We start from the raw sequence: 52,981 nt of genomic DNA, 5'->3' as shown, positions 1-52,981 counted from the left end.
TATAATTTTGTTTCTATTACATGCAGTTCTAACTTGAGCTCTTAGCTCTCCGGTTAAAATATTGGCTTCTTACTGACCCTTTAAGAAACACAAAACTCACTCTTACACTTACACTTACACTTACAATCTCTCACACACACCTTACTCACTCACTCACTTACTCAGATATGTGGTTTATGGGGACTCTCCATAGGCGTAATGGTTTTTCTAATGTACAAACTGTATAATCTATCCCCCTACAGACACTAACCCTACCCCTAATCCTACCAACACATATGTCCTCATAAACCATGTTTACGTTGTAATACCCATGTCAGTACAGTGTGTGGCCATTGAAAATGTGTTCAGATATATATTCTTCACAGAAAATGAGCCAAGGCCAATGAGTCTGAGTCATAGACTGTAAAAAAAAAAATACAAAAATAATCGTATAATTTTTCTCTTGATAAAAAAATGAAACCGGATCCTACAGACCCGAACACCATACAAGGGTTAAAACGAGACGCTTAACAACACAGCGTACAAAACAAACATTTTATATAGATATCATATTCTAATTAAATTTATACTTACAATCACAGAAAGAATGTCCTTGGCGATGGTCAATTTGCTGCCGCCGCAGCTGCTGCTCGTGTCCGATAGCTGAATCATACGTGTAACAGCTGCATCAAAGCTACATCTGATTGGTTAATAATAATCCTATTTCAGTATCTTGCCGCACTATTGGCTCGACTGATATAGTAGGCAACCGCGTTTGCCTGCATATTTACGGGTCGTGCAATATAATTTCGGGGGAAAATGTGCAATAAATGGGAGTGGCAAAACTTTTCATATCGTTAAGAATAAAACAACCGTCCCAACTTTACATATCCAGGTTCTCCCTCCATGGGGATCATCCATTTCGAAAAGTAAAAGATGCACGCGAGATGCAATGCGATTGGTTGCTGGACCAGCCAATGGAATTAATATGTGTAAATCCTATTATTTTAATAGGATTTAAAATTGCCTAGTCATTAAGATTTGTGAATTATTTTTCTGAAAAACAAAATTATATCATTAATCTTTTAATTATTTTGGCGAAGTTTTATATTCATAAGACAAAAATAACTCAAAAGAAACCCTCCTATATTACCTTTTATAACACTGATCTCACAATATACTTAGAATATCTTTCAAACATGAGATCACAAAACAAAAAGCTAATCCGTGTATCATTCGTTCAGTCGTTTTTTTATTTAATATTGAAAGTAGAAAAATGAGAAAACAGTTCCTTTTTCGATTTTCATTTTTTCCAAAACAACGAAAAACAAGAATTCAGCTTGAGTTTTCGTTTTTCGTTCTGATGTAGAAAAATGTATAAACAGCTGGAATATTCGAATTTTACACGTGGGTGGGAATGAAACGCCCCTTTCATTTGATTTGTCAGCCGAAGATCAAACTGTCCCGTCATCAGTTCTTCCTCAGTTCTGCACTGCAGAATAAGAGTCCTCGCGTTGTGATTCTTAACGCGTTTATTGCAACTACATTTCATCTTTTTTTTTTCATCAAATAACCAGACTAACATGGCTCGACACAATCCGTACTGGGAAAAACCCTAGACAGGGCTTTCTTCTGTGTAGACCAGGAGTTCTCAAGTGCCAGGGGTTTGCTATTTTCCTATTTCCGAACTGTAAAGTCACGTTTTTTTTATTTATTTTTTTATCATGAACCACGCTGTGTTTTATTCTTAAGTGACTATATAATGCATTTTACTTAAAATAATCTAAATGTTGACTTTGAAAAGTATGTGCGTCAGAAGGCTATTCACTCTATTTTGGTTCATTTTTGGTGTGCGCCAGAAAGATGTTCAAGGAGACTGAGACGCGCTAAAGCAGCGCATCATATTGTTTTCTTTATTTTCCAAAGGCATGACATTTTGTAGTCGATTTGAATGTACACAAATAAAAATATAAATGTTACTGTTTCGAATGACAGAGTATTAAACGACAGAATATTATTATTTCCCCTGCTGAGCAACAAATCCAAGTGATGTCGCCGGCGCATCGCTCGCTCACACAGCATCTCTAGGCTATTATCAGTTCACTTCCGGCATGACTAACATCGCAGCCTGTTCATTATTAAAATAAAACACAGTCAACCAAACATATAAAAAGTTATTCTGCTTAATTTAATTGGTCTGTTGTACAATATAAAGGCTGTGCCGCACAGTAGGCTACTTGCTGTTATTCCAAACTCATTTCCCTTGCTGTGAAGATGCTGATTTAGCCTATACGTGTATTGGGACTCGACTTAAGTATAAAGCCTTCTTTACATTACTAGTTAGCATCCAAATGTTACATTGCAAATATGGAAACTTTGGACCGAATGAGAGATGCGCGAAACCAACGTCGGTACAGTTTCAGTTTCGATTCAAATAAATTCGTTTAGGCTTGGCGTTTAAAATTGGCTAAATGTTGTTTATAATAAAGGACAAAATAGGCTATTTTTATAAGCTATTAGGCTATATTTTTATTATACGTGGCTACTTATTTTTCATTCTTGTTGTTTTCTGAATAGGCCTACCATTCATTTAAGGATTTGACATAGGCTACAGTAAGGGGAAGTAAAATACGCATAGACATAGCCTATATGTTATTAATAGTGTTTATAATGTTAATGTTGCATTTTATTTACCGATCTTTTACACTATTTCTGAATAGGCTAATAATAAAATGCGTTTGTTTCCCTCTCAACATGACCCGGTGCGCTGCGTACAAGCGCACATCTTTGAGATATAAATTAATAAATTTTAATAAAACACAAGGCCTACATCACAAAACTCAGAAGAGTGTGTATTTTAATATCTCTGTTGTTCTCTGGTTGTTAGATAGTCAGTCTGAATGTCATGCGTTTACGTTAATATAGAAATATTATATTGTCAATGCATTATTCTTTTCTTTTTGTATTAGTGTTAAAAATATTAAATTTACAACTAATTATATTGATTTATATCTTCATTTATTATTTAAAAAAAAAATTACTGGGCGAGGGCGACCATGTAGGCTAACAGCCGTCATTTAGGCATACCCAGCTGATGCAAAGCGTAGGTGAATTTATATCTACACAGAAGAAAGCCCTGTCTAGTGTTTTTCCCAGTACGGGTTGTGTCGAGCCATGTTAGTCTGGTTATTTGATGGGAAAAAAAGATGAAATGTAGTTGCAAAAAACGTGTTAGGAATCACAACGCGAGGACTTTTATTCTGCAGTGCAGAACTGAGGAAGAACTGATGACGGGACAGTTTGATCTTCGGCTGACAAATCAAAGGAAAGGGGCGTTTCATTCCCACCCACGTGTAAAATTCGAATATTCCAGCTGTTTATACATTTTTCTACCTCAGAACGAAAAACGAAAAATCAAGCTGAATTCTTGTTTTTCGTTTTTTTGGAAAAAATGAAAATCGAAAAAGGAACTGTTTTCTCATTTTTCTACTTTCAATATTAAATAAAAAAACGACTGAACGAATGATACACGGATTATTCATTTCTGTATTTATTTTTTATTTTATTATTATTATTATGTACACTTTAGTTGTTGTTGTTATTCTTTGGTTTATACATTTTGAATTGTATTTACAGTGCCTTGTATTAATTTAGTTTTTTGTTGCATTGTACTTGAAATGTTTGTAATTTAACTAAATTAAAAAAAGCACAATATGTTATGTATACCTAATAAGATATATTTCTAAAATCAATACTTTCAATATTATAATATTATATGACGTTACTGTCACAAAAATAGCTTTAATGGTTCTGTGTGTTTTTTTCAAGCAAATCTGGAGGCTAATGAAATGAAACAGATGAGAATCATTTTCCCATCTAAATACAGTTGATTTTATTGTAATGTGATGAATCAGAAAAATAAACAAATATAACATTCGCTTAGGCTGTTTTTTAAATGGACCAAAATAAAGTGAAACCAAAGTAACAATTTGATGTGACCAGACCACTGACATTGATAATGAATATTATAAAAAAAAAAAAATAAGATGGCACCACAAGACGACATTCACTTACAGAGCAAATTCAGCAAGTTTATAGTTAACTGGGTAGCAACTGTGAACAATTTTAATAGAGAATTAAAAAATAATTTGGATTTCTTCACCACTACTACTAACCGGTTGGATGACGCATTAGTTATACAGAAAGCTGATTGGCCTTGATATATATGCGGAAAAGGGCCGATTTAATTATTAATTTATATGATGTCCAATTTATTCTCCCTTGTGCCTTTTTGCGCGCATTTTCCACGGGTTTTAATAATAAAATTGGTCTGAAAGAATGAATATCATATTAAAGAAAACGATTTAATAAATCAGAGTCGATGTGCGCGTGCATGTGTGATTCGAATTTTAGTTGCTATGAAGGTTATGAATTCTGACTGCATATCTATTTACACTTGAACTGATCGCTGTCTGTACGCGCATAGTGTTTTAAAATATAGATGCTGTAACGTTAGCGACGCGTTTTATGAATTCTGCCAATATTTACACTTGAACCGATCGCTAGTATCTGGGCGTGCATGCTATGATTCGAATTTGATTTGCTATAGCGACGCCGACGCGTCTTATGAATTCCGCAATCTGCATGTGTTGATCTACGCTGCACGATCGGGTGTCTTTTGCTTGAGAGACGAGGCGAAGCAACAAGACTTTTGGCTGAGAATTTTCTGTGCGAAACTTCTGAGCGAAGCTGATTTCTGGATTTCTGAGAGGAGACTTATTGCAGAAGGACATCGGAGCCTTGGATATATCCTTTATATAGAGTTAACGTTACATTTTTGAAAGATTTCTATTGTATTGTATTGTGTTGTTTTGTATTTTGTATTGATTGTATTGCAGTTTGGAGGAGGATATTGATCGCCATCACATGATGGGTGATAGAGGAAGTGAGTGCTTTAATTTTTCATTTGCTATGTTTTTTGGTGTGATGTTGTACATTTATTTGATTCATTGCATGTGAAATAAACTTGAATTGAATTTGAGTAACTTAACTTAAGTAAAAATCTGTAATTGACCACAGACATTGATTATTGATTATTATTATTAAACTATGTGATGAAATATTCCATCTTAAGAGCACCGCAGATCCAGGAGAGTTGCTTGCTCTCAGACGGCTGGTCAGGAGGTTTGCAGACGCGGTTCAGACCGAGTTCAGGATCCGCTGCCCAGAGATGGACAAAGTAAGTTACACAATTTCCTTACTTGAGTGATATTACTCAGTTACAAGTAAACGTTGAAAAGACTGATTTTTACTTGAGTAAAAGTACAGAAGTACTTGTTTTTAAAAGTACTTAAGACCTGTTAAGCTTCACTAGTGCGCGGACGCACTGAAGCGTTTTTTGTTTTGTTTTTTTTTCAAAATCAGATTTAATGTTAACGTTATACCTTGACAAACTATACATCATTAAAAAGATATAAGACTCAGGTTTCAGTATTTGACCACTATTGTATTCTGAGAAACTTATAGTGACAGTTATGTCTTAATTTGTGTCAGGAGTTATGAAATGAAAAAAAATGCGTCGATACCTTTAATATGAATTATGAGCGTCAGCTGCTCCCATTCAGAAAAAAACTGTGCCGTTGTCATGACAGCGCTTGACAAAACAACGTCCCTCAGGGCTTTTAGCTCAAAAATGTGCAGATTTGGAGAAATATTGATAGATTCTCATAGGTTTACATCAGATTTCTATAGACAGGAATAATATTTATTGAATTTATACCCAAATGCGTCGATGTAATCATTACGAGCGCTTGATACTCTGATGTACTGTGTTTTCAATCCATACCAACAGCCTGAGGGCGCTCTAAGCACAGTATAGTTCATATATGCAACATGAAGAAGAGCCATAATCATGTGACATTCCAGGAAGTCCCGAACACATTCAAAGCTAACATAAAGACGTTTTGAAGACAATAAATATGATTGCGATGATATTTGATTTGCCTGTGTTCTTCGAGCCATGTCAGGTATTTTCATAATAATAGATTATATATATTATGTAATGCTAATCGATATAGACTTTATCATCGTGCAGAATACTATAAAATAATATGTTTTCTGTCTGATTTTTTTTAAATCTGAAGCCAATTTAGATCACAGAAGATTATTTAAAACACTGGACTTGCGTTATAAAGTAAGTTTGGAGCACAAACGTGGTTTTAATCTCATAAATTGTCGTGTATTGATGGTGTGCTAAGCTAACATGCTAGCTCGCCCCAGGTGCACCTGCCACCTAGCAGTTATTCTTTTATATATTTTTTTTCTAAATAGGAATGCTTACTGAAATGTTTCTTTATTCCAGAAGGGCATTTGATACAGTTTCAAATGTGAAGTGAGAACTTTGATAAAAGAAATTAGGGAATGAAACCCTATGAATAGCCAGTCGTTAGTAGCTATAATGCAGACAAAAGAAATGCATATTTAGAGCCATAACCAGGCTGGAGAGGTGTGAATGTGTGCATGGGGAGACTGAGACTGAATGGGGCTCGTTTGCACCACAAAACAATAGAGACAAAACACTGAATAGATGATGACTAAACATCAGTAGCATTTTAGAGTCTAATCAAAATAAAGTCATATGACATGATATTGAAAAACATTTAACTAAATACAGAGTTTTAGACTTATCTTCAGATTTGAAATATAACATGGTCAGACATGTGGCTTTAGCTGCAGTGCATTTCTAGATTGATACAATGCGATTTGATACAATGTATAAAAATACATTTCTAATAACTTTACAAAACTTTGAAGCTATTTATAACTATTGTTTTTTCATTATGACAATAATTAATTCTACATTTACAATAAACTGCCAGCTGTCAGCTTTCAAATGAGATCATACTTGACGTCAGAGATGGGTCTAATAGTTGTTAGGGCCCGAGCACCGATGGTGAGAGGACCCTATTGTTTTTGCTCCGTTTATTATTATTCTTCTTCTTCTTCTTCTCCAAAATGAATCGCTTTTTAGAGGGCCTAAACATGCTCGAAAACTCATGAAACTTTGCACACGCTTCAGAAGTGGTGAAAATTTACGTGTGATATGGTTTTCAGAATTGGGGGGGGCAAATTCGGTAAATTATTGCCCCCACATTTTGCCCCGGCTCCTTGTTTCACGTACAGGTATGAAATTTGGTACATACATGTAATGACCCAATACCTACAGAAAAGTCTCTTGGAGCATAGCCCTAAACACAACAGGAAGTGAGCTGTTTTGAACTTCCTCCTAGATTTTGGGCATTTTTCGTAATTTCCTGATGTTGTACTTTAACGAACTCCTCCTACAGATTTGATCTGATCCTCTTCAAATTTGGTGAGTGTAATCTTAAGGCCGTTGTGACGTTAAATTGCGAAGATCTAGAGTTTTCGTCGAAGGGTGTGCCCTCGGCGGCCTGACAAATGTTCACCCAATTTCGGCCTTCTGGTGATATATGCATGATCAGATAAGTTCAATATTAATGTTGCTTGCAGTTCCGATGTTGCTAGGCAACCACAGACAGCCTGCAGTAACTCAGGCATACAATTTCCAATCTGTCCCAAACTTCACATGTTTGATAAGAGTCCTGTCCTGAACACATGACCATGCTCATATTTGGTTATAGCAATAGCGCCACCTGCTGGTTGCAGGAAGTGTGGCAAATACAAAACATGCTCGAAAAATCATGAAACTTTGCACACGCTTCAGAAGTGGTGAAAATTTACGTGTGATATGCTTTTTATAGAATTGGGGGGGGGGGGGCAAATTCGGTAAATTATTGCCCCCACATTTTGCCCCGGCTCCTGGTTTCACGTACAGGTATGAAATTTGGTGCATACATGTATTGACCCAATACCTACAGAAAAGTCTCTTGGAGCATAGCCCTAAACACAACAGGAAGTGAGCTATTTTGAACTTCCTCCTAGATTTTGGGCATTTTTCGTAATTTCCTGATGTTGTACTTTAACGAACTCCTCCTACAGTTTTGATCTGATCCTCTTCAAATTTGGTGAGTGTAATCTTAAGGCCTTTCCTAAAGGCGCCGGGTGGCGGCGGCAGGGGTGCGAGGGCCCTTTTCATCGCTGCTTGCAGCTTTAATTTTCATTTGTTTTTTCTTCATTTCAGAAAACTCTACAGAACATAGGAAGGGACCTGGTCGTTTCCTCAGGGCCTGGAAGGCTACGAAGGCTGTTTTCAGCTGCGGCTCCAGTAGTGCTGTGACTGTTGTGGAGCCTTTTATTCCTGAACAATCATCATCACCTGCTCCAGATCACTCTAATGGTAAATCATTATTTCTCCATCATTATTTTAAACAGTACTATCTTGATTTGCACTCAAAATAAGGCTTGTTTTTACAGAATATTACAATTATTTCCCCCATTATAATATTATTTTAATGACATTTTTTAAATAAAACAATGGATCTAGCAACGGACACTCTACTGACAACAAGTAACTTTTCAACTACATGTCAACTTATTCTAACCCTAACGGTCTACTAATACTCTACTAATACTGTAATGAGAGTTAGTCGACATGTTGGTGCAATGTTACTTAGACAACTGAATGTCTGTTGGAGGAGCATCACAATAAAGAGTTTGCAGATATTAAGCAGAGACTCTGTTGCACTATTAAGATTTGAATTGTAAAATGTAATTTATGTCATAATATCATTGCTTAATTTGACGTCAGAGATGGGTCTAATAGTTGTTTTCATTTGTTTTTTCTTCATTTCAGAAAACTCTACAGAACATAGGAAGGGACCTGGTCGTTGCCTCAGGTTCTGGAACGCTGTTTTCAGCTGCGGCTCCAGTAGTGCTGTGACTGTCGTGGAGCCTTTTATTCCTGAGCCATCATCATCACCTGCTGCAGATCACTCCGGTGTCAAGCCAAATAATGGTAAATCATTATTTCTCCAACATTATTTAAAACAGTATTATCTTGTTTTCCACTCAAAATAAGGCTTGTTTTTACAGAATATTAAAATTATTTCCCCCATTATAATATTATTTTAATGACATTTTTTAAATAAAACAATGGATCTAGCAACAGACACTCTACTGAAAACAAGGAACTTTTCAACTACATTTCAACTTATTCTAACCCTAACGGTCTACTAATACTCTACTAATACTGTAATGAGAGTTAGTCGACATGTTGGTGCAATGTTACTTATAGACAACTGAATGTCTGTTGGAGGAGCATCACAATAAAGAGTTTGCAGAGGGTCTGTTGCACTATTAAGATTTGAATTGTAAAATGTAATTTATGTCATTATATCATTGCTTAATTTGACGTCAGAGATGGGTCTAATAGTTGTTTTCATGAGTTTTTTCTTCATTTCAGAAAAAGCTCCAGAACATAAGAAGAGACCTGGTCGTTGCCTCAGGTTCTGGAACGCTGTTTTCAGCAGCTCTTCCAGCTCTTCCAGCTCTTCCAGCTCTTCCAGTAATGCTGTGACTGTTGTGGAGCCTTTTATTCCTGAGCCATCATCATCACCTGCTCCAGATCACTCTGGCGTCAAGCCAAATAATGGTAAATCATTATTTCTCCATCAATATTTTAAACAGTACTATCTTGATTTGCACTCAAAATAAGGCTTGTTTTTACAGAATATTACATTTATTTCCCCCATTATAATATTAATTTAATGACATTTTTTAAATAAAACAATGGATCTAGCAACAGACACTCTACTGACAACAAGTAACTTTTCAACTACATTTCAACTTATTCTAACCCTAACGGTCTACTAATACTCTACTAATACTGTAATGAGAGTTAGTCGACATGTAGGTGCAATGTTACTTATAGACTTATAGAATGTCTTAAAGGGACCAAAATAAAGTGAAACCAAAATAACAATTTAATGTGACCACTGACAATTTGATAAAAAATGATGTCTGAAAATGATTTTTGATGTCTGAACTGTTCCATCCTCAGGCCAACAGGGTTTGTTCAGGTTCGACAGCCTGGAAGGGTTTCTGTGTCCTGCGCTGCCGGGTCAAGTTCATGTCGAGCCAACAGAGACATCAACTGGTCGAACTGCTCAGGGTGCCGTGGAGGCTTCTCCCGTGAACAAGAGCTCAACAGGTGAGACTGAAATAAGGCTGGGCAGTGCAAAGGTTTCAGATAGAGATTTTGCTATTTCATGCATAACTGAGTCAAGTTTTTAACATGTCCGGTCACATTTACTGTTGCTTCACCAGCACTGATATTTTTTTTATTTTTTAAATAAAACAATGGATCTAGCAAGCTAATATTCTTAGTCTCATATTGAAGTATCATATTTTTCTGTTTGTTTTTCAGAGTCCTTTGAGTCTCTCTATAACGTGGAAAAGATAATTGGATCCGGAGTATTTGGCGAGGTGTTCTCGGGAACACGCAAATTTGATGGCAAAACGGTAAATCTTGCTGAATTGTACAAACATTTTGCTCTTGCATGGATCCAAACACATTTAAAACAATTTACAGATGGTTTAATACTTAGTACAAGGCCAGGTGCTTTAATACTGTTACTGTTATTGAAAGATTTTTTTATTTTTTTTTGTGCAGGTTGCCATCAAGCGGATACGCAAGATTGACAGTGATCGTTATCTTAATATTGTAAGTTGGCCAATACCCGAATGTGTATTGAGTTGTTTAAGGGCAGATTACTGTAGTTAATACACCCGTAGGAAGCATTAGGTATAAATGTGATCAACAAATGAGCCTAGAGGCATGAAATAACTTTGAGCTGAAAAGGCTCTTTTGAACGCATCTAAAAAGATCAAAGAATAGTACACTTCAAAATGATGTTTTCTTCAGATTTTTACCCAGCTAACATTCTGTCTGCTTCTTCTCTCTAGCCTGGGAATCCCGAACCTCTCCTTACAGAAGTGGCACTGCTGCTGCTGATGAAGCGAGAACACATAAGCCCCTTCGTCATACAACTGTACGAGTGGTTTGAACATCCTAGAGAATTCACTCTGGTTATGGAGTATCCGGAGCCCTGCGAGAGCTTGCTGGACTCAATGACTCGTCAACCTTGGAGTGACTGGTTCTCACGGCTCATCATGAGACAGGCTGTGCGGGCAGTGCAACACTGCATCCGTCATGGTGTTTTCCATAGTGACATTCATTCACAGAATTTCCTGATAAAGAAAGACACGCTAGAACTCAAGCTGATAGATTTTGGCTGCGGTCAGCTATTTAGTAGTGAAGGCTACGAGCGCACCGCATACAAGGGTGAGCATTTTGGGAGTGTGGAAACCTGACGGTAGTGACTTACTAATTATTTGATGATGCTTTAAAAAAAAAAAGCTAACAATGTGCAAATGTCTTTCTTACAGGAGTTCTGGAATACTGCCCACCTGAACTCTTTACAGAACGTCGATTCCACGCCGTCCCAGCAAACGTCTGGTCTCTAGGAGTGTTGCTGTACGAGTTGTCGAACGCATGTTTTCCTTTTCTTACTATAATGGAAATCACACAAGCCAAAGTTACACTTCAGAACCACAACTTATCCAAACGTGAGTGAAAAATGATAACATGGATAAACAAACACATAAAGCAAACGATTTGTACAGAAAGTTAAAGGTTGTAGTGTCAGAATTTTCATGTATAGCGAGAGCCATCGCTGTTTTCAAAAATGCCAGGTCACATGGTCATGACTAACCAGCTCTCTCCTTATTAAAATGTGTACAGACTGCAGGGATCTGATTAGACAGTGTCTAGCCCGGGATCCATCTGAACGCCCCAGCTTAGAGCAGATGTTACAACATCAATGGTTCTGATCGTACACTACACTAGATTGGAGAAGCTGAGGAGATTCACTCGATCAGTTTCAGGTGCGAGGAAGTGTAACAGGCAGAGTTGGATTATTATCTTTTGTCTTAAATTCTGGATTATTTCTAGTGAGATTTTCTAATTTGTGTTCATTGTAATGTTCTTGTTATAGTCAAATCACCTTCATTTATATAGCGCTTGCCAGACAGACGCAAAACCGCTGACCAAGTCTTTTGGTACTCAGTGATCAATGAAGACGTTTCATGTTCGCTACAGGAGTTCAGGTATGTTTATGTATTACATGATACTGCTTATACAGAGGACCTATAACTAGTCTTGTTACACAATAAGTGTCACATAATAGTAACACACAACTACTTTGTATATTACAGGTGTCCAGACGACAGATATATTTCCGGACATTGACAGTTTGTCACCAGCAGCTGGTTTAATATTTAGGACCTCTACACCTATAAAGTGGCCATCAAAGAGACCTCGTGTGGAACTGGAGGAAGAGGATGACGAAGAAACCCTAATGGACACATCATCTGCAGTAGCACCTGAAGAGCAAGATTATACATTTGATCCAGCAGAGACAGACACAACTTTAACGGAGACAGCAGACATGTCGTAAGTTTCAAAACTGTGCATTTGTTTTAGAACAGGGGTGTCAAACTGAGTTCCTTGTTGGCCACAACACTGCAGAGTTTACCTCTAATCATTATTAAACACACCTGAGGCGGCAGCTAATCAACTCTCGAAGGCTCATTAAAAAAGATGTGCCTGTTGACCCTTCTGGAACTGAGTTTAACACCCCTGGTTCAGAATTGTATTTTTTTTTTTATTATTATTATATTTTGTTACTTTTGTATTTAATATTTGTTAACCAATATGAGTTTTTGTTTCTTAGTGCTCAAGCATCTTGTCCCATTCATAAAACCGGAGCTGTTTGAGGTGTCACCGGTTTACAAGCGGAGCTGTTCTTGTGCGTTCTCCAAAAATCGGAACTTTTATACGAGTTGAACAACTCTGCAAAAACTGTCAGTGTTCACGCAGGCAGTACTCCAGCTGGGAACCTCCATGTTTCTGCTGCAGTATATCTTTGTGGGGCTTCATTCTACAAATTCGAAAAGGTAAATGAAATATCAAGTACACTAACAAGTTTTTATTAACACTTTACCATGTTAAAATGTATTATTTAAAACTAATAATGTGCTACATAATCTTGGCCACTTTTTGTGTCACCAGATATGCTCTACAATGAATCTGCAGCTTTTTTGGACACCTTTCGCGCCGATTGTACGTTGAGCCAGCTATAGTGCACAAGTGGACGCGCTGGCAAAATGAGACGCTAGATCGCCTGAGTGAAAGGGAAAGGGTCATCGTTGGAGGTGACATGAGGGCTGACTCACCAGGTACATAGTTGTAAATAAGAAGGATGCATGGATGCTCGGGTATTTTCCGGATCATGAAGCATAACATGCATAGTAGTTATAGGTAGTATCTAACTGAATTCAGTGCACTCGTGGTAATAATGCTTTGTGTAATATTACGTTCAAAGGCCACTCTGCAAAGTTTGGAAGCTATACATTGATGGACCTTCAGACCAACACCGTTGTGGACACACAGCTGGTTCAGGTGGGAGAGAAGAAATATCAGTATTTAAAAAAAATGACATTTTGAGAAGTTTAAAACTTCTGGTTTGTCTAGGATGATTGTTTCGTTCCCTACTTGTCTATTTCAGAGTAACGAAGTGGGAGGAAGCTACCACATACCAGAAGGATTACAGAGGAGCCTTGCCCTGTTGGAAGCTTGTGGTGTTACTCTGGATTGTATTGTAACTGACTGCCACCCACAAATACAAAAGTACCTCAGAGAACGTAACATCAACCAGTTTTTAATGATGTGTGGCACATCTAAAAAGGTTTTATTCATTATAAATCGTACAAATTCAATAACATAGATTTATAAGTGGGTATAATATGAAAATTAAGAAATTGTGACAGTTTATAGGCATATCACAAATAGTTAGTACTGGCAAACTGTGAACATCACTGTATTAACTCTCAGCAGTAAAATGCGTGTCTATATTTTTATTTACAGGGATTGCGAGGAAACATGAAAACATTTCCAAGATGAAAGACTGAAAAATTACAGAAATGGCAGAGAAGCATTAAAAACCACATTTACTGGACTGCATCATCTTCAACCACTGGACAAGAAAGAGTGGCAAAATGGAAATCGATTCTGAACCATGTCAGGAACGTACACACTCATGAGGATCCAAACTTTCCTGCTCGTCTACATCCTCTAAAGCAGGGGTGCCCAATCCTGCTCCTGCCGATCGACTGTCCTGCACAGTTCATTTCCAACCCTAATCAAACACACCTGCCTTTAATTTTCAAGTGATCCTGAAGACCTTAATTGGTTGCTTCAGGTGTGTTTGATTAGGGTTGGAGATGAATTGTGCAGGACAGTCGATCGGCAGGAGCAGGATTGGGCACCCCTGCTCTAAAGGGAAGCAGAGACAGAAACAAGTGGCTTGTTGCCAGTATGATACTGTAAACAAGTATTATTTGTATGCAACACGACATAAACAAATAAAAAAGGGACTGTTAGTCAAAGTGTAAATAACCTAAAATCAAAGTTATTAGTTGTAATTAATGCAATTTTTGTATAATTTCTCATAGGAACTCAGGCATTCTACAAGCTGGAGAAAGTGATGACAAACACGCGGATTTTGAAGGACATCACCAAACTAAGTCCACATCACCAGACTTCATCTTTGGAGTCATTTCATAGTGTCATTCTACGGTTTGCCCCCAAAAATGTGGCGTTCCCATTTCTTGGAATGTTGTGCAGGTAATTGAACTGCTGTTAAAATAACTTTACATCACTATAGGCTATTTTCCTGAATTGTGTCTGTGCACTTTTACAATTACAAGGAAAATGCTGGTCGTGCACAAGCAACAACATCAACAGGACATCCACTATTCAAAGTGAACTTTCCAAAGGCCAGGAAAGGACAATGCACGATCAAACAAGTGAAGACACCACCAACATTCAGTAAGTTACTTTAATTTAATTTTTTTTATAAAATAAAATATAAATGAACAGTGTTATTGCAAGGTTTCCTGAAAGTTAGGGTAAAATACTTTAATATCTACAAATAAATTTTGTTTTATTGCACAGAGTACCTAGATGACCTGCAGGACCTAATATTTGAGCATGTTTTTGTGGACCCTGCTCCATACATGGATGAGGTACTTAAGATGCCCATACCACCAGACCTTTGTGCGGAGTATGAGCGGCCAGACAAGGAGGAAGTCATCTCCACCATGGTGTCAAGATTCAATCATCAGCTTGTAGGAAACCAACATATCTGCCCTGATCATCTGGAAACTCACGGCGAACCCTCATCACCACACAGGCTGGAATCATGACACGTACCCGACGGCCAAGGAAACCCCAGCACCAGCTCACAAAGGAGCGATATGCCAGAAACCTGTAACGACTAAAACACAGGCACATGGTCAATGTACAGATAGTACTTTATTTTTCAACAATGTTTTGTTTTTATAGCACAGCCTATGCTTCATTTTGTGCTTTCTTATAATTCTATAGAGCTGTTGACAAGCACAATCTAAGACTCCTGAAGTTATTTCTTACTATTGTATATAAAATGTCAAATATTTACTAATTTATTTACAGTATGTATTGGTTTTGTAGAATCTGCAATGTTTATTTAATTACAAGAATAAAGTAAGATCCATCCACTAATTATTTATACAAATTGTGAAATCATTTTCTTGTATTTGCAGAGTGTATTGTGATATTAATAAATATTAAGTTTGTTCTGCCATATGTGTTGTCGATTTCAAGTTTTTACTTTTGTGCAGTCAATATGTGTAGGTTGATTGTAGATGTAAATATATTATTATATTATATAGCCCTGCATTAAAATTTTCAAACTTTAATAAAATATAAAAACTTGACATAACATTTAAAAACACTATTCATCAACACTTACTGGTCAATTCCACGTAGACGTAAGGTTCCATAGTCGGCTCGATAAATGTTGTATGCATTCTGAAGAGAATACACGTTTAAACAAACAGGCTCCAATCCAGGATGCTCAGTCATACATCTGGGAGTCTGCTCTGCTCAAGCTGTCGCATCCGTCTTTTCACCTTTATTGCCACAAATTTCGTAACATGAATACGTGTTATGAAAACGAGATCAATTATAACCGTAAGTTAATTCAGTTATACCTGTTCTACTTCCATGCAGCATATGTTCTCTGGCTCTGTAGGCATCTTACAGCAATACCCACACGAACACCTACAGTGGGTTATTGAGTTATGATGACGGAACATGCTAATCGATTAATCAATATCTCCATATTAAATCACTGGTTTGCCTGGTAACACAGTGAAGTTTGTGCCTTCACAGGAGCAGTCTGGCACCTTCACAGTGGCAAAATGTAAGCCGGCAAAAAGAAAGAAAACCATTCATTTAGATTATCTGTAACTGGCTGCAGACACATCCAGCAAAATTAGGGATTTCGTGGGAACATACCTTGCTCAATGAGGAATGGCTTCAAAAAACCCATTAATCAGGCATTCCCTGTTGTGGAGTGGCTGTTTTTTTGTGACGCACTACATCACAGTCCCCACAGAACCACTCATCAGGAAGACACTCTTTGCACCTAGGGAGAATAAAAAAAAAACATATATATAAGACATTTTTTAAGGTGAATAACTCATAAAGTACAATACGCTCAATTTAAGCTATTTCAAATTTAGTTAGATACTAGGTTTGATTCTATTGTATAGATTGCATAGTGGCTCAGTGTTTAGCACTGTCACTTCACAGCAAGAAGTTCCTAGATTTAATTTTCACATTAATGTGTTATTCATCTGGGTATCCAAGTTTCCTCCCATCCCAAAAGACATACATCTTAGCCTATAAAGCAGGGCACTGAGCATTAATTCCTCTGAGTCAAGGCTATGTTTGGTGGCTCTCCATAGGGGGGTCCAGGGGTATGGGCCATTAAATGGCACTTTCTGGAGAGTTTTGGGCAAAGAAATTGAGAAATTGAGTCTTACATGATATGTGAAAAATTGCTAGGTTAAGAGCATACTTTGCATTGTTGCATTGTTGTAATCAGTCATCACTTGATTACACATTTTGTAGCCTATTACCTTGTTATGATACAGTGACCCATACAATGTGCCAAACAAACATAATGTCCCACATGAAGAGATGCAGCATATGACAGTAGCAACAGCTGAGAAGATTTGGGTCTGTGGTGACCAGGTCCACCTCACACAAACTTCCTTCTCCCATTCTCTCTCTTTACTACTACAACACAAACACACACACACACAAAGGCAAACAAACACACACATTGTCTAACCAGGACTCAACATAAACTAGTATGTCGTTTTGATTTCTGGCTCCAATGGTTGCCTCATTACAAACTGCCTATTATTAAGATATAAAAATGATGATAACACTGGTTAGTTTTACAATCAACATTTGAATTTATTTGTGTTTTACCTTTGTAATTTAATTTAGATTTTACATTTCACACACATTCTTAAAAACAGTACAGAGTAGGCCTACACACATTTCGTGTTCTGCAGTGAGGACCATCTCATATCAGGCCCAAATATAAGGAATATACAGTACAAAGTTATTTCACTAGATGGCAGCAAATTCCCACAAAATGGCAAGGCAGTGGTTGGCATGTGTCATCATTTCAGTTTTGAAATCATAATGGAGCAATGCAGTAGGAGAGCGACCTTCTGTATTGACATTTGGGGAATCCAGAGTGTTTCTGTGAATTTCAAATATTTATTGAATTGGTAACACTTTACAATAAGATTCCAATCTTGAAAAAGCATTCTTAATCTTAGCTGATGGTAATTTCAACATTTACTAATACATTGTTAAAATTAAAAGTTGTCTTCATATTATTTAATGGACCTGAGCTAACAATAAACACTGTATTGCTCATTAATGTTAGGGACCTTAAGGGTGCATTCAATCTTTTATCACAATATGATTGTGATTCCTATTTGTTGTTTTAATTGATGTAAAACCATATCTTCTCTTGTTTTTTCACCAAAGAGTTCACTATAGTTTAAAATTGCATGTGTTTATTATTGTATGCAATCCATATGAGTCCAACATCTATCTGAATAATCATTCATAATCACCCATTGTGTTTTTATCCTGGCTTTTGCTTGTCTTTTGAAGCAAATTACATAGTGAGCAAATGAATATTCTTGTGTTGTAATTTAAGGAAGTATTTGTATAAAATAGATATATCAGACTTTTAGAAATATGCTTTCACAGTCTCTGCTCTGTATATTTGAACAGTGAATCATTGCTTAGATTATTAGTGATTAATGCAGAACTCCAATCAGAAAACACTCAAACAGCTGCTGCAACGGTTACATAGATTGCTTGGGGAATTAAAGTGGATTTACCGTGATGATTTGGGATTGTGGTAGAGCCGTCATTTACACGTCATCTGGGTAATCAGCTGACTTGAGAGTAATTCAGAGTGGTTTTGAGTCTGACACAGAGACCAGATGTGAGTCGGGGCTGGAGGGGGGTGCAAACATAATATACCTACTCAGGCTTAATCCAAAGCTCATCTTTGAATTAAACAATCTCGTGCTACATTTGCAATCTGTACTTCACATTTGCAGTAGGCCACAGCTGCACGGGTTGATAAAAGGAAAACTGTAGTAGGTACAATAGAGTCATGGTTGTGTTTGCATTCATATGCAGGGTGTTTGTTGGCATTTGCCCTTCCATTCCTCTTAAAAGGCCTTTGGAATGGGTTTGCCTGATCATATTTTTGACAATAGCAATTTATTCCTGGCTTTGTTCTCATGAAGGCTTTGTTCATATTGTGCTAATAATTTGAAACCTGTGAAAGCTTTTCAGATGTCTGTGTTAATATTCAGTGTTTGATTAGCTCAGCTATTTAGAGAAACAGTAATTCTTTGTCCATTATAAGGAGAGAAATTAATGTTTTTGAATTATTAATGGAGTTTGCCTAAGCAATCATTATTATTGTGATGTTTTATTGAGTGCATGATTTAAACAAATCACTATGAATATTACAATTCAATGTATAACTGGGCATAATTGTGCTATTACTTTTCTATGCGATCAGATACAAATATATATATATATCCCATAGACTTACCAGTGTTATTTATATACTGTTATACTATATTTTGAAATATCTTTTTATATTTTCGGGTTTCAATTTCATTTTGTTATTGGCTTTTGTGATTTATTTTATTTTAAAATATAAAATATCAGTGTTGTTTTCTCTTCATTTATTATGTTATATTTTCACAATAAAGCTATTAAAGCTTTTAATACATTGTAATATTTCAATTTAGCTTTAATTCATTTTTATTTCAGTTTTAAAGGGTTAGTTCACCCAAAAATGAAAATTCTGTCAGTAATTACTCACCCTCATGTTGTTCCAACCATGTAAGTCTTTGGTTCATCTTCGGATCACAAATTAAGATATTTTTTGATGAAATCTGACAGCTGTCTCACTCCTCCATAGGCTTTCAGAGGGACCGAAACTCGCCGGCCCAGAATAGTTATTAAAAACATCGTTAAAATAGTCCAAGTGACTACAGTGGCTATACATTAAGTTTATCATGCGACGACAATACTTTTTGTGCAGAAAAACAACAAAAATAACGACTTTATCCAACTATTAGTGTTCTTCAATGTGGGCCTCTGACGAGAGTTCACGGGAGCGCCAGGACGCATGCGCAAGAACTGAGATTACGGCGTTCTTCTTCTACTACTAATTTACTTGTTACTGGCTGCTCAGTCCTTGGGAGTATTACCGCCTACTGTACAAGAACTTAATGTATAGCCACTGTAGTCACTTGGACTATTTTAACGATGTTTTTAATAACTATTCTGGGCCGGCGAGTTTCGGTCCCTCTGAAAGCCTATGGAAGAGTGAGACAGCTGTCAGATTTCATCAAAAAATATCTTAATTTGTGATCCGAAGATGAACGAAAGACTTACATGGTTGGAACAACATGAGGGTGAGTAATTACTGACAGAATTTTCATTTTTGGGTGAACTAACCCTATAATAACTTTAGCACTTAGCACTTTGTTTCAGTTATTCGCCAAAGCAAAATTTCTAATTTTTGTTAACATTTTTCATCTAATATTTATATATTATTTGAGCTTAATTTAAATATCAAAATCAATCATTTTAAAATAGTTTATTTAACAATAACAACACTGAGACTTACATTGAAGGAAGAGATTCAAGCCATATAGGGAGCATTTCAGGTAACCTTTTTTGACTTGGGCCTGTAGAAGTCACCTAGCAACCATCCAGAACACCTTAGCAACCACATAGAAATGCACTTAAACCACTCAGCACCTAATGCACTTAAATAAGTTTCTTAATTTCCAGGCATTACAAAGTGAGAGTGCCCTTAACACAATCCACAGCTTGCTAAATTTGTCTTGTGCCTCTGATAAAACATTCCTATAACCACATTAATCACTTCCTGGTCCCAGAATCCCAATTATGATTGGTCTGTGCCTCACATTAACCTCTCTGTTATTACTCAGCACCGCACAGCTTCATCCTGCAAAGCATCCTGGGGTAGAACAAGACCCTGCCGCAGTGTCTACTGTAAAGTTTTTCTGTCAATTCATGACTCTTTGAGGGGCTTAAAAAGAAGCTATACTGTAAAACCTGCAAGTTCAGCCTGAGGTCTTGTTTTATGCCAATAATGTGTTTCTGTAATCAGTATCTCACTTCATTTTAGGGACAATGTTCATGACAATCTTGAGGGCTGGTCAGTTTAAATAAGTTATGAAAGTGGCATTTTAACTGCTGGGCTTTATAGAGCAGTTTACAAGGACCGTACACAGCACTTTACCGCTGACACAGTTTACACCTTGTATAAAGATATTTCGGGTTATCTGGCCTTGGGTTAAGTACAGTGCTAAATTAAAGGGGAGCAAAATGTTGTATGGTCCAATATCGGAGGTAGTCAAAAACATATTTGTAGTATAAATGCTAATTCATTCTAATTTTGGACAACAGAAAATGAAGTGTTCAGAAATAAAAGTTTCCTCACCTGTCACTGTCACTCAATCATTTTGCTATTATTATTATTATTTAATATCATTGTTACTGTTGTTTTCTTCTTATTATTATTATTATTATAGCATTTAAATAAATCCACATACACTACTGCTTAGAAGTTTGGGTCAGTAAGATTTTTCAAATGTTCTGAAGTAAGTCTCTTATGCTCAACCTGGCTGCATTTATTTGACCAACAATACAGTAAAAACAATAATATTGTGATATATAATTACAATTTAAAATAACTGTTTTCTGAATATATTTAATATAAGGACATTTATTTTTGTGATGCAAAGTTGAAAACTCTTCAGAAATCATTTTAATATGCTGATTTGCTGCTCTAGATTAAACATTTATTAATATTATCAATGTTAAAAACAGTTTAATTTACAAAAAAAGCCCATTTATGGTTATTATTAAAGGTGACATATGTTTAAGTGCTATAATTTGGTCCCCGGTGCATCTACCAACCCAGAATACATGAAAAGTGACAACCCAGTAACTTTGTTTTGGTAAGCCTTTCTCTGTAAGCATGTAAAAAAATAAGCCGATCAGATTTCGCTCCCCATCTGATTTAGGAAGGGGATATTAATAATAAGCCCCTTAAAGGGTTAGTTCACCCAAAAATTTAAATTCTGTCTGTAATTACTTTCGTTCATCTTCAAAAACTAAGATATTTTTGATTAAATCTGAGAGCTGGCTCACTCCTCCATAGGCTTCTATGTAATTGAACCTTGCCGGCCTAGAAAGTTAGTAAACACAATGTTTAAATTAGTCCAAGTGATTACAGTGGCTCAACCATAAGTTTATCAAGCGATGAGAATATGTGGCAACTGAAACTAATTTGAAAAAACTAGATATAGAACAAGCTCAAGCCCTAAGAATATGTAGTGGGGCTTTCAAAACATCTCCAGTTACGGCAATTCAGGTTGAAATGGGAGAGATGCCATTGGGTATTAGAAGATTTAAACTTACAGTATGCTAGCATATTGGGTAAACCTGCAAGGGCATAATGAATCCCATCTTGCAAAGACTATAGTACAGGAGTGTTGGGAACATAGTAAATCTAATTTTAGGAGTTTTGAATGGGTTGTGAATGAAAAAGCAAGGAAAATAGGTTTGAATAATATACAATATGTCCCATATTCAAATATCCCTGCTTGGATGTTTATAATGTCACTGATTGATTTCCACATATATGTGGAAATAAAAGATAATTCAAAGCAAATACCTGTCTGGTTTGTTGTCCAAAGCTACTTAGAAAATAATTTTACTAATAAAATAATGATATTCACAGATGGTTCAAAGAACCCTAAAAATGGACATACAGGAGCTGCAGTGGAAAGCCCACATGTGCCCACATGTGGAAAATATATCAAGAAAAGAACAATAGATAACCAGTTTATACAGTAGAACTGGTAGCCATTATATTGGGATTGCAGTGGGTAGAAGAATATAACCAAAAACATTTTTTGGTTGCCTCTGATAGTTTGTCTGCACTCACAAGCATAAAATCAGGGAGATCATGCAGGCCTGATATGCTAATTGAAATATATCAAACAATATACAGATTACATAATAAAGGTTTTAAGTGTATGGTTTGTTTGGGTTCCAGCACATGTTGGTGTGAAAGGAAATGAAGAAGTGGATATGTTGGCTAAACAATCTCTTAAATCACCAACAGTAGATTTGCAGATTGCATTAAGTAAAACTGAGGCTAAAGCAATCATAAAAGGTCAAACTAAAAAAATATTGCAGGAATATTGGGATATTATTGATACAGGGAGACATTTGTATAGTATTCAAAGCTCTGTTGGCATGAAAAGGGAGATGAGTAAAAAGCAAAGTGAAGAAAGGATTATCACTCGTCTCAGAATAGGACATACAGGGCTCAACAAGACAGTTCATCTATTAAGTATTCATATAAATGGAATGTGTTTACATTGAAATCAACCAGAATCTGTCCAACATGTGATGATGGATTGTTATGTAGCCTATATGAAAAGGAAAGGAATGTAAACTAAACTTCACTTTAAAAAACATCCTTGGAGGAAAATACATATACAGTTAATGACATTTTTGAAAGAAACAGGTCTAATGAAGCAAGTATAAAGGTTATTGCTAATTATTATTTTTTTCTTCTTCCCCTACATTCTGCCAAATCTTCTGATCCACACTCCCGTTCAGTAGGTGGCGGTAAAGCACCTAATAAGCTGGTTTGCCAGCCGCCAATAAAAACATAAGAAGAAGAAGAAGAACACTTTTTGTGTGCAAAAACCCCCCCAAAATTATAACTTTATTCAACTATTGATTTTCTTCAGTGTGGGCCTCTGAGTGAGTTCACGTAGTGTAACAGCGCAGCGCTTCTGGGTTGTACGTCAGAACGTAGGGCAGGCTCACTATTGGCCGACGCTGGTCATGTGTGTGATGCGTGTGATGCTGGCCAATAATGAGCCTACGTTTGGACGTACAACCCAGAAGCGCTGCGCTGTTACACAAAACCTAATTTTGTGGCAAAAAAAACATAGAAATAAATTGTCGTTTTTATCCTATTGTTTAGGCTACTATGTATTTGTTTGACCATACAGTGTCATTTGGGTTTTGGTTGTTTTGCTGTTGTAAGCTGTAAGGACCTTTGAAATATATGTGATATGGACATGTAATGCGGTCAAGACCTGCCTGGAACTACTTTAGCCTTGAGTTTCCCTGAAAATAATTGCACAGTGCACGCCTTAGAACGTTCGTCAACAACCAATCAGATTCAAGCATTCAACAGCCTCAGAATATAAATAAATATATAAATTCAATTAACTAAAAGTTTGCATCCACATTATTTGTTAATGCCCACATTCAGCTGTTAAAACAGCGTATTTGAATTTGCAGACTTCTGCCAGAGGGTGGGCACGAGGACAGGACAGGACTAATTGAATGGACTAATGTCAGAGCCAATGCGAGATCTCAGCCGAGACTGAAATGAATAGTGCAATTTCTCTTGTGCCTTAGGGAGAGAGGTGCTCAATGATGGTCATTCTCGGCCGTTCGCCTGATGAGGGTTCAAATCATTGTTATTGCTGAAAGGCCCAGATCAGCTCTTTGGATAATTTTACCGCTTTTAACATAACAGAAGAACATCCAGTGAATTAATTCCAATGCAATGAACCCCTAGGTACATTTCAGGCTATTCTATTACTTTGCAATGTAGAAAGAAAAAAAAAGAAGAAGAAGAAGAAGAAGAGGAAATATTATATGCTTGTAATATAAAGGAGTCATTTAATAAAAAAGGGTACATTAGACTTTCAGGAATATGTTCTGGTCTATGTCAGACATTTTTTATTATTATATTATATTTTAATTTTCTAATAATTATTTACACTGTCTATACACACACACACACACACAAACGGGATGGAAATAACTCTCAATCTGCACTTTTAAAAGTTCCACAAGTTTTCACAGTGATGCCGTAGAAGAACCATTTTGGGTTCCCAAAAGAACCTTTAAGGTTTTTTTTTATGAGAGAAAAAAACCTTTCAGTTCTTAAAAGAACCATTTTTTCTTAGTGTGACTGTAAAGATATTTTAATAATCATAAGAACCCATTTCCACTTAAAAGAACCTTCTTTTTTTTTCACAATGAAAAGGGTCCATGGATGTTAAAAGTTCTTCATGGAACCATATGCCAATAAAGAATCTTTTTTTAAAGAATTATATCTTACCTTAGGATATCAACTTGAAATGAATTTCATATTTTTGATTGTAAATGTCATATTTTATCTAATACATTAAGTTTAATATTATGCGTTTAATATTTATCCAACGCATATTATGGGAATAAGACCATGTACTGCAAGGTAAGAACATCTCTTTAGTATTCCATTCATAATTGGCCAACATAAACAGATTTCAAACCTCCCTTTGAACTTAAAATACTGCCGAAACTCTTTCTTTAAAAAAAAAACTTAGCATTTTTCAAATTTGTTTCTTGTTTTGTAGTTCTTAGATGCTGACTTAATGCTTTTTGTCTCTGGAGACTCATCAGAGTTACATTGGGATGCAGAGCAAAGCTCCAACACTTGCCTTTAAGCAGAAGAGAGCCTGTCACCTCATCCCCCCACTGTTTGATGCTGTGCCAAGAGGAATCACGTGGACAGAACGGCAAGCACAAATGAAACATGAATATGTATGACTTAATCCAACCACTGCATGTCTGTGCATCTGTGTGAAGGAATATAAAGTTCTTTACCCTTGCAGCCAATCACCTTTTGCTTACTGTAATATTACATTTGCATATTATATTTTGTATACTGGCCACTTTATTAGGTACATCTGCTAGTACCGGGTTAGACCCACTTTTGCATTCAGAACTGCCTTAATTATTCGTGGCACAGATTCAAAGGTGCTGGAAACATTCCTCAGAGATATTGGTCCATATTGACATGATAGCATCACGCAGTTGCTGCAGATTTGTCGTCTGCACATTCATGATGTGAATCTCCCGCTCCAGCACATCCCAAAGGTGCTCTATTGGATTGAGATCTGGTGACTTTGGAGGCCATTTGAGTATAGTGAACTCACTGTCATGTAAAAAAAAAAAAAAACAGTTTGAAATGATTTGAGATGATTAGAGATTTTTGACATGGCGCGTTATCCTGCTGGAACTAGCCTTCAGAAGATGGGAACACTGTGGTCATAAAGTCAGCAGCAACAATACTCAGACAGGCTGTGGCGTTTAAACAATGCACAATTGGTACTAAGGGGCCCAAAGTGTGATAAGAAAATATCCCTCACACCATTAAACCACCAGCAGCCTGAACTATACAGGCAGGATGGATCCATGCTTTAATGTTGTTTACACCAAATTCTGACCCTCCCATCTGAATGTAGCAGCAGAAATCGAGACACGTCAGACCAGGCAATGTTATTTCAATCTTCTATTGGAATATCTTCTTATATTCAATTTCGGTAAGCCTGTGCGAATTGTAGCCTTAGTTTCCTGTTCTTATCTGACAGAAGTGGCACCGGTGTGTCTTCTGCTGCTGTAGCTCTTCTGCTTCAAGATTTGATGTGTTGTGTGTGCGTTCAGAGATGCTCTTCTGCAGACCTTGGTTGTAACGAGAGATTATTTGAGTTACTGTTACCATTCTATCAGCTGAACCATGGCCATTCTCCTCTGAATTCAGGCACCAACAAGGCATTTTCACCCACAGAAAAGTCACTCACTGTATATTTTCTCATTTTCGGACGATTCTTTGTAAACCCTAGAGATGGTTGTGCATGAAAATCACAGTAGATCAGCAGTTTCTGAAATACTCAGACCAGCTCGTCTGGCACCAACCACCATGACACGTTCAAAGTCACTTAAATCACCTTTCTGATGTTCAGTTTGAACTTAAGCAGATCATCTTGACCATGTCTACATGTCTATATGCATTGAGTTGCTGCCATGTGATTGGCTGATTAGATATTTGCGTTAACGTGCAGTTGAATAGCAGGTATAAAGTGCCTAGTGAGTGTATATCAGTATATATAACCATTTAAGCTGAAACTATTTATCCTACATGTTCATGTACTTGTAGAATGGCAAGATTCCAACTGAAATTGGACTTCATATTGGATTTATTTTACCACATTACTTGAGTATAAAAAGAGAAATGCTGCACCACGCTGCACACCGACAGCACTGACGTCATGCATGATGTGTCCTTTAAATCAGCATTATAAAATATACAGCTTAAGCCTCTCATGAGACTAACCCCCCTCTCTTCTCCTGCTGTTTCACTTTTATAAATCCTAAAGCCCAACAAAACATATCATGTGATTCTAAAAGTATTCAAAAGCCACTAGAATAAACACTAATACATCCTATTGCAAATAAACCTTTTGCATGTTTAGTTGTGCAGAAATTCAAGTGTTGAAAGAAATGGAAAAATAATCATTGCAAGTCATCAGGGAGTGTTTTTCAAGCAAGCAGAAAGTTATCAAGCAAAAGCAACTTAACTCTGTACAGCCTGACATATGAAATAATAGTCAGAAAAATCTGATTGTTTGAAATAGAATGGTTTATTGAATCTTATACAAAATATATTTTTTTAATATGATGTTTTTTTTAGTATCATATTTGATACATCAGGCTTTAAAGGCTCATAAAACACCTCATTTAGGGGCACAAACTGAGCAAAAATATGAAATTTGGTGCAGCTACTGATATTTATGGCAAAGAAGTTGACATTTTGATTGAATTATTATGTAAAGCAATGTGTACAGCAAACTGCTTAAATAAAATTAATATAAATATCACGTCTTAATATTAATTGTCACGTCTCCCAATAATGTCAGATGATTTAAATGCTTAGTTTTTATTGTGGGGAGCAAAGTGTAGAATTTAATGCAATAATGATGATTGATTAATCTTTAAATAACTGTCCCTCAGTGCTACAGTCCAGTAAGTGTTTATCTTGAAATATTACTAACAATATAAAAGTTATTCTTACAAACATGTGCACCATGACCTGAAGGGGAACATTTTTATAATTATACTAACTTGCTTTAACTATCAATCTGACTACAGAAGGCATGTTGTAGATTTTTAAGCAAAGATTTGAACATGTTGATGATTTAAATGCCTTAGAAATTTGCGCATTAAATATGATACAGTAGGCTTTAGGATTAAAGTAAACTTCTGAAATTGAAAATGCATCTCCATTACATCAAAAGTGGAGTTCTGTTCTCTGGGAATTCAACAATGGTTCTTCTATGGCATCACCCCCTTTTTTGGAACTGCTATTGGCTTAGTGAATTTTATAATAGCCTAAAACCATAAGAGATTACACAACAACGTTTCCGGTGATGATATATTTCAGTCCTTCCAACTAAATCTTGATGAGCATTGGGATGAACATGCATCTGCATCATTTCAAAGCAGAAATCCACTTCACAGACCACCTGAGTGAGAATGCCACAACTGAAGGGGAACCTGCCCTGACAGGACTCCAGGAATCCTGCTTATCTGGTACTTGTATGTATAATTTTCTTCTCATGCAGCTTTGTAGATGACAGGGAAATAGCCACTCTGCATGATCACAGGAGTGTGGAGGGTCTGATATGGTGCTCAGCATTAGAATATGAGCAGCAGCAATCAGAGGTTAACAATTTCCTTAAAAGCAATAAACAACTGCAGCTTTTTGGTGCAAGAAACCTTGACCAATATTATGAATGTTAATACAGTCCCAAAGTTTAATGGTTCACTGTAACATTTATTTTTTTGAAGTTACCTTCAATTTATGAAAAAAGTGTGGAATCTCGTCGGTTTCTACTGCTGAAAAAAAAATCTTGCTCATAATTACTGTATTGTAGTTGGCTAATTCACAGTACAAAATAGTATTTTCTGAGTTTACCCACCATTGAAATTTGACCATGATTGCATCTACAGCAACATGCTGTATTCATATAGGTTCTACAGTAAGCGTTTGTTCAAGAAACTCAGAAAATATATTTTGTACTGTGAATAGACCATTTACGCAAAAACCGGAAATACGTCAACGAAGCGTAAACCCAGTTCCGGTATGAGTTTTTTTGGCGGAGAAATGGCAGCTAGAGTGTTTTCGACGAGCCTGAGTTGTCTTCCGAAGTTCACCAGCGCCGATGTGGTGAAGAGTGTGGAGATGCATTCGTCCATTAAAGGGAACAAACTGGACAAGGGATAGTGATGGCAAAATGAGGCTTTCTGAACCACTGAGACCTCGCAGGCCATTGCTTCAGCTAAAGGTTCATTACTCGAAGCTTCATTCAGCATTGCTCACTAGTGACACCTAGCTACTGTGCAAAGAAATAGCAGACAAATTAATTCATTCTGAACCAGTGTCGCTCCCTCCCTCATTTTATACAATTTTTTTTTTTTTATACATTTTTTTTATATTTTATAAAAATGCTTTTATAAATAAAAATCTGTATTTGTAACGTAAATATATTTATATTTAAATGTATATTTTATAAAAATATTTTTATAAATAAAAAAAATATTTATTTATTTTGTACTCTCTGTTGATGTTTGTAACCTTTCATTTGCAATAATAAAAAGACATGATCAGACATTTGTCCATTACTGTGTATAATACATAAAATATGTATCTTTCTCTGTCTGAATTTACTTGTCCAGAGTCACACACATATTAATTAATTATTCATAAATTGTTTGGATAGGGACAGTATGAACAACAACAGTGACACTGTTGAGTGCAGTGCTTATGTTAGAGGGGGTGTAATAAAGTACATTTATTAATTTAACAGATTATAGATAACAGATTAAAGTAAACTGCAACAGAACAGTCCGGAAGGAAGGAAAATAAAAATAGATTTTTTTTTGAGAAACAGAATTATTTCAAGTGTGTTGGGGTTTAGACGATTCCTCTTCTTGGACAAAATCTCTCTAGCCTGGGAAAAGATCCTTTCACAAGGATGCAGGGGAATGTAAAAATGGCAGTGGTACAAATGAGGACACTGATGCTTCTGTTGAGCCCAGACAGGGGAGGATTCCCTCTTTCTTGCTGGCTCCATTACCAGGAAAAAGGAAGAGTCACAAAAAGCAAACAAATCCAAAAATCCAGTCCAGTCCAGATCCAAAAATCCAGAGCAATCCAAATAATCTTATCTAATTAATATAACAAGACTATAATATAGGCCTACTATAATAATAATATACTAACTATTCTAACCTGATAATGTAATAATATACAGCCCTCACATATGACACAAATAACGACAATGACAATGATAGTTTTCTAACTCTCTGACTCTCTGACACTACTACAACTGCTTCTACTACTCCTGCAACACCCACAAGGAGGCGCGAGTTTCGAATCGCCTTTTATCCGGAAGCGACACTCAGACCGAACCGATGACGTAGCCACACAAACCGAGGCCTCGTTTGTCATTAGTCACGTGATTTTCACGTTAACGACACAAGCCTCGAATCGCGGCTTCATCTGGCACGCCCACTTTTTCTCGACACACGCTCCGACGCCTCGGTTCAAATGTCACATCACTAACAAGGGATATAAATTCTTCCACGAAGAGTTTATCCACAATTACCAAGGTAAGCTTTAGCTAGCTTTAGCTTTAGCCAAAGCCGTATCACCGGTTATAACTCTGTTTACGTTAACTGTAAATCTTAGGTGTTGTGAATTTGTAATATAAGGAATAACACATCGCAGTGAATATGTCATGTGTATGTTTAAGTGAGATGGCATGAGATTAACATAACAACCAGTAGTTTGGTAAAGTTGTGTATTTCTATGTGAGTTAACATATGTTTTCTTGTTGCATGTGGTTATAGTACGTGTTAACTAAACACATTATGAACAATCTTACCTGCAGGTGGGTGTGTCACGTAGTCGTGATCCATCCTTACTGCCTTAGCCACCATGTCGCTATCTTCACAGCATAGCTGTTTAGACTGGCGTTTGAAGGTTCTGTCATATACTGACTCCCTTCTCAAAGGAGCTGTAAAGTTGTTCCAAGGGAATAGGCTCGGGACGACACCACTCTTCAGACGACGAACGACGCAGCCACCACTGTAATCATCCGGAGCGAAGTGCCGGCTGCAGACATAGGTGCTACCCGTTTTAACATTAAAACTATGCCCTTCCTCTCTTCGGATCGCCTGTATCCATTTGGGTTTCAGGTTTGGATCCACAGAATGGAATGAATGAAAGGAAAGGTAGGGCTGTTTTTGGTTGGAAGACGAACAGCCTGGAACACAACAGAAACTGCGACTCTTCGACTCTGCCATTTTTCGTATCTGCCGCTATGATAACAGGAAGTTTTAATACACTTCATTGACGTATTTCCGTTCGAAAAATGCGGAAGTGCGTAAAAGGTCTATTAGCCAACTACAATACAGTAATTATGAGCAAGATTTTTTTTCAGCAGTAGAAACCGACGAGATTCCACACTTTTTTTCATAAATTGTAGGTAACTTTACATTTAATGTAACATTTACATTAACATTTACGTAACATTTAATCAATAACATCATCAGTTTGTTAAAGGAATTGGATACAAATTAAATTGGAATTTTGTAATCATGCGTGTTAGCAAAGGGCGCTAGCTGTTTATATATATAACCTTTATTTAAACAGGAAAAGTCCCATTGAGACACAGTCTCTTTTACAAGGGAGTCCTGTATAGCATATTCAATCATAGGTTACAAGACAATAAATTACAATATAAAATACAAAGCAAATTTACACAAAATTTACAAAATATTTGCATGTAAAGATGCAATAAGTTTAAAATATATAAACAAACAAAATAGTGGCTAGAAGTTAATATCCACCCATCAATAATTAAAGCAATTGCACATGTCCGTCCGCATATCAGATATTCTTTTTTTAAAAGCAGCTAAAGAAATTAGCGCACCAATCTTAAGTCTAGACTGTAGTTCATTCCAGGACGAAGGACCATAGTATGACAGACCCCTCTTTCCTGCTTCTGTCCTCATTCTTGGTACATTAAAAAGTAGTACATCACTAGATCTTAATCGATATGTACTTTGGGTACGAACAAATTTTAAACAAATATAAGACGGCAAGATACCTAAAATCGCTTTATAAATAAAAATGTACCAATGTCGCATCCTGCGCGATTTAAGTGACGGCCAATTTACCATATTGTATAAGATGCAATGATGTGTCTGATAGCCAGCATTTGTAATGAACCTGAGAGCCGCATGATAAAGAGGGTCTAGTATTGACAGAGTAGATGGACAAGCAAATTGATAGACGATATCCCCATAATCTATTTGAGACAGGAATAGTCCTGCAACCAGTCTTTTTCTTATAGTCATAAAAAAGCAAGATTTTAATCTATATAAGAATGCCAGAGTGAATTTTAGTTTCATAGCGAGAGCTTCAATGTGTTTTTTAAAGGTAAAACCTTTATCAAGCCAGATACCCAAATACTTGTAAGTATCAACAAGTTCAATAGCTTCATCTTGGAGTGTCTTAATAGCAAGAACTGGGACTTTAGTACCTACGGGGGCAAAAATCATTGTCTTCGTCTTTTTTGCATTTAAAAGTAGCTTCAAATCAAACAAGGCGGATTGTAATGAGGCAAAATCTGACTGCAAATTCGCACAGGCAGTCTCAGGTGTAGAGGCACTACAATACATAATTGTGTCATCGGCATACAAATGATACTGTGAGTATTTAAATTCACTACAAACATTATTTATATAGATAATAAAAAGCAGAGGACCTAAAACTGATCCTTGTGGGACACCCTTATTTAAGACGACAGGGTCAGACGTTACATTCCCATGTCTTACAATTTGCATCCGTTCAGAGAGATAGCTGTGAAACCAATTTACAGCTCTATGACCCACACCAATATTCAACAAGGTTTTGATTAGCATGAAGTGGTCCACTGTGTCAAATGCCTTTGTAAGGTCAATGAACACAGCCATACAGAATAACTTCTTATCAATTGCCGCTTTTATATCATCGATAACTTTTAAGCAGGCAGAAACTGTGCTGTGGCCAGATCTAAAACCAGATTGCATGTTGTTAAGAATATTTTGTGAAACCAAAAAAGTTTTTAATTGATCAGACACTAAAATCTCCAAAACCTTAGCTAAAACCGAAAGATTTGAGATAGGTCTATAATTATTTGCATCACATGGATCCCCAGATTTTAGTAATGGTGTGACGTAAGCCTGCTTCCACGCAATAGGCACTGTATCTGTGCAAATGGACAGGTTAAAGATATAAGTGAGTGGTTTCACTATAATTTCTGCTGCCATTTTTAACAAACCAGGATCAAGTCCATCTGGCCCAGCTGCCTTCTTGGAATCAATGTTCTGCAAAACATGTAAAACTTTTGATTCCAAGAATGGTGTAAACTCAAGGATCGAAGAAGAAACAATATCAGCAACCACTTCCCCTGTAAGTGACTGGAATATAGGTTCCGCCCGGAATAGATTATTCCAAGATTCCTGCATGTTAGTTTCGCCATGGGGAATTTCACCTGTTTCTGCCTGGGAACTAGGCCTATGTTGAACAATAGAGGTTTCACCCAATGTTTTCTCAAAGATATGACCTGCCTTTTCAAAGTGCTCATTAAAAGCATTTAGCATATCCCTCTGCTCTGTTATCACAGCACTTCCTATTTTTAACTGGTGGGGGAAGCCATTAACTTTCTTATTTTGTAATGCTCTAATAGTTTTCCAGAATTTAGAATGGTCATGCAAACTAATTGACGTTTGTGCCAAATAGTATTCAGCTTTAGATTTTCTAATAAGCGCTGTACACTGATTTCTAAGAGTTCTAAAAAGACACCAATCGTTTGCACTCTGTGTTTTTCTAGCTATTGACCATTGATTATTTCTGGCATGGATTAGGTCAGCTATATCTTTAGAAAACCAAGGGTTGTCTCTGTTTTTTATCCTAATCTTCCTAATAGGGGCATGTTTATTTGCAAGCTTTAAGAAATGTTGCTGAAAAAAAGCAACAGCATCCTCAATAGTAGGAATCAGTTCTATTTGAAGCCATTTCACTCTGGATAAATCTTGAAGGAAAGCTTGCTCCGAGAAATGCCTGAAACAACGTCTGAGAACAGTCCGACCTTCGGATTTGGGTAATTTTGTACTCCTAACACATGCAATAGCACAATGATCACTCATATCGTTTGGAAAAACACCAACAGCAACATATTTATGTGCTGCATTTGTTAAAATAACATCAATGAGTGTATCTTTACCTAGCTGTGAAGGATTTATCCTGGTAGCACAATTTATAAGTTGTTTTAGATTTAAAGAATCACAAACCCGCTTTATGTTCTCAGACTTCTCAGTCATCCAATCCCAGTTCAAATCACCTAACAAGATTAATTCAGATGAATGAAAATTAGATATCACCTCTGACAGACTAGTGATACTATCATTAATGGCAGTGGGGGGCCTATAACAACCGATGACAATAAGTGGAATATTCCCAATTTTTATTTCCACAGCTATAAGTTCAAATTGCTTAGGAATTGATTTAGAAAGCCGAACAGAGCACTGAAATTTGTCCGAAATATAAACTGCAACACCTCCAGCCCTACCTTTACGATCAGATCTAAAAATTCTATAACCGTCAATAAATAAAACATTATCAGAGACAGAAGGTTTTAACCAAGTTTCGGACACTACTACAACATCAGGTTTAGAGATCATGAACCAAGTTTTAAATATATCTAATTTGGGAACAAGACTTCTAACATTTATATGAAGAAAGCCAAGCCCATGTCTATTACTAAATTCTAAGGGGGTTGAAAGCTGATGTAGACTTTCAGGAAGCAAATCTGGACCTGGATTGGTGCTCACATTTCCAGAAACCAGAAGGAGTAATAGGATTAAAATTTTAGAGAAAGATTTCGAAGCACTAGATACCTTGCTATGATGTACAGCGGGCCAATAAGTGCCCCTACAGGCAAACGCGTCCAGAAGCAATAATTCAAAAGCAACAGTACATTTTATACCATCTAAAATGAGCACATTATAAAGTGAAGCAGTGGTCAGATCAGCATTTAACTGCCCATTTGACACATTAAAGAAATCATTGCGACTAAAAACACATACATCTTCAACTTGTGGCCCACTCAGGAAAGTATAAAAAAGAGCAAACAACAAGGTGTACTTTAACAACATCGTAACCAGTTTTTTGCTTTTCTCCTATTTCTCTAAATCTTTCACTTAAAGTAAACTTTAATATATCAGTTTGTATGCTTATAAGACAAATAAAGCAGTCACCTTGGCAGATGCTTACTCCAAAACATCAAAACACAGGAGAAAACTATGCACCTTAACCAGCGAACCTTCACCAACAGGCAGTCAAATGTAGCTTAGCAACAGCAGCGCCTGACAAGCGATCCCCCGAGCCGGCTTACCTCAACAACAAGGGGAGATAACGTTCGACCAGACAAACTTTTCCTCAGCCCGGTAACACCACTCAGGCCTGTTCAGCGATCCTCCAACCCGGCTTACCTCAGCAACGGCAGGAGATAACGCAACTCACGCCGATTCAGCGATCTCTCGGCCAGAGTAGACCAGCAGCAGCAGGAAGTAAACAACACCCACGTCGATTCAGCGATCCCTCGGCCCAGCTTAGCTCAGCAACGGCAGGAGGTAACGCCACTCACGCCGATTCAGCGATCTCTCGGCCAGCGTAGACCAGCAGCAGCAGGAGGTAAACAACACCCACGTCGATTCAGCGATCCCTCGGCCCAGCTTAGCTCAGCAACGGCAGGAGGTAACGCCACTCACGCCGATTCAGCGATCTCGCGGCCAGCGTAGACCAGCAGCAGCAGAAGGTATAGCGGCACCCACGCCGATTCAGCGATCCCTCGGCCCAACAACTGCAGCTTTTTGGTGCAAGAAACCTTGACCAATATTATGAATGTTAATACAGTCCCAAAGTTTAATGGTTCACTGTAACATTTATTTTTTTGAAGTTACCTTCAATTTATGAAAAAAGTGTGGAATCTCGTCGGTTTCTACTGCTGAAAAAAAAATCTTGCTCATAATTACTGTATTGTAGTTGGCTAATTCACAGTACAAAATAGTATTTTCTGAGTTTACCCACCATTGAAATTTGACCATGATTGCATCTACAGCAACATGCTGTATTCATATAGGTTCTACAGTAAGCGTTTGTTCAAGAAACTCAGAAAATATATTTTGTACTGTGAATAGACCATTTACGCAAAAACCGGAAATACGTCAACGAAGCGTAAACCCAGTTCCGGTATGAGTTTTTTTGGCGGAGAAATGGCAGCTAGAGTGTTTTCGACGAGCCTGAGTTGTCTTCCGAAGTTCACCAGCGCCGATGTGGTGAAGAGTGTGGAGATGCATTCGTCCATTAAAGGGAACAAACTGGACAAGGGATAGTGATGGCAAAATGAGGCTTTCTGAACCACTGAGACCTCGCAGGCCATTGCTTCAGCTAAAGGTTCATTACTCGAAGCTTCATTCAGCATTGCTCACTAGTGACACCTAGCTACTGTGCAAAGAAATAGCAGACAAATTAATTCATTCTGAACCAGTGTCGCTCCCTCCCTCATTTTATACAATTTTTTTTTTTTTATACATTTTTTTTATATTTTATAAAAATGCTTTTATAAATAAAAATCTGTATTTGTAACGTAAATATATTTATATTTAAATGTATATTTTATAAAAATATTTTTATAAATAAAAAAAATATTTATTTATTTTGTACTCTCTGTTGATGTTTGTAACCTTTCATTTGCAATAATAAAAAGACATGATCAGACATTTGTCCATTACTGTGTATAATACATAAAATATGTATCTTTCTCTGTCTGAATTTACTTGTCCAGAGTCACACACATATTAATTAATTATTCATAAATTGTTTGGATAGGGACAGTATGAACAACAACAGTGACACTGTTGAGTGCAGTGCTTATGTTAGAGGGGGTGTAATAAAGTACATTTATTAATTTAACAGATTATAGATAACAGATTAAAGTAAACTGCAACAGAACAGTCCGGAAGGAAGGAAAATAAAAATAGATTTTTTTTTGAGAAACAGAATTATTTCAAGTGTGTTGGGGTTTAGACGATTCCTCTTCTTGGACAAAATCTCTCTAGCCTGGGAAAAGATCCTTTCACAAGGATGCAGGGGAATGTAAAAATGGCAGTGGTACAAATGAGGACACTGATGCTTCTGTTGAGCCCAGACAGGGGAGGATTCCCTCTTTCTTGCTGGCTCCATTACCAGGAAAAAGGAAGAGTCACAAAAAGCAAACAAATCCAAAAATCCAGTCCAGTCCAGATCCAAAAATCCAGAGCAATCCAAATAATCTTATCTAATTAATATAACAAGACTATAATATAGGCCTACTATAATAATAATATACTAACTATTCTAACCTGATAATGTAATAATATACAGCCCTCACATATGACACAAATAACGACAATGACAATGATAGTTTTCTAACTCTCTGACTCTCTGACACTACTACAACTGCTTCTACTACTCCTGCAACACCCACAAGGAGGCGCGAGTTTCGAATCGCCTTTTATCCGGAAGCGACACTCAGACCGAACCGATGACGTAGCCACACAAACCGAGGCCTCGTTTGTCATTAGTCACGTGATTTTCACGTTAACGACACAAGCCTCGAATCGCGGCTTCATCTGGCACGCCCACTTTTTCTCGACACACGCTCCGACGCCTCGGTTCAAATGTCACATCACTAACAAGGGATATAAATTCTTCCACGAAGAGTTTATCCACAATTACCAAGGTAAGCTTTAGCTAGCTTTAGCTTTAGCCAAAGCCGTATCACCGGTTATAACTCTGTTTACGTTAACTGTAAATCTTAGGTGTTGTGAATTTGTAATATAAGGAATAACACATCGCAGTGAATATGTCATGTGTATGTTTAAGTGAGATGGCATGAGATTAACATAACAACCAGTAGTTTGGTAAAGTTGTGTATTTCTATGTGAGTTAACATATGTTTTCTTGTTGCATGTGGTTATAGTACGTGTTAACTAAACACATTATGAACAATCTTACCTGCAGGTGGGTGTGTCACGTAGTCGTGATCCATCCTTACTGCCTTAGCCACCATGTCGCTATCTTCACAGCATAGCTGTTTAGACTGGCGTTTGAAGGTTCTGTCATATACTGACTCCCTTCTCAAAGGAGCTGTAAAGTTGTTCCAAGGGAATAGGCTCGGGACGACACCACTCTTCAGACGACGAACGACGCAGCCACCACTGTAATCATCCGGAGCGAAGTGCCGGCTGCAGACATAGGTGCTACCCGTTTTAACATTAAAACTATGCCCTTCCTCTCTTCGGATCGCCTGTATCCATTTGGGTTTCAGGTTTGGATCCACAGAATGGAATGAATGAAAGGAAAGGTAGGGCTGTTTTTGGTTGGAAGACGAACAGCCTGGAACACAACAGAAACTGCGACTCTTCGACTCTGCCATTTTTCGTATCTGCCGCTATGATAACAGGAAGTTTTAATACACTTCATTGACGTATTTCCGTTCGAAAAATGCGGAAGTGCGTAAAAGGTCTATTAGCCAACTACAATACAGTAATTATGAGCAAGATTTTTTTTCAGCAGTAGAAACCGACGAGATTCCACACTTTTTTTCATAAATTGTAGGTAACTTTACATTTAATGTAACATTTACATTAACATTTACGTAACATTTAATCAATAACATCATCAGTTTGTTAAAGGAATTGGATACAAATTAAATTGGAATTTTGTAATCATGCGTGTTAGCAAAGGGCGCTAGCTGTTTCTCGCTTTCCCTTGCTAACTACGGCATGAGGAATCATATGGTGCGTTCAAGTCATCTCGTAAAGATCGTTGAGCGCACACAAACGCCACCACAATGTCGTAAATACGAGTGGGAAGCTCAGTATTTTCTTAAAGGGATACTCCACTTTTTTTGGGAAATAGGCTCATTTTACAACTCCCCCAGAGTTAAACAGTTGAGTTTTACCGTTTTCGAATCCATTCAGCCGATCTCCGGGTCTGGCGGTACCACTTTTAGCATAGCTTAGCATAGATCATTGAATCGGACAGGACCATTAGCATCTCTCTCAAAAAAATGACCAAAGAGTTTCGATATTTTTACTATTTAAAACTTGACTCTTCTGTAGTTACATCGTGTACTAAGACCGACAGAAAATGAAAAGTTGCGATTTTCTAGGCTGATATGGCTAGGAACTATACTCTCATTCCTGCGTAATAATCAAGAAACTTTGCTGCCGTACCATGAGTCCAGCAGGCGTAATGATATGATGCAGCGCCTGAAAATAGTCCCCAGCTCGGTAACTTCCAACATGACCGGGACTAAGTTTGTCTAACCTATTAGACCTATTTTCAGGCGCTGCGAGTGATATTTTTTCCAGAAACCTATGAAAAAAAGCACCAGGAAAATTGTTATTGGCTACTCTTACTTATCTCTTTCTGCTTACATTTCAATCTTTCATGGACAGGCTAAGAGCTTTAGCAAGTCATTGCCTAGCAACTCGACTCAGCTGAATGCAATGTCCTCTGTACCAAGGACAGTGTTTTTAAAACTCATTTGTATTATTATGAAGTAGACATTTTAAAAGAAAAAAAATGTAATTATTTGTGAACAAATCAGTATTTAGTCACACTATATTCTACTAAGAAAGAAATCCATTACAATGTACAAAGGAATCAACATACCAACAATAGGTCAGGGTTATTATAGGCTATACGACCGTATCACCGTTTTCAGTTACCCTATAAGCAGTTTTGCTGTAGGAGGGGTTTTCAAAATGGGGTACGGTGACCTTCAGGGGAGATTTAGTTTACACATATTTATAATGTTAATATTTCACAGTAATATTAAGAGTAATAGTAAGAGTAATAGAAAGAGCTGAGCCACAAGGCAAAGCTCTCGATTTACCGGTCAATCTACGTTCCTACTCTCACCTATGGTCATGAGCTGTGGGTCATGACCGAAAGGACAAGATTCCGGATCCCGAAATGAGCTTTCTTCGCAGGGTGGCTGGGCGATCCCTTAGAGATAGGGTGAGAAGCTCGGTCACTCGGGAAGAGCTCAGAGTAGAGCCGCTGCTCCTCCACATCGAGAGGGGCCAGCTGAGGTGGCTCGGGCATCTGTTCCGGATGCCTCCTGGACGCCTTCCCGGGAAGGTGTTCCGGTCATGTCCCACCGGGAGGAGGCCCCGGGGAAGACCTAGGACACTGGAGGGACTATGGCCGTTTCTCAATATGCGTTCTTGTCTGTACAGTACTTGTGTTCTTGTGGACTTGTGAAACGTCATCAGTCGCTGCCCAAGTACTGTTCCAATTCAAAGTTCACATCTAGCCAAGTCCAGTTCAAATCCCCGGATGTGTTCTTGATCCGCCCCTTTTACCGAGGATGCATCGAGAGGTGACTTGTGCGGACTTGAAACAGCCAGGTATCCCAGAATGCATCTCACACCAACCAGCAAGCGCCAATAGCGGAGGAGAAACCCCGCGTAATTTAAAAATACTGCTGTTATTGTGTCACGAAATGTAGTTTTAAGAGTATTTCAGGCGAGAATGTAGTTGTTTACAGCTCAAATCTTTGGTTTATTTATAAAGATAGTGCCTATTTGAAAATTTGATCCGACGTTTTCGGAGTTGTGAGATCCAGGCAATCGGACGCTCGGCGCTCATGTACCCCGCCGAGAACAGCCTTTCCTCGGCTAGTGCTGCTGACGTTTGCCACTGGCTCGAATGTCTCTAGTCTAGTGGTTTAACATGAGATATAAATCGTCTTGTGTATATCTAACGGGCGATTTATTTATTTATTTATTTATTTATTTATTTATTTATTTATTTATTTATTTTATTTGTCTCATTAATCTATAATTTGTTCCCTGGCAAAACGTTTTGGCTGAGGGCAAAGTGAAGTTTCATAGCTTTATATATTTAGTCTATTTAACTTTAACGTTGTAGCCTAGAGAGCTGACTTATGTTTGACTGAATCGTTTGCTAGCTTCTTATACCTTTTAGGCTACTTATACTTTTATAATGGCTATTATTGATCATTAAAACTGACATTTAACAAAAAAGGTTATGTCATTTTGTCATATGTCATATAAAACATATAAAATATTTTATTATACATGTTGCCTACATTCTCTTCACTGTATGTATATATAATAAAATAAAATGACACAACCCTGTCTCTTTTTGCTAAATGTCAGTTTTAATGATCAATATTTTAATGTTTTTTATGTATCATATTTTTAAAATGAAAACAAAGAGTCAGGGTTGTGTTTTATATTTTGTGTTGTTATACATATATGCAGTGAAGATAATCAATTGCGTTGCCTGAACCACATTTGTGTGGCCATTAATATGTTTAAGATTTTTTTAAATGAAAATGAAAAGAGGCAGAGTGGTGGTTTATAACATATTTTGTTTTATTGTAGCCTAAATATATATAAAGAGATAACCGGAGTAGCCAGAGCGAGTTAAGTACGCTATTAAGTACGCCGCTGTTCCATTTGCAGAATTATCGGACTTGCGTCCTCCCGTCCTCGGGAGTTCGTTCTCCTGAGTCGAACTTGTCAAGTCCGAACTACCAAGGACTCAAGTCTGAAGTTTGCGTACTTGGTATTGAGAAATGGCCTATGTCTTCCGGCTGGCCTGGGAACGCCTCGGGGTCCCCCGGAAGAGCAGGAGGAAGTCTAGGGAGAGGGAAGTCTGGGCATCCCTGCTTAGACCGCTGCACCTGCGACCCGGCCCCGGATAAGCGGAAGAAGATGGATGGATGGATGGATATTTCGCAGTAAAACCAATGCATAGGTCTTTATGCATAAAAAAGGTCGCCTTTTAAATTTTAGAATGGTGGTGGTCCCTCTCATGAGGATGATCATGTTTGGAATTCCATGACATCTAAAAGAATGAAAACCCCTGCTATAGGCAAAGGTAAATAGTAGGAAAACTTTATTCAACTATTCATTTTCTTCTGTGTGGGCCTCTGACGTGAGTTCACGAGAGCGCCACGACACATGTGCGAGAATTGAGAAGATATTGCAGATGGGTCTCGATGTAGTGTTTAAAAAGGTTCTAAAGTGTGCTTGGCTTCCTGGATGTCCGAATCGTAAGAAACCAACGAGAAAACGTAAAAGTGCCTTACCAATGCAAAAGGAATGGCATTAGCCTACCTTTCACACTTTCCCATCAAATGATCGTGAGCGTCATCTTCGCAGTTCTCGCACGTGCGTTGTGGTGCTCTCGTGAACTCACGTCAGAGGCCCACACAGAAGAAAATGAATAGTTGAATAAAGTCGTTTTTTGTTGTTGTTTTTTCGCAAAAAGTATTCTTGTCACTTGATAAACTTAAGGTTGAGCCACAGTAGTCACTTGGACTATTTTAAAAATTGTCTTTACTCTTTACTAACTTTTCTGGACCGGCAGATGCAATTACCTAGCAGCCTATGAAGGAGTGAGACAGCTCTCAGATTTCATCAAAAATATCTTAATTTGTGTTCTGAAGATGAACGAGAGTCTGACAGAATTCTGTCAGTAATTACTCACCCTTATGTTGTTCCAAACCTGTAAGACTTTCGCTCATCTTCAAAACACAAATGAAGATGTTTTATTGAAATCTGAGAGGTTTCTTTCCCTCCACTGACAGCTGCGCAACTGAAAATTTGACGCTTCAAAAAGTTCATAAAAAGATTGAGCGCTTTAGTCCAAATTGTCTAAAGAGACTCGATTGCTTTATATGTTGAACAGATTGAATTCAGGCTTTTAAACAGGGACAGAAAGCTCTCAGATTAATCAAAAAGATCTTCATTTGTGTTCCGAAGATGAACCAAAGTCTTACGGGTTTGAAACGACATGAGGGTGAGCAATTAATGACAGAATTTTCATTTTTGGGTGAACTAACCCTTTAATCAAAAGTTGAATATGACAGAAATTGAGTTTTTAATAAAATAATTATTTATTTTATAGTACAACTTTAACATTTCAGTGTGGTTCCCATCTCAATGCAAAAGAGAAACTAAAGTGTGGCTGGGCAACGTTTTTGCCAGCGATGTGCAGTCAGTCATATTTAATCGAGCCCTGGAGGAAGTTGGACTATATAAGAGCATTTCCATTTGCCTTTTTACAACAATTATGTTTTTTTGTAAATCAATTATTTCTAGAGAGATTTTGCTAATGATAGTTTACTATTAGTACAAATGCAACACTTGTTGGTTGGTTCATTTAGCATTCTAAATGATAATCTTGGCTTCCTGTGAGACTTGCTAATAACTCCAATAGATGCAAAATCAACACCAGCAACACAACCAAAACAATGCATTGGTATTATGTGTGCTCTCTCCATGGGCTGTGCCATGCAAGGCTATTTGGAGAATAACAATAGCAGTCCATTTATCACTTGTCTTTTGTGACAGTACCTGCTCTCCCAGGTGATTCATTCCTTGGACCATCTTTTTCAGCCATCTCAACCATAACCAGAGGAGAAAGTGGCAGAGAATGATAAAATAGATTGTGTGGCCTTCATATTTCTACAAAGTTGCAGTCCATGTGCAATATCGGTTGTACAGCATATGGGCCGTCTTAAAATGGCACTCATGCCACTGTTTGCATGTTGAAAAATGCTTACAATATTTGTTTTTGTGTGCTGCAAAATATCCTTATAGAAAATCAAGTTATTAGTCACTGCTTCAGCATACACAGTTCTACTAAAGGCCCACATGTATTTTAAATTTCAAAGTGGAATCATTGGCTCATGAATTTCAGATGCCTCAAGGATGCATGCAGACATTTTTAATATCCAGCACAGTATATTAAGAGAGATTTTTTTATTTGGTGGAGGCCACATTGGATTGTAAAGGAATGCATTAGCTGATTTTCACATTTCCGGGGGTTCTCAGAAACGTAAGTCGTCATGGGTAAACTGAACTTTTATAGCGGTGAACGGGAGATGACAACAAATATTATTTTTGTATTTCCATTTGCACTAATAGCAAAAGAAAAATCCATGACAGCGTTTTCATGACTTTACAAAAAAAGGCAAAATATACTATGTCAAATTTGCCCATGGCCATTGTATTAGAAACACCCTCGCTGCAACTTTCATTTTTTATTTATTTTTTTATTTAAGTCAAGTCACCTTTATTTAAATAGCAATTTATACAATACAGATTGATTAAAAAAAAAAAAAAAAAAAAATGCATTTTGGCTGTTGTTCAGCTTAAGTCAGTTCAGTGTTGATTCGTCAATTATTAAATTAGTTTCAGAAATGTCATCATCCAGCTCAGTCAGATCAATAATATTGTTGAATATTAAGTGTCCCCAACTAAGCAAGCCAGAGGCCAAACTCCATCAGGTGACAGAATAGATGGGGGAAAAAAAACTTGGGAGTAACCAAGCTTCTTTTTCCTTTTTTTTTTTTCTATAATATTACACAAGTATTAAAAATGAAATTATAAAATGAAGACAACTTAGGGAATGCATCATCACAGTCTAAAAAGGGTCATCATTTCATATGAGATGTTGATGTTGTTGAACTGGTTATTTTTCATAATTTCTTGTTTGCATAATTGTTTTACTGTTTAAATGCTGCTGAAAAGCATATACAGTTTGACAGATTCAATATGCAATTGGGGCATGTGTGTCAGAAAAGTAGGCTACTTAAAAATAAACCTTTTGAAATATTAAAACAACAAAACAAAAAAAAGTAATAAAGGTCCTTGAAAGACAATTAAACGTAGGCCCCTATTTATAATTTCATACATTTTACTTGATCCTCATAGGCTAAACCAAGAGTTTACATGATGTGCCTAAAGCAAAAACGATCTGAAACAAAAATAGAACAGCCTAATGTTTTATTTTTAGCTCCAGTCCACCTACCCGGACGTTTTCAAAATCACTTTTACCCCAACGACTTTTGCATTACATCACATCTAAAAGTGAAAAGAGCAGAGTGGAGGAGAGACAGGAGGCGGAGATCAAAGAGAACCGTGACCAACGGAACTGACGTCACGGGCATAATGTAAACTGTTGAGATGATCCATGGTAACAGACTCAGTGCAGCAACCGCTCGCACAGACACACGCACAGGAACCGACAGAAATGCCTCGAACCTGGATCGCACCTGCACCGGCTCTTACATCCTACAGACGAGCGGCGTTTGGACTCGTTTCAGACGCGCCGTCGGCCTTTTAAACGCGACGCACCTGCCAGGAATCCAAAACATTTAATGTATTCCTCCTATACATCTACTGTCAATTCACAAGAAGCAAGGAAACCAACGAAATGTGTGGTTAAACTCTCTCATCTAACGTTAGCAGACTACAATAGGAGCAGATGATTTTAATCCGGGTGAAGAAATAATGACTCTTGTGGATTAACGCCTTCACTGTCACTCTATTATTTTGCTCTATCGGGATCGAAGGATCATCTGCCTTTACCATTTGCCATTACAGTCTTTATATTACAGCCATAGTAATATAATATCGTGAAGATGGCGACTGGAGCGGGCTGGCAGCATTACTACAACCCCGCTGGCAGCGCTTCGACGGGGAAATATAACAGCACCTCCACTTCAACATCCACCAGCACGTCCTTCCCGTCCGGTTTAACCCTCGAATACACGCAGGACCTCCACCTGAAGATGAGCAAGAAGATCGCACAGCTGACCAAGGTAATTTTGTGCGCGTTTTGGGGATGCGTAATGCCATGTGTGTTGCTTGCAGGGTGAGCGATGCGCATTGGAAATGCCGGAGACCCCCATCCAAATGACACCAGGCTGGCCTTCAATCCAAATTAACCATGGAATGCGTAAATGGGGCAAAAATGACCAGATGGGGTGGAATATTTTATTAATGAAACGTTTAATTTCTTCATGAAATTCCATGTATTTCTCAAAACTTGAGAATGGGAGTCTCACCAAAATCATAATATTTTTAAGTTATAGGCTAGTTTTAAAGGTTCAGAAAATATAGGCCTATAAAAACTATTTTGTCGATAATATTAAATATCAATAATCATATTTAATTGTTATAATACTACTAGTGTTTTTAAAATGAACACTATTTACTCTATTTACTAAAAGAAAAGAGAAAAGATTCAAACACTTGATAGGTCTCTTCAATATGCACAGCACAGTACCAGTCAAAAGTTTGGACACATCTGACAATTTCTCATCATTAAAAAAACAACCTTTTTAAGCCTTATACCGGAGCTGGTAGGAAAAACATCCAACAACTGTGGAGCATTCCTGAGATTGGAAAAGAGAAACACGTCCCAGAGTTTGCAGTGTGACTTGAAAAGATATTTTGATTTGTTGATATATTTTTTTTGGATAATTCCCATTTTATAGGTTGACTTTGTGGAATGGGATTGTAAAAGTATTAATAATACTAATAGTAATAATGAATGTGTGGGTGTGTCCAAATTTCCAGCTGGTATTGGTCTCATTCCCTCAAAAGGAAGCAGAGCAAAATCTGCCCGAAAGCTGTCTTGTGAGAGATGTGCTGGTCCTGTCTGTAAGGATCATATCTACATAATCTGCAAAGCCTGCTAGGCACATTTGTATTTCTGACATAAGCACATATTAGTTATAGCTGAATATTATTTTTTACTGTATACATGATTGAAATATTTTGTGCATATACATTCTATAATTATTTAATTAAGCTGAATCCAGTACGGCTCATTTTGACCCCCTTTATGCATTCAGAGGGTTTTTGGAACATGCATTCTTGGGTTAAAGCTTGCTTACATCTGATTCTTGTACGCTTAATGCCATCATAGCATGTTATTCAGTGCTTATAATTTGTCATCTAAAATAATTCTGATCATCCTCCATCCTCAGGTTGGTCGAAGTTGAAATATTGAGTAAATTGAAGCATACTAAGCGTACTTTCTCTGCTGGTGTAGTGACAATCTATACAGAATAGTATGATACAGTATCTTTTTTAGGGTTGGTGGCAGATCATCCTGATACGTTCACTTACATTAACATTTGTATGTTATATAGGCTATGTGGTTTAATCTGTGAATGAATATTATCAACACCTGCTGTTTTGTATGATCCTCTTAGCCCTAACTGGGATATGGGAATGGCATGTTTCCCAAGCCTGCTTCAGCTATTAATTTTCAGATATTAGAGCCAGAGTTCCCACAGTCAAGGACAAGCTCGAAATATCAGATGATTGAGTTTTGCAGGCCTGGAAAAGGTATTGCAATCATATAGTGAAGATGCATTTTCTCTAAAATATCTCATCAGCTAGGCTAGATATTGATGATGTATAGAGTTAAACTTGCTTGGCATATGTTCGATTTATGAGCCAGTTCTTTTATTTTTTATGAATTGGTAAAAGCGGTTTAAATATTGCTGTCTTAAATCTTTTTTTTTTTTTTTTTATAATGACTAGATCGCTTAGTGTCTGCTTTGAAGAATAGTATTTTTGATAAATCAAATCAAATATCTTCACATACCCAAATGCCACTATGAAAAGTTCATGATTTTTAATCATGAGCCAGTTGCTCTTTTGAGTTGGTTTCTTTGAAATGAATGGTCAAACAGAATGAACATATTGATTCCTTAGTGAATCTGTGTTGAATTATTTGTTAGTGTAATGACTGGTTCTCTGGTGTTTGCTTGGAAGATTGAAGATTGAAGAGAAATGTAATATCTTCATGTACCCAACGCCTCTATTTTGTAAAAGGTTGGCAGTTTTATTTTGTCTTGTAATATTCTTGCAGTCCTTGATCTGTGCTTGTTGTTGTCTAGCCGTTTGTAAAGAAAATGGATCAGGAATATAGTAAAGTGAGCAACGAAACGCATATTTTATTGAACCTGAGCCTTAACATTAATGTGTGCAACCATTCATATTCCATAATGCATTAAATGATTTAACTCAGCCACAGCCTCCAGCAGATCTGTTGGTTTATGATTGCTGTTCTTGCGCATGCACAGTGAAGTTCATTCGTCCTTAGGGAGCTCGGGCTGCACCTCATAAATGAGATTACATTGCTTTGGCTGAGTATTGATGTACCTGTCTGACTATCATTAAACATGGACACATGGGTCATTGCTTTTAAAGGATATGCGAAGCACGAGGAATTGATGTGTCATCAAATAAGTGTGCAAAGGATTTTGTAATTTATGATATTTGCATCACATTATTATTCTTTGTGCTTTGTACTGAAAATTTTGCCCATTTAAACCTGATTATAGATTTGCAATTTAAATTAAACTGCATGGATAAAAAAAAGAGATGGTATAGGAAATATGTTAGGCCTAATGCTTTTGCGTTTTCTCACAAAATGTTTTCGTTCCCCCAAGAAACTTTGCCTTCGCGCTCAAAATGTTTTCGTTCCCCCAAGAAACTTTGCTTTCGCTCGCAAAATGTTTTCGTTCCCCCAAGAAACTTTGCCTTCGCTCGCAAAATGTTTTCGTTCCCCCAAGAAACTTTGCCTTCGCGCTCAAAATGTTTTTGTTCCCCCAAGAAACGTTGCCTTCGCTCGCAAAATGTTTTCGTTCCCCCAAGAAACGTTGCCTTCGCTCGCAAAATGTTTTCGTTCCCCCAAGAAACGTTGCCTTCGCTCGCAAAATGTTTTCGTTCCCCCAAGAAACTTTGCCTTCGCGCTCAAAATGTTTTCGTTCCCCCAAGAAACGTTGCCTTCGCTCGCAAAATGTTTTCGTTCCCCCAAGAAACTTTGCCTTCGCGCTCAAAATGTTTTCGTTCCCCCAAGAAACTTTGCTTTCGCGCTCAAAATGTTTGCGTTCCCCCAAGAAACTTTGCCTTCGCGCTCAAAATGTTTTCGTTCCCCCAAGAAACTTTGCCTTCGCTCGCAAAATGTTTTCGTTCCCCCAAGAAACTTTGCTTTCGCGCTCAAAATGTTTGCGTTCCCCCAAGAAACTTTGCCTTCGCGCTCAAAATGTTTTCGTTCCCCCAAGAAACGTTGCCTTCGCTCGCAAAATGTTTTCGTTCCCCCAAGAAACTTTGCCTTCGCGCTCAAAATGTTTTCGTTCCCCCAAGAAACGTTGCCTTCGCTCGCAAAATGTTTTCGTTCCCCCAAGAAACGTTGCCTTCGCTCGCAAAATGTTTTCGTTCCCCCAAGAAACTTTGCCTTCGCTCGCAAAATGTTTTCGTTCCCCCAAGAACCGTTGCCTTCGCTCGCAAAATGTTTTCGTTCCCCCAAGAAACTTTGCCTTCGCGCTCAAAATGTTTTATTTTTTTCGAGAAACTTTGCCTTCGCTCGCAAAATGTTTTCGTTCCCCCAAGAAACTTTGCCTTCGCTCGCAAAATGTTTTCGTTCCCCCAAGAAACGTTGCCTTCGCTCGCAAAATGTTTTCGTTCCCCCAAGAAACGTTGCCTTCGCTCGCAAAATGTTTTCGTTCCCCCAAGAAACGTTGCCTTCGCTCGCAAAATGTTTTCGTTCCCCCAAGAAACGTTGCTTTCACTCGCAAAATGTTTTCGTTCCCCCAAGAAACGTTGCCTTCGCTCGCAAAATGTTTTCGTTCCCCCAAGAAACTTTGCTTTCGCTCGCAAAATGTTTTCGTTCCCCCAAGAAACTTTGCCTTCGCTCGCAAAATGTTTTCGTTCCCCCAAGAAACGTTGCCTTCGCTCGCAAAATGTTTTCGTTCCCCCAAGAAACTTTGCCTTCGCTCGCAAAATGTTTGTGTTCCCCCAAGAAACTTTGCTTTCGCTCGCAAAATGTTTGTGTTCCCCCAAGAAACTTTGCTTTCGCTCGCAAAATGTTTGTGTTCCCCCAAGAAACTTTGCCTTCGCTCGCAAAATGTTTTCGTTCCCCCAAGAAACTTTGCCTTCGCTCGCAAAATGTTTTCGTTCCCCCAAGAAACTTTGCTTTCGCTCGCAAAATGTTTTCGTTCCCCCAAGAAACTTTGCTTTCGCTCGCAAAATGTTTTCGTTCCCCCAAGAAACTTTGCTTTCGCTCGCAAAATGTTTTCGTTCCCCCAAGAAACTTTGCCTTCGCTCGCAAAATGTTTTCGTTCCCCCAAGAAACTTTGCCTTCGCTCGCAAAATGTTTTCGTTCCCCCAAGAAACTTTGCCTTCGCGCTCAAAATGTTTGTGTTCCCCCAAGAAACTTTGCTTTCGCTCGCAAAATGTTTTCGTTCCCCCAAGAAACTTTGCCTTCGCGCTCAAAATGTTTGTGTTCCCCCAAGAAACGTTGCCTTCGCTCGCAAAATGTTTTCGTTCCCCCAAGAAACTTTGCTTTCGCTCGCAAAATGTTTTCGTTCCCCCAAGAAACTTTGCCTTCGCTCGCAAAATGTTTTCGTTCCCCCAAGAAACGTTGCCTTCGCTCGCAAAATGTTTTCGTTCCCCCAAGAAACGTTGCCTTCGCTCGCAAAATGTTTTCGTTCCCCCAAGAAACTTTGCCTTCGCTCGCAAAATGTTTGTGTTCCCCCAAGAAACTTTGCTTTCGCTCGCAAAATGTTTGTGTTCCCCCAAGAAACTTTGCTTTCGCTCGCAAAATGTTTGTGTTCCCCCAAGAAACTTTGCCTTCGCTCGCAAAATGTTTTCGTTCCCCCAAGAAACTTTGCCTTCGCTCGCAAAATGTTTTCGTTCCCCCAAGAAACTTTGCTTTCGCTCGCAAAATGTTTTCGTTCCCCCAAGAAACTTTGCTTTCGCTCGCAAAATGTTTTCGTTCCCCCAAGAAACTTTGCTTTCGCTCGCAAAATGTTTTCGTTCCCCCAAGAAACTTTGCCTTCGCTCGCAAAATGTTTTCGTTCCCCCAAGAAACTTTGCCTTCGCTCGCAAAATGTTTTCGTTCCCCCAAGAAACTTTGCCTTCGCTCGCAAAATGTTTTCGTTCCCCCAAGAAACTTTGCCTTCGCTCGCAAAATGTTTTCGTTCCCCCAAGAAACGTTGCCTTCACTCGCAAAATGCTTTCGTTTCGTTTTTTTTTAAGTGAACTAGGCCTATTCCTTTACTGTTTGGTACAAAACTTCGCATAGTTTACACTGTTGTTCTACTGGATATATGAACCTTTTTGCATATTTGTGTGATTTTGGCATAACAGCAAATGTCTTGCTGAAGTTTTATGCAGTTGGTTTGAGCAGAGCTGTAATGAGATCCCAAGTTCCTGACTGCAGTTTTTTTAGAAACTTTTTTATTTTTATGTTTTGAATTATTATTTTTTTTGCCTTTCACAGTGGAATGCATTGTTAGTGTGTTAGTACTTTGTCAGTCCCTTCCTCATGCGGCCCTGATGTTGAACATTTCAATCAATTTGAGACCAGTCTGGGCTCTATTGCCTCTGTCTCTCCGCTTGTGGTTTAACTTGGCATACACACCCACGTCTCCAGATGGGCCCAGTCTGGGTCTCACAGCCTCCTGATGGGTATCAATAAACTCCAGAAGCTTCACATTGCAATTTAATTACCTCACACAGGTCATTTGTGCAAAAACATTTGATGCTTCTCACAGAAATGCTTGTTCAGTAGCTGGCCTTCTGAGCTTTTTATATCTAATTATCATCTTAACTGAGCTGTTGAAACAATCTATGTCAGTCTTTACTGTCTTTCTTACTGGCTGTTCAATCTTTTTGTTCTACGCTTTAGGAGATTGTAAATTACCTGCTGGTCTTTTTTTTACAAAAGTTGGCATTTTTTCATACTTAAAATTAGATTTTAATGGCCCATATACAATATACACTTGAGTGAATCAAGATGTTTATCATTATAGAGGTATCCTAAAAATTGCATTTTGGTTATTATTTTGTACGGCCCTGAAAAAAAGCGTTTCCACAAGACAAAATAATCACTTTATTTGTTTATTTTGTATATTATTTTTTATAAATTAGCCTATGCAAGGAGACAAAAGGAATTTTTCAAACGTATTCACTCAACTGTGTGTGTGTGTGTGTGTGTGTGTGTATGTGTGTATGTATGTATGTATGTAATTTTAACGCCCCATATTTATATTGATGGGCCATATGAAAAATATAAGGATTCACTGCTACCATCAAATGTGACTAACTTGGAAGATATAATTCTATAGCAACTACACAACTGTCAAACCAGTACCATTTTCTAATGAAACTAGCTGTGAAAATGTTGCCCTAAGTGAGGATATTTAATCAAGCTATGCAGGCTTTTAGAGAATTTTCTGTATTATTACAGCATAATGCAGCCATTGAAATTCAATAAATCTAATAAGAAATACATAAAACAGACAAAAGTAGTAAGCTAGGCTTTCTCCTCCGCATATACATTGCGTCAAAACCATTACGGAGATGTATTTTTTGATGTTATGTAACATAATTACATTATATTCACTCTGAAGCTTATGCAAGATTGAAGGCCACACTGTAGTCTAAAGTATGACTGAGTTGCCATAGGGGTGCATAAATACGTCATTCTCTTTTAATTCACCGAGTGTTTCTGTTTTGATTTCCTATAATGTTGCATTTTACCTTGTCTTGAGAGATAATGTTCCTCTTAAACTTTAGTTTCTTCAGTTGACAGCATTAGTATTTGATTGTTGGGGGTCATAGCGGCAGGTGCTTTCGTTTCATGTGGCCTGACATGTGAAGTCAGTTGTAACCTCTGTGTTTGAATCATGGCGTGAGAGGAGGATGTGCGTGTGTCATAATCCAGGGGTTAATATGATTCTTGCGCGGGCCGCCTGCCGCACAGCAGATGGTGGAAGCCCAGGGCACAGGGGCTTAGGTGCAATAGTGAATGTAAGGACAATAACAATTTTACCTAAAGGGAACAGCTTGCTGACTCTGATAACACAGAGAAATGGCATTACACACTTACAGTAGCTTATAAAAGCACTAAGCAGCCGTGTTGCGAAATTGTAACTTAATTACTCTGTTAGGGGCTGTTCACTCAGAAGGCATTTTTCCATTCCACTGCACTACTTTTCCATTGTTTTTCAATGTAATCATGCTCTAGTCTAGACGGACGTCTTTAACCATTGCGCTCGCGTTGTTTGGCATGACACAGCATTCTGAAAATGCGGTGTTCAAGTTAAAAATAGTTTAACAATAAATAAATCAATAAAAAACTCTAGACTTTTCGCTTTTTTTTTTTTTTTTTCTCACTGACCTGCGTCTCGTTTTTAACGGCAAAAACGTGTTCTATGTGAACCAGCCCTTAAAGGTGCTCTAAGTGATGTTGGGTGACGTCACTTCTTGTTGACGTTTAAAGTATTGTCAAACAAAACGGAGGCTAGCTAGACCCTCCCTCCTCCTCATCCGCGCACTAACCCCCAAACCCCACCCTAAATTTTTCTTGTGGGTTATTGGCTGGAATAGTTTGTTATGTTTCGTGGTGCGGGTGAGCCCAGTTTGTTTTTGTTGCCGTTTGTGGAGCCTGTGGTGTCTGCAGAGACAGCGTTTTTTTTACAGTGTGTTCAGGGGACAGGCAGCTAGCGGATGGTGAGAAGATGTTTGCTGTATGTGACAAAAAATGTTTTGGCCTAAAAAAACGCGTGACATCGCTTAGAGCACCTTTAAGTATGTCACAAT

General features: G+C 37.6%; 2 protein-coding genes and 2 long non-coding RNA genes across 7 annotated transcripts in view; all 4 read left to right on the top strand.

The window, feature by feature from the left end:
• The first annotated feature begins 4,424 nt into the window (after positions 1–4,424).
• LOC311304695 lies at positions 4,425–8,290 on the top strand. The gene is made up of 3 exons (XR_014629940.1): positions 4,425–4,924; positions 5,114–5,218; positions 8,141–8,290. It is a non-coding gene; the product is annotated as an uncharacterized lncRNA (long non-coding RNA).
• A 143-nt stretch (positions 8,291–8,433) lies between these two features.
• LOC311304425 (serine/threonine-protein kinase pim-2-like) lies at positions 8,434–14,191 on the top strand (the record flags this gene model as incomplete). The annotated part of the gene is made up of 16 exons (XM_084431421.1): positions 8,434–8,467; positions 8,753–8,914; positions 9,362–9,550; positions 9,959–10,108; positions 10,325–10,419; positions 10,571–10,621; positions 10,864–11,242; positions 11,347–11,526; positions 11,702–11,844; positions 11,955–12,066; positions 12,175–12,412; positions 12,693–12,915; positions 13,031–13,197; positions 13,344–13,420; positions 13,527–13,706; positions 13,886–14,191. The coding sequence occupies 9 exons, from the start codon at positions 8,434–8,436 to the stop codon at positions 11,788–11,790; spliced, it is 1,329 nt and encodes a 442-aa protein (XP_084287547.1). The 3' UTR covers positions 11,791–11,844; positions 11,955–12,066; positions 12,175–12,412; positions 12,693–12,915; positions 13,031–13,197; positions 13,344–13,420; positions 13,527–13,706; positions 13,886–14,191.
• Positions 14,192–14,278: 87 nt separating this feature from the next.
• On the top strand, positions 14,279–15,644 carry LOC311305335. Its single transcript, XR_014629996.1, has 3 exons — positions 14,279–14,644; positions 14,728–14,848; positions 14,975–15,644. It is a non-coding gene; the product is annotated as an uncharacterized lncRNA (long non-coding RNA).
• Positions 15,645–44,430: 28,786 nt separating this feature from the next.
• Positions 44,431–52,981, top strand: part of fam184ab (family with sequence similarity 184 member Ab) — a 133,583-nt gene continuing 125,032 nt past the window's right edge. The window contains exon 1 of one of the 4 annotated variants that reach the window (XM_084431787.1): positions 44,431–45,174. In XM_084431787.1, coding sequence (XP_084287913.1) covers positions 44,995–45,174 — 180 coding nt within the window. In that variant the 5' untranslated portion in view covers positions 44,431–44,994. The remainder of the gene's footprint in view (positions 45,175–52,981) is intronic. The other 3 variants (XM_084431786.1, XM_084431785.1, XM_084431788.1) reach the window with 3 other exon arrangements.

The sequence above is a fragment of the Rutilus rutilus genome (assembly GCF_951802725.1).
Source record: "Rutilus rutilus genome assembly, chromosome: 15".
In the NCBI taxonomy this organism is placed as follows: Eukaryota; Metazoa; Chordata; class Actinopteri; order Cypriniformes; family Leuciscidae; genus Rutilus; species Rutilus rutilus.
The sequence above is the reverse complement of the archived record's forward strand: the minus strand, read 5'-3'. Positions and strand labels throughout refer to the sequence as shown.